This window comes from Lutjanus erythropterus, chromosome 12, assembly GCF_056507025.1.
Source record: "Lutjanus erythropterus isolate fLutEry1 chromosome 12, fLutEry1.hap2, whole genome shotgun sequence".
Lineage (NCBI taxonomy): Eukaryota > Metazoa > Chordata > Actinopteri > Lutjaniformes > Lutjanidae > Lutjanus > Lutjanus erythropterus.
The window spans coordinates 22,574,591-22,642,424 of NC_139328.1; the positions used below are offsets into that span (position 1 = coordinate 22,574,591).

The following is a 67,834-nucleotide window of genomic DNA, read 5'->3' on the forward strand; positions in this document are numbered from 1 at the left end:
ATAATATTAATGCTGGATTCTATTTGCCTTAGACTTTGGTTGAAGGTGGGAATGACAGCACACCTTAATAAAACACAAAAGACAGACCTACTAACAGTCTTCAGGGGGCTTTCCAGTTGAAATTTCCAGATGGGAACTTGGAAATTCCGGTTTAGAACTTATAACATCTGGGAGGACAAATCATGCTGTTAAGTTTGTATTCCACTCAGAAAGTGGAAGCCAGCATGCTAGGCTAACTAATGTCTGACCACAGATTGTATATTTAGAAATGGCCAACAGGAGAACTTCCTAAAAGTGAAGTCAAAGCATCTTGATTGTCCCCTGTTGGCGGGCGGCAGTACAGGTCAGGCCAGCCTCTCCAGTGTTAATAGGATGGACTGAACAAAATAAATCAATAATAAGTCAAATAAATTTTTCCCAAAGATGGTTTTTGTCATTTCAGGTAGCTCTTGTCTTGCTGATGTTTATTCAAGTGTTCATTTTTCTGATCAATTCAGTTTTAACTAAGTATTTGATGATATAAAAACAGGCTTTTATGACATGATTGACAGCTGAACTCTGCTCACAACTGTGTCATCATCAGTTTTGTGAATAGTCATTTATGTTATTGCTTCTAAGCACTGCTGGAAGTAATGTAATGTGTTACTGTAATTCCATCACTTTTGGCAGTATCTAGACATGTAACTAATTATTTTCTCAGAAATAACATTTAAATGGGCTCAAAACTCGTTGCTTTACCTGAAAATAATCAGGACACAATTAACTGCTGTATGGCGTTACAGAGCACCGCAGGCCTGAGTGCGCTCAGATCATACAGGGAACTCGCTTATGGCTAACTACTTCTGTCGCCAAGCTGGTTCACTGACTGTGTCTACATTGAAACTGAAGTGATATTTCAAACTGTTTTTAGTGCTCGCCTACAAATATATCGTACCAAATCTAATCACAGACATTGTTAAGGGGAACCAAAAAGTCTTGTCTTTTTGAGGACACTAATTGGGGTAGTTGTTGTGGAAAAAATAACATTTAAATTGCTTAGCCAATGTGCAATTTAATTTCATTTTGTCCTTAAAAGTCATTGTATAGTTTTTTTGTACTCCAGCGTCCCCCAGAAACTTTTTAAGGAGGTTAATCATCATCCAGCGACCCCTAAAAAGAAGACAAAAACATGTTTATTTAAAAAAAATAGCAGGAATGAAATAATGAAAATATATAAAAGTGTGTCGGCAAAGCAAAAAAAGATGTAGTGAGGAGAGGAGGAGAGACAATTAAAGGGATGGAAGGCGATAAATCAAGGCAAGTTACGAGGATAAAAAACACGAGGGTGAACTCACCGTCTGCCCTCCAGCCGTTGCACATATTAAAGCATCGCCTCTAATTCCCTTGTCATTTGGTTTGCATGTGGCTGCTAGCCGCACAAGAGTTTTCAGGCAATTAATGTTAACTTTCTCTGGAAACTGAGATGACTATGATTAAAGTCCTTTTAATAGAGTTTTTGACTGTGCTTCATACGCCTTTTTGGCACCTGAAATAATGGCCGCTACAGCCACTTAAACAGATAATGACAGTGCTTGTGACTCCGACTGAACAGGCCTGTGGCAATCTAATGGGATGAGAGGAGCAAAGGTTTGAGTCGACATGCTCAGGGATTTTGTCAATAGTCAGATGTAATTGTGGGTTTTTTTGTTTAAGGAATTAGTAAACTAGTTTTATTAAAAATGACAGTAAAAGGATGTGGTTTGCTGCTAATAAGTACAATTCCCAATTCCAGTTGTGGAGAACAAAACCAGCACCATTTAAAAGCCAAGTCATATTATCAAACACAGTTTACTGGCTGCAATTTTTGATTATTTGTAGCTCAGTGTGGCCTGGATGTGCATGATATAAATGATTTGATTCAATTCCATTTGATAGATCTATTTCTCTTTCAATTTTTTCATCACACTATCCCACATCATTCAGAAATTTAGTGGAATGAATTAATCTTTTCTCTTGAAGTTAACATAAATATACACATTTTATTTATTGAAGTAATGAAACTTAAAATTTCTATTATTTATTTTCAGAACACCTAAAAAATTGAGTCTTCTGAAGTTGAAACACTTCTAACTTGATATATTCAGTTTACTGAACATGTTTTCTTAAATAGTAGTAGTTGTAGTAGTAGTATCAAGTTTATTTGACTAAAAAAAAATATTTATTTTAAATTATTACAAAATTACCTCAACTTGTCTTTTCAAATTTAGCCAACTTAAATCTTCAAGGATGTCCAGATTTTTAAGTTAAACGTTCAAGTTAAAACAATCTAATTTACCTAATTAAAATTATGAGCTGAATGAACATACTGTACAGAGTTCAGTCAACTCATGTTTTTTTTTCTAAAAAAAAAAAAAAAACATGATCAGCACATTAGCAGACTTCTCAGCATGGATTGTTTGAGAATGAAAAGTCTCATTTTTAAACTAACTTTATAAAAATAAACTTTTTTTTTAATAGTGCGGTCTACACGTCATTCATGTTCTGCATGCTTTGGAAAAGTTAAAATATTCCAATATTTCATAGTGATAAGTTTAAGTCATCGCGCTGGCCTTTTGTTTATGTTTTGGCAGGCCCTTCAGAACAATAAAGATCGAGTGTTTATAAGCTGACTGGCTGTTAACACTCTCACACACACACTGAACCCTGAACAACAGCGCTCTGTTACCATCAGCTGAATGTGAAGCTTTTGTTTGCTGTGTAAACTCTTTTTACTTATAGTCCAGTATAGATTTTGTACTTTTCCATCCACCTCCTGTGTCTTTAGTCAATTAAAATGAAAAAGAATTTTTATTTGACCGCAAAGATTTGTTGATTCATACATACAGTGAACCCAAATATTTCGGTAAATGTTTAAGTTTGGAGATGTTGTGTTTTGGTGAATGATTTCTTTTAAATGGAAAATCTCCAAATAGGAAAAGTCATTCAAGGACACTCACTGTGGCATGACGCCTGAGTCTCTGTACTGTATGTGAACTGCAGAGTAAAAACAGACTTTAAACCAAAATCCATACACACACACACACACACACACACACACACACACACACACACACACACACACACACACACACACACACACACACCACACACCAAAGTTGTTCCATTCATGTTACTGTAATATGTGGGCTGTGTTTGGTTCTGTTTGGATTTTATTATTTTCTTCAGGTTGGAACATGGCAGAGGCTGTTTAAAGGGCGACTTCACTTAACTTCATCTCACTTCAAGCGTACTCATCTGTCCACACAGACAGATTCTCTTTAACTCGCTGGGATTTTACAGCTGAGCCTGCTGCCATAAAAGTATTTTTCAATTAGATTTTCTTTTTTAAATCAGTATATTTTTAAGAAACAATTACCCAATTTTGATATAAAACATTGGTTCACAGAGAAATTAGGGTCGATATTAAATTTTAATTCATTATTTTGTATATTTCGAGATGTAACAGGACACAGCGAGTTACTGGCCGTGTTGAGTTACTCTTTTTCTTTGATTGTATTGAAGAAACTCATACTTAGTCATTAGAAATCCACACACCCTCCGACTATACTACACTGGAAAAAGTGCTATTATCTGAGTATGGAAAAAAAACATTAGCCATTAACGTCATATGGGGATAAGTATTTTAAGTTATTTCTCCATTTCTTGCTTGTTTTATGTTATACCATTGTGTTTGTTTATGTCTTGTCTTGTCTTGTTTTTGACTCATGTCATGTTTTGTTTGGCTGTTAAGACTGTGGGTCTTATTTTTTTTAATATGGAAAGTATATTTACTGGAAAATCTACATAAAATCTTTAAAAAAAAAGAAAAAAAAGAATCACTTTTCTAATTATATGATGCTGAGAACCATTTTTATTGGGAAGGAGGTTCCTTCCTAAGAAGGATGTCTTTTCTACTAAAACGAAAACACTGTGATAACAGTTTACAAATGTATTTAATTAGTAAAAATATTTTAAAATGTAATTTTTCAAAGCTTTGGTCATTTGGGTGAACTGTCTCTGACATCTGTGTTTTCACAATCTCAATACTTCATTTGGTTTGGTCTTCACAGCGTGTGGATGTGTGTGTGTGTGTGTGTGTGTGTGTGTGTGTGTGTGTGTGTGTGTGTGTGTGTGTGTGTGTACTGTATTTATGCTCAGGACCTTGAGATCCGTGTGTTGAAAAAGAAAAACTCTCTCTCTCTCTCTAAACATTGGCAACTACACAGAAACACCATCTGTCTCGACTGAGCATAAAATCAATACTCATCCCTGGAAAGTGAAATTATGAAAGACCACTGGGCCATTTCTCACACTGCAGTCTGCACTGTACAAATCAAACAAACGTGGCGTCACTACATCAAGTTCAAATCTCGGGACACACTTTAATAAGAACTCAAAGTCACCCTGAAGATACTGAATGAACTCGGTTCCTGGCAAACGCCTTCACATGCTGCCTTTTGAGATGATTTAGACGATCACAGGTAATGAAGCTTTTAACTCTGTCAGAATGTCCATTTAACTAGCAGACATCTGCTTTGTGAACTGTAAGTGATCATTATCATTAGCAATTTTTTTCATAGTTTGTCAGCTTTTGCACATTTTTGCTTCTCAGACTTTCTTTTACTTTTCTGTCAGCCTTGATACAAGACTGCAAACCCTTTCACAACTGTTTGTCGTGGATAAATTACAATAACCACCCTTTACGTTTGTTATAGACGAATTGATAAATACATACTGTATAATACAATAATACATTGTAGATAAATCATACTGGAATTTAGTGGAAACTTTTCCCACTAACTTAATGTAAATGTATACATTTTGTTTATTCAAAGTAATTAAACTTAAAACTCTAGTCTTTATTTTCACAATATTTAAGAGTTTATAAATTTCTTGTTTATAACTTTTTCTAACTTGAACTCTAAATTAGACCTAGAATAGTTTATTTGTTGTATATCATTACAAAATTAGCTCAACCTGTCTTTTGAAATTCATTATACTTTAAAACAGCCCAGACACTAACTTTTTAATTTCTTTTTTTTTTTTTTTTACAGTGTACCATATACAACTTATAATTTCATCAGATTTAGTATTATCAGAGTATTTGCTGTACTTATATTAATTTAAATTATTGATGCAACATAAATTATAATGTTAATAAATAATAAATAGAACTGCATTTTGTATAAAAAAAAATATGCATATAAAATGCTTTTTTTTAAAAAAAAGTTCACACAACCATTTTCTTCTCAATATTAATTTATCAAGGGAATCCTATATTATCATCTATAAAGCACTAATTATTTTCATTAAATTACCCACTTGAATTGAGTAAAACATATGACTTAAACATACTTAGACTTAAACTTAAAGGTTTGAAAAAAAAAAACCCTCAAAACTATTTTTATGTTAAAATAAGTTTATTAAAGTACTCAAAAAGTACATAACAACTTACTGCTGCTGATCAAATTGTGATATGAAAAATGTTGCCAGTGTTTCAGACACTTGATACTCATGTTAAACCCTGTCCCTCCCTTAAGCCTCTTTCCTTTCAAAAAAGAAAAAGACAGCTCTGTGGATCTGCCTCCTCAGTGTCAGATTTACCTGCACTGAGAGAACAACACGTTCAGTACATTGTGTGATGAAAAAAAAAACACGATGTATCAAGTTGATGGCAACTAAACAAATGAGGTAATTATCAAGACCACCCTGATCACAGATTACACAGCAGATGGAAAAATACAATACATTTAGACGCACACACACTCATAGTTAAACATTCCTGCAGCTTAACAAATTAGCAAACACAGCCAACAGAGGTGCAGTTACTGAAACACATTATTACACAGGCATGTGTGAACTGTTTGTAGTAAAAGTGTGGAAGGAAGTTCAGGTGACTGAGATGATCACCTTTACTGTGTCATTTTTTTTTCCATCAGCTTGTGTTTCATCAGCTGGTCACATTTTAGCACTTTTGTGTTCAGGAGGTGACGATATGTCTTGGAAAACATGTAGGAAAAAGTGGATAGTCATGCCAAGAGGGAGTCGGGTGATAAATCCACCACTTTTCTAATAAATGTTCAGTCCTCCTGGCTGAAAATCGAATTATTTGTTTCATGAATCTCATCTCTGCCCCCTCTGTTGTTGTTGTTGCTAAAAATACTGACGCTGACTCGACTGGACACTCTGTGAGTTTCAAATAAATCCTGGGTGAACCCGGAAGGTGTGTAATACTTGGGCTTTGTCAGGCTTCCACCAAGGTGTAATCACACACACACACACATACACACACACACACGCACTCTCACATGAGTCTGATCTGTGCCCAGACAGGCGTGTTTGCACTAGACAGAGTGGCTGCATTTTAAGTGTCTCTTGGCACCATCTCTAATAATACCTGCTCTGCTCCAGGTGGCTTGGCATGCTGTCTCCTACACACACACACACACACACACACACACACACACAGAGTACACATCCATATACTGACACACATGCAGGCAATAAACACACACGTTCTCAGTGCATGATAGTGCTGATAGTGGAGGTTACCTGCCTTGTTCAATGATGCCCACAAGGTCTCTCCCTGAATGTTAATACCGTTGTAACAAAGACAAAATGACACACGTATTTTTTTCTTTTGTGACATCAGTGTGATTTATGCCCTTAACTGCACTCTGTGGCTGTGCGTGTGCATGCACGTACACTATGTGTGTGAACATTATGCATCGTGGAGTTGTGAAAATATGAAACGAATGCAGGTTGTGGTCATGAGAATTGCTCTCATCAACATGTTCAGCCCCAGTTCACATGAATGTTCAGGATGCCTCGGTGTGTTTCAAACAGCTTCTATCCAAAACAAAACACAGCAGGCACCTCCCTGCATTTTTTATGACACATGGCGAATTATACGTGAGGTTAAGGTTACGTCAAAAGTTCGCAACTGGTGAGGGATGGTGTGCACGAGTGGAGCTCAAACACTGACCCACATCCAGCCCATAATATCAGCACATAATATCCAGGGGTTGAAGTATAGAGAGAAATAGGGGCATTTTTTCCCATTTGGAAAACAAATTTGTAACTGATGAGGAAAAACCGAATAAATAGTTGAATGATTGATTCGTGTGATTTGACAGGAATTTAGTAGAATCAATAAATCTTTTCTTGCTACATCATAAATGTACACATTTTATCCATTCAAGTTAATTAACCTTAAATTTTTCGTATTTATTTTCAGATCACTTCAGAACTTATAAACACGACTTTGCCTAACTTGAAGAATTGAATGATTCTGTACAGAATTCAATTAACTTATTAAATTAAGTGTCTAAAGAAACATGATCAGTATTAACAGACTTCCCATCATGCATTGTTTAAGACTTAAAACTCTCCTGACTTAAAACTCTCCTGAGACCCTTTTTTATAGTTAGAAGAAAACATATATGATGATAACTTGCTGGTTGTCTCTAATACATTTAAAAATAAGTCTTGGATTAATATCAAGTTTATTTGACAATATTGTAAAAACAAAAATTTTGAGAAAACTCAAAATTTCAAGCTAACTTACTGTTATAGGACTTTTTTACACTTAACTTTTTAAGTTAAAATAAATAGTTTGTTTTTTTACGGTGCCTATTTATTGCATAATATATTTATATACATCTATATAATAATATGAGACTTAATTAGACGTCCAGCTGAGAAAGCTAATGTAAGCTTGATTTGACTGAGAAAATGTTTTTACTGACATACACATAAAGGATGAGAATGTGAATGATTCGACACCATCATCGTGTCCCGCACTTGTATTTTAAGGGAGGTGGTGAAGCCGTAAGAATAATAGGAAACCCTTTGGTGGTGGTGATGAAATGAAGAGAATGGCCGAACATCTTGATGTGATGAGGAGTGACCTTCAGATAAACTCAACCTGGACACTGGATATGATGAACTGGAGGTGAACAGAGGAGAACAGATTTGAAGCTTAACAGCAAAGACGTGATTGGCTGGTGGAGAATGTGGCATATTGTGGTTGGTTTAAAAGAGACAACACCCAAAATCAGCTGATTTGAAGAAGCGGGGGGAGTTACAGAGAGAGAGATAGAGGACTGTGAATGAATGAATCACAAAAAGTCTTCCTGATTGAACATACCGACACAATACAGTACAATAACAATACAATGTACCTTAACAAACATCATACAAATACTGGACTGAATAATTTTCAGTGTTGGTGTTTCTTTCTTTCATATAAATTAATGTTTTTACTTTATATATCAATAAATACATGATAGGCTAGTGGTAAAGTACTTGTCAATGCCCAGAAGAAAGAAAGATCTTGTCTTTGTCTAGCTTGTGTCTCCTGACATAAATGAGCTCAATTTAAGACCAATATGAGGCTTTGGCCATTTTCTCATACTTCTTAAGTTCCGCCCCTGAGAAACAGCGTTTGCCTCATCTCTGCCTGAGATGAATTTGAGCCCAATAGAAGATCTTCTTTTCTTTTTTTTTTTGGTCTCACTGCACTGATCTTAAATTTGTCTTGAATAATCAGCTGTTGAGAGAACAGTGAGATCTAGAAGAAAACTTTGTGGTCTTAAATAAAATCTTAAACTCTTCTCAGTGGTCAAATTAAAGTCTTGTTACTCCATACGGTCGTTAAGGAGAGACCTCTGAGACACTTATGAGCTCAAGAAAAGACCGCCCGCTTTTCTTTTGTTTTAATCCTTTTTTTTTTTCCTAAGGAGGGGTTTAGGAGAAACAGATGAGACTTCAGTAAGCTCAAAATATGAATCCCATTTATTTCACATAAGACAAAAAAAAGATGATTGTGAGAAATAACATTTTCCTCTGGGTGTTCGTATTTGCACTTGACTATTTGTGTTTAATTAACACAATTCTGTCTGTCCTTGGTGTGGCCATCCATGCATCAGGTTGCTCTTAAAGCACATTATGCACTGGACCTTGTCTTTCTATTAAACATCCACCGGCTAACAACCAGTCCCACCAGTAAGTAATGCCATCAATGCTATCATTACTGTTTTTCAGGGAGAAGTGATTTTAAAAAAAATGTGACAGTGATTATCTTTTCCAGGTCTTTGTTTTCCCAGATTAAATATATCTGTGTTAACTGAAATGTTTTGTTGTGTGTATTTTTGCACATAGATATGCACATTCATGTATGCACTTGCATGCGCACAATACTGTGCCATATGCATGTATAAATAAAACAGATACCTACATTTGCAAATGATTGGAAGTTCAGTTAAAATAGCTCTCAGACTGCTTATTTATTTAGCATGTGATAATACAGTGACTTCCTGTTTATGCTATTGATGGCAATATTGGTTGTCCAGTTGCACTAACACATTACGAAAGTCTTTACCAGCTAAAAATTCTGGTGCAAACAGTAGTACAACCTGCTTCAATAAATCAATAGTTGATTAGAACTACCTGTACAAATGACTTTACAAATAAGCCTAATGACTGTGAGGGCCCAAGGCTATAGCAAACTTTGTAGTCCATGAATCCAAAGCCTTTATTTACCTTCTTTGTCACATGATGAAACAATCTCATGATTACGCATGAAACCCACAAAGCTCCTGGGGAACACTTTCTGCTTAAGAAATATTGCTGTCTGTAAGATCTATGCATTATTCTGAGGAACACTGGGATGAAATGTTGCTGTTGGTGCAGTAAGTGGTTTTGGAGAAAGGTAGTTGGTTGTCTCATTAACATGTTGTAAAAAACTTATGTTTTGGGAATAAAACTCAAGAATCAACCATTTTACCAACCTGTGATTGCTCAAGATCTCCCATCACATGCTAAATTTTCTAAAGCCTGAAAATAGAGCCAAGTTTAGTTTAGTTTTCTCTCAGATTACTTAAAGTAAATCGTGCTTAAGGGTTATTGTGGAACCTTTTTGTCCAATAATGGCCAAAATAAACTGTCTACACCAGATTTTTTTTTTCAAACACTGTGCACAAACAAAATTAAATTAATCACATCTTGTATTGGGTATCAAAACCTGAACAAATAAATCCACAACAATCTGCATGCCCTGATATTGCTGAGAAAGCTAAGAAAATATGCTTTTTTTGGGTTGGGATTGGGTTCAACTGATGTCTTTCTTTCTATTTCTATATCCATTATATTGTTGTAAAATAACCTGGTTTCTGGTGATGCTGTAAGTAAATAATGTAATGTTTTAACTGAGATATGGACTTTCTGTTTATTGTTTCCTTAATAAGTTTACTGTTGGGTAAACCCAGGACACTCTTATTATGTTATGCATCTTAAAGAAAAATGAGACTATACTATTCAGAAACATTATTAAAAACTTTGAGAGCTATAAAACTTAAACTATACAAAATGAAAAAATCCAAACAACCTTAATATAAACCTTTGCAAATCTCCACTGGTTCTTATTGCACTTGTGCTGGTACTAATTGCATTCCCCTACTTTTATTTATTTCTGATGGGGTGACGCCTTTGTCTTGATGCATGAAAACTCTTGCAGAGAAAAACATTATGGCGACGTACTTTTCTGTGAGTAATTAGTTATTATCAGCCTTCACACACATGCACACACCACACTGTTAGAAAAACACTGAAGCAAAATATGCAGCTCTAAAGTTTCAGTTCGCCATTTAATTGCTTGCACTCAGTCTACCATTTAATTGCCTATACAGCGCAGAGTCGATGGTCTGTATAGTTTCCATAATCAAAGTGACATTACCCCTTTACGTTCAGCTGGGCACCACTTGATGTTACCTCACCTCGTTGAGTGTGTGTTTATGTGTGTGTAGAGGCAGTGGGGGGATATAATATTCATTTTCAGCTCAAATAAACCAGGGAAATGAATACAGCTCGCTCACACCTCCCGTCTGCACCACTTATTCTATACGTCATACATGCACACACACACATGCCAACACACACACACTACATACGTTGTGTTTATGTGCTCATTGCTCCATTTATTTTTAGACCAGAGGCAGGATATTGGGTTTCATTAAATGTCCCAGACCGCTTTCTTTCTTCTCCCCAACCATTCCTCCACCTCTTTCCCTCTCTCTCTCTCTCTCACACACACACACACACACACACACACACATACAGCCCCAGAGGCAAGGTGGTGGTGGTGGTGGTGTTGGTGTGGTTTCCTGCTTGTGTTGTGACGTGAGGCAGTTCTGCTCGCTGGTAGAAAGGCCTCTTTGTGTCTGACCGTCTCTGCAGTTCCCCTCTTTCCACTGCCGACAATTATTTTCCCCTCCAACCCTCAGCTGACAGTTTGGTGTGCTAAGCCGCTGTCGTCATTCTTCATCTAGCTATTTGAGAAAGTCGGAAAGATAGAAAAGAAAGAAAAAAAGAGCAACAACTGCAGGTTTAGATTTCAGCAGCTGCACCTTTCAGTTTCACTACTATATGTATGATGACGGCTCACACCATAAAAAAACATCATATAAGAATTTAGTGGAATCAACTAATGTTTTCCCCTTAACGTAAATAAATTCCTTAATTCTTACATCAGCCTACATGAGTGTGTTTTACCAGTAAGAGTTGCATTTTAAAGCCTTTCTTTGTCGTCTATAATGATACATGATATTTTCACACAGTCAGAGAAAGTAAAAGTGTGTAGTTCTGTTTTAAAATAAGCGCACAGCGGTGCCTCTCTCCACAGGCTGCAGCAGCTGCAGCCGCTGTCTCGCATACGCCACATGCTCCGCACTCCCTCATGTTGTTAATAAAGAGTTTATTTCGACCAAAACAGGGTTGGTGACTGTTGGAGCAACGTTGAGACAAACCAGTACATTTTCGTGAAATTTATTTTGCTTCTGTCGACTCTGAATGAAGCTGAAGATGGTGTTTTGCAAAAGGAGTCTGGTGAGAGCAGTAAAGCTGCCGTTTCTGGTTAAAGGAAACTTGTTTTAGTCTTTAAAAGAAGGGCTGTCACTGTCACCCTCTTTTCCACAATGTTGTCAGACACTATTAATAACAATCTGAGCCTGTCAGTGGCAAAAACAAGCACAAGTAAACAAACAAGCGTCGCCTGCCCTTCATGTTCCCCCGGTAAAGTGGCTGACTGCGCTTCATCTGCCCTCTGTTTCTGCCTTCTGAGCCTCCATCACACTTAGTTTTGTAGTTTGAGCTTGTTGCGTCGCTCTGTGTGCAACAACACAGCTAAAAAAACAGACTGAAACTTGTTTACCCTTCTCTCATTTCTCCTTCGCTCATCAATTATCCAGCAGCATGTTGTCACAAGGACTTTATTTTATTTTTTTTAAAAAGGGCACCAGCTAATATAAATATATTCATATATGTATGTATTCATCCTGTATGCACACTGACTGACAAAGGGGGGAAAAAAAACTACTGCTACCAGGGGGCGGCCCCATTAAATTCAGTTTCTAAAGTAACATGATGAAAATATTGGCAGACTTCCCAGCATGCATTGTTTGAGAGTTGAAACCATCCTGAGATGCTCCCTTTTATAGTTTCAAGAAAGCATATGTGATGAAAACTTTGTCTCTATACTTCAACAATGAAAAGGTTGAGAAAAACCAAATGTCAAGCAAACTGACTGCAATAGTTCAGTTTTGAAAAAGTTTTACCAACTTCTTACCTTTTGTTGAGATAATCTACCTTTCTTTGTTAGATAAACTTGAATCTTTGAGTTTTAGAATCCCCCCCAAAACAATTATTAAAATGAAAGTGAATAATGGTTAATATTTTAATTAATTTAATTAAAAGCATTTAATTTTAGCACCCAAATAATGACAAATACACTTCACAGCTCACTGTAACCAACTGAAATATTGTTTTTAAAAACTGACTAAAACTCATCACTCTAAAGATAATGGGTCAGCAAAATGTTTTTGTTTGTTTGTTTATTCAAAATTTAAGTGTTTGAGTCGATATCTTTTGCAGTAAGGTTGCTTGAATTTTGAATTGTCTATTTTTTATTATTATTATTATTTTTTTTACAGTATAATCCCACTTAACAATAAGTCATGGTTTCTTGTTTGCTCAAGTACAATTGAATTGATACAAGTTTATTTGACCAAAATAGTTAATTTGCTTTGAAATTATTCGTTTGTTTGACAAATTCAGTCATCTTAAAATTTTACAGCAGCCCAGACACTAACTTTATTAAGTTAAAATAAATAGTTTACTTTTACAGTGCAGGGGGCTCAGAGGCTGGAACGGCGTCAAACTGTTTGAGTGGCTTCTTTTCATCAGCTTTATTTACTGTGTTTTACTGGTCCAGACCAGGCCACCCAGACTTATACGACTTTCATGTTAATTTTGTGTTATTTTATATTTATCACAAGGCCATCGAGGCAAAGACCACAGGGCAATTTCCATCTCCACACGACAAGGAAAACATTTTGCATGTGACGCCCAAATTTGAATCACCAGCCAGTTTATACAATGTGCTCCAATCCTCTGAGCTGAGAAATCTGTCAGTTGAGTCCAGTTGCTCCATTACACATCTCGAGCCCCGTCTCAGGGGGCCCCCCCGAATCATCTGATGTGGTTTCTGGGGCCAGAGCAGAAGCAGCGGTGTCAACAGTCATACTGGTGTTTAAGCTGCAGTCTCAAGCAAAGACAATTTTTCTGTCTTCACAAACATGCACATGCACAACAGCTTTCTTCCACAGAATGTGCACCATTGCCAAGAAAAACTGCCACAGATCATTAGTCCTTGCTGCCAGACATCCAGTTTTTCTCATAGTGACTTGCTGCTGTGCAACCCAAGTGACTCTCTGTCTCCCCCTTCAGGAACTGCAGATCTCTCAGGAGATCCTGCCAGTGACATTTGCATCAATGCCTCCCTCTGACTGCTCCTACCTCTGAATATATTAGGTGGTCTTCTTGTGATTCACGGCTGCATTCCTCTCATGTGCTGCAGGGCTGAGGAGCTCCGCTGGTGGAGAAACTCCCCCGTATCCCATTTAAGCCAGTGCTTTTAAATGAACTCAGCCATAACACTACCACACTCATCATGCTGGCATTGGTGGGATCATGGGACTTTACTACAAGCAGTGAACCGTCTTTCAGCAACACATTTTGTCTCATGCTGCAAAACAGAAAAGACGACAGAATGTTGAAGTTGATAGCTGCGGTTTGTCACCAGCTGGAGTCACTGAAATCTGTCAGCATCTAACTGCAGTATGTCAGCATCTCTCAAAATAAAAAAAGACAGAGCGTAAAGTTAGGGGGATCTACTGACAGAACATGTTAGATATCAAATATAATTTTCATAAGGGTATAATCACCCAAAAATAAGAATCATTGTGTTTTTATGATTGTAGATATGTGGACATACAGCATAGGTACTCATCCACGGATGCTGCCATGTTGAATCACCATGGTGCACAAGGGCTGCATCTTAATCAGAATATGTTATTCATAAAATCACAAATAATGCAATGGAAACAGATATTTTTCCATCTGAATTCACTTGTTATTCTTTGGAGAAAGTCAGCTCCCTGATTAGCTCTGCATAGTTTAAAAGTGTCACATTTATCTCAACAAAAAATCTAATTTAATGCATGAAGATTATTCCCTTCAACTCGAGGAAAGTTTTGCTTGTATATATTTACTGTAGAGTTTCTATTTCAATGCAAAACAGAATCTTTCGATTTAGAAAACTTTTTTTTTTTTCAGTTCCTGATTTTTCAATATCCTCCAGTTAAAGGGGAGGTGGTGGTGGGTTTCAGACAGTTCATAAAACATAAAAAATACAAAGAGATAGATGAAAAGTACAGAATGAGGATGGAAAATATATTCCATAATTAATTATATGCCAACATTTTGATGCTATGAAGACACAACAGTTGCATTGCCAGTAAATAAGAAACGCAAACATCTGCCAGTTTAATGTGACATCTGGTATAAACCACACTTTTTCTTCTTCTTCTACAGATAAACGGCTTATTTTGTTGGTTAAACAGATACAGATAAAAAACTAGAAGGGGTCGCTCAGTAGAGAGCAGACATCTGCCAATATCCCAGAAAGAATATGCAGATATAACACTTTTTCATAATTTAATTACATGTGACTTATTACATGTAAGTAGTTACTCTCTAGCACTGCCAGTATCCTATTAGACATGTGTGTAATAATTAATGTATGAATTCTTGAGTTATGGCTAGAAGTGAATTTTGTGAGGTCAGTGTGACCAAAATCTAAACAGTTAATCCTCAAGTCCTTGAGTCTGACCACGGCTGTCACTGGAATGGAAGCATTAAAAAATGTTTGTCTTTTTCAAGGTTTTTTAAATACTGTGAATCATGCAGGTCCTTTAGGCTGATCGGTCCTGATTTTCCAGTTGAATAGCAGTTTTTAGTTCAAGTCAACTCGTCAACTAGTCGTCCACATCCCAGGGCAGACAAAGAACGCTCTAAGTAACATTGTATATGTTAAAGATAAATTCAAAACTGTAATTATAAATAAATTAATAAGTGAATTTATTAGTGAATTAATACATTTTTCAAGAAGCATGAAGTGAGCGGCCTGTTAACGACAATGCTAATGACAAAACATAATAATAAGTAACTTCATAAAAGCAAAGACTTGTCTACTTATCAACATGATGGATGATGTTTATTTCCAAATTAACTTGGTACAAATTTGCTCCTCTCTCACAACAAACCTCTCCTGTCTCTGAACCCACCATGTCTTTGTCCAATCAGAGTGCTGGTCAGAGTCAACGTAGATAACCTATTCTTTGTCATCAAACTGGCCTCTGTTGGTCTTGGAGGCTGTTGGGGCTACTGAGACCAGTTGATTTCCTCGCTCGCCCAATCTGGTTCCAGCAACGCTCCCGTCCAGCATTCCCTGCTGGCTACTATGTTTGTTTTATGTAATTATTTTACGAATGTCAAGAGTCTCTATGCTTCAGTAACTTGCATCGAGTAATGTACACAATAATTTATTTCTTCATTTCCACTGCACATTTTGTTTTTTTTATCAATATATCATCTTTTCCATCTCAGACAAGCATACAAACCTTTTTTGGTATAATTAATTTTTGTTTTCCTGTTCTGGTTATTTTATGCACAATTTCAAAATGTATAAAAAGATTTGGATGTAAATTACCCTTCAGACACACTGAGCCTGGGTCATATCAAACACACTGAAGTTGTTGTGTCATAAAATGAGCGATGTCTTAAAGCGAGACGACAAGGCATGAGGTGGAAACCATTATTATAAAAGAAAGAGATCAAATTGCTTTTGGCAGTTATCTCAGGTAAGTGCTTTCACTTTACCCAGAAGACAATGAGGAAAATACTTGAGTCCTGAAGGGATTTCTTCCACAAAAGGCAAATCAATCCATCATTCTTCAGGAAGTCTTAAACTGAGTCCAAAGTCAGACACAATGAGGGTTTGAATTTGATTGATTGTCTGTCACTCTCTCAGTGAGTGATCGATGACCCGTGTTGACCAGTTCACAAAACGGGTGCTCAGACTTCTTTAGCGTAAATGCAGGAAAACAATGTCTGTGTCAGAGCGATATTAAATTAAATCTTCGATTCTATTACCCTTCCAGTTCACTGTCAAGAGCTGAGGCTTTTAAGAGGATGGCAAATAGCAGCCCACTCATCTCGCTCTGCTTTTCTCCAGACCGTTTCTCATCATTGTTGTTGTTACATTTTCTAATCTGCAGATTAATTTCCTGTGGGAGCCATGCATTTAGCCAGGTGAAATGATTAATCATGTAGAGCAGTTTGTGTTACATTTAGAGGCAGGTGAAGAGGTTCATGAGATGTTAAAAGTCTATCACTTAAAACACAATACCTCATTTTCCCAAAGGACAGATAAACACTTTTAAAGGTGACTGATTTAACATAATGTTCAACTTGATCTCTTTTCTTCTGCTTACCCAAAGAGTTGCTGCCAAGTTAACCGGGAGGGAGGACTGCTGTGACAACAGGTGAGATATCTCAGCTGAAATGAAGCCTACAGAAACAGGCAAGGTGCTATTTGTCTGTCAGAACCTGAGATGTCCAGACAACAAGTGCAGGCAGGTAAAGGAGCGGCCACGCAGATGTTGGCGAGTGATTATTTGTTAGGAAGGTGTGAGTAAACAGATGTCATGACCTAAATCATGACCCCCCCAGCTTGGGCACAGATCTCAGGGGTGAAATGGACACGACTTCTAAAAAGCTCAAACCCCAATCAGTTCTTCTGAAATAAATGATGTACTTGAAAATATATATTTAATAGAGGCCAACCTGTATTCCCCTATCTATCCTGCTAAGCGGTACAAATCACATATGACACTTTTGTCTGGTGAAAATGAGTGCTGTAGTGCTGGACCAGTTGATATCTGCTGTGTACATCTGTGGCAAACACTTCATCGCAGGTTAGTTAATGATGTTAGTGAGTGAATGACATGTGTGCCTTACTGTCCCTGTAGATCAAGAGAACCAGAAAAGAAACTTGATGTTAACTTAAGTTCTTACTGTGAAAACACGTCCCCATCATAAAACACCTGTTTTTACAGTGCAGTTTCATTTAACAGTCTGTCCACTAAAACTGCCAGAGGCAGAGGATATTTAATGTGCAAATTCACATAAAATGAGCTGAATTCTTCTCTAACAGTGAACCTTGTCACCAGCATAAAGGAAGTTTGAGCATACATTCAGGGCTGAATGTCACCAATACTCCCCTTATTATATCATATTGGGCCAAATGTCCAAATGTAATGTGGCAGAGGTCGTTCATAATGTTGAACTGAAAGATAATCGTCACCTGATAGTGTGACAGTTCTTATCAGGTCTGCAAAGTGTTCTAGCAGACAGGCAAAATACTGACTATAATATATAATTTATAAGCTTATAATTTATAAGCTGAAGAGTCTGATGTTTACCTCCCCATTGCTACAAAGAGAATGAATATTTAAATGACATCCACTCTAAAGGGGCCCAAAAAAAATTAAGTGATTCAGGTTTAAGTGTTGTTAATTGCAGGGCTGCTGCTAGAGGGGGGTCCGAAGGGTATAGGTGACCCCAGCCCAAGGCCCGGGGTGGCCCCATGCAGTACAACAATTTACTTACTGATCACTGATTACATCATTGACAATATGATTAAAAAGTTGATAAATAAGCGTATTGTCATCATTAAAGCACATTTCACCTTGTAATCTGATGCCCAGTCCTCCAGTTATTGTGCTGTTGATGTAAAGCTAAGCTAGCTAAGTCAACAAGCCTCACCATAAATCAGGGGCTCAAGATGGAAAGGGTACAGAGAGAACAAATAAATGAAAGAAGCGGGAAAAGTGTGAAGAAGCAAGAGAAGTTGAATGTGGCAAAGATGAGGAAATAGGAAGACTAGGAAATACTTCACCTAGCTTCACCTTTAAGTAATGTTAGCATGTTCACTTAACTACATTAAAAAACACCAGTCCTTCACTCTATACAATATTTCACTTATGCAAACAACTGGACCAAAGCTGTTTGAACAAGTTTTATAGAAAATACAATATTTTGTTCGTAACCACTTGTCAGGCAAAATGACTTCTTTGTAAAAACACTACGAAGTACAAAAGTACATGAACATTCCTGCTCATTCATTTGTGACATTTGTGACCTTCACGGTTGTCATGAATGCCGGGTTTCCTTTTCAAATTTGACTGCAGGGAAATGTTCCCATTCAGCCACAAGAGCATTAGAGAGGTCAGACACAGATGTTGGGCACACACCCTGTTTTCAAATTCAAGCCAAAAGTCAGGGTTCTGTGCAGGCCAGTAATGCTATTCAACACAAAACTCAGCAAAACCATGTTATCCTGAACCTCACTTTGTGCACAGGGACACTGTCATAGTAAAAGGAGCTTCCCCAAACAGGCTTCAAACATTTTAAGCACATTATTGTCTAAAACAGTGTTTCTCAAACTTTTTACAACATGTACCACCTCAGAAAATATTCTGTTCTAAAATATAATTACTCTCCAAGTACCGCCATTATGACAGACATTAAAATACAGTTGTGTAAACCTACCCTGTTCAGCTACAGACAGTTCATGCAGGAGGCAGGTTTACTTATTATAAGAAGATTATTTATTGATTATTTGCCACAGTCACACTGTCATCACAGTTTGGCCTGTAATTAATCATGGATGATGTACGCGTGTGCCACATGCATGAACAGGATTGCGTAGCATACAAAAACAACCTATTTTAAATTTAATTTTAGCTATCTCATAGTTTAAGTATTTTCATTTTATTATTATTATTAATAATAATTTATTTCATTTTTTAAATTTCAGTAGATTCTTCCATGTACCACTAGGGGGAGCAGGAGTACCAGTGGTATTTGTACCAAAGTTCGAGAATCTAGGGTTTAAAATATCATTGTGTGTTATAGCATTAGGATTTCCTTTATATTGATCAATGGGGCCTAACCCAAACCATAAAAAAATTTAATTTGTCAGAACACATGTTGTTTGATGTTGATTAATACTGAGAGAAAGCAAATGGCAGTAGATTGGCTGAGTGCTACTTCACTCTTACAGCCAGTCTGCAGGTATCAAATAAGAAATGTTCTTTGGATCCAAGGACATATCATGAGACCAAAAAAAGAGGAAATAGAGGTTAGATTTATTCTTCACTTTGTGATCAATAAGTCATAACCAAAAATATATATATATTATCAAGGCACACTACTTTGCCAAAAAAAGCCTTTAATAAATTGGCTTTATTCCTATGTGTTTCAACTCTCAGTGTTCTTCAGGGTGTCTAGAAACAAGTGGCAGGATACATATATACTACTGGAACCTAGACTGAGGAATCATCCTTATTGTGCTGTGTTATATTCTTTGTTTGAATGTGGGTATTCTTCAATGTAATTGTTTTTCTGTTTGGCAGCGTGTGAATATCTGATGCTGTTTACTGATGGATTTGCTAACCTTAAAGATGCTAATGCCTTGTTAGAATTTATCTATCAGCCTTACTCTACATGTGAGCTGCCACTTGTTTTCACATGCCTTAAAGAAGACTGTGAGTTCAAACATGTAGGAGTTAAGAATATTCAAAAGGCTTTGTAATTTTTGCAAAGCAGTATGCCGTGGTATTTTTTTAGTTGTGACTTTTTGATCACAAAGAAGTCTAACTTCCCTTTCTTCTTTTTTGGAAAAGACAAATTACTAATATTAAACAATACTCGAGACAGTCCACTAAAAAGCTGCAGAGGAACAAAACTGATGCTTTTTTATCAAAATATCATTCTACAGCATCAAAAACTGGTTCATTCCTTGTAGTGCTTTCTATGTAGTTATGCAACGAGGCGTGGAACCATTTTTTGCATGATTTACTCACAGCACAAAGGGAAGTGGTTCAACAGAGAAAGAACAGCCTGAATCTTAATAGATTTGTGTAACCACTGAATTAAAACCTCCAACAAATCAACCTCCTGAAATAAAGTGTAAAAAGAAGTCTTTGAGAAGGCAGGCAAAAAGCAGCAGTGACAAGCTGAGCAGAAGAAAAGAGTGTAACTCAGCTAACAATTCATGTATTCAGAGTTAGAGGAAGTATTCAGATCCTTTAATTAAGAAGTAAACATACTCCATTGTGAAAAGCCTGGCATCAAAAATGTTACTAAAAAGTGGGCAAGTATGATCAGAAAAAAATGTTTGTAAAGGATTAGAAGTAAAAGTACTCAGTGCCGACAAACAGAAGGATTTTCCTGTTGTAGTAAGCTGAAGTGGAGCAAAGATTTAAGTTATTTTGACTGCAACTAAACATTTTCATTATGGATCAATCAGCTGATTATAATTTCACAGACATGGATTGCTTGGTTTGTCAGAAATCTAAAAATAATGAGAGATGCTCTCACAGCAATTAGATATGTAAATCTTCATGCACATATATAAAATTTTACATATGTAGAATTGATATTACACTTTGTTGGTGAGTTTTTATGTCAGACTGGTGAGTGTGAGGCAGCAGGACAAGGACGCAAATGTAGACAGACAGTCAAGGCAAATTAAGACAGATCAATGATTTTAATGATAAATTGAAGAACCAAATAAGGTTGCAGGTAAACACAGGAAGGTTGACAGGCAGCTACAGGTTCAGGTAGGCAGACAGGCAGGCAGCCAGGCAGGCAGGTAAAGATGGCTTGAAGGCAAGAAACATGGCAATAGAGAAACTACAAGGATCTGACAAGTGACTGAGGAAAAGGGGCCTGTATATGTGCCTCTTCTTCTTCTAGAGTGTAATGCAGAATGCAAAAAACTAAAGATGGCCCTCCCAGCTAATAGGTAATCCTGAAAGTAAGCAATGACTGTTGCCTTTTAATTTCAACAGGCAAGAGAAATATGGTGCACAGTTTCTGGACTCACACATGAATATAAGCCGTCTGCAGAGCCACACTGAAGTGGTAGCGGTGACTGCATTTCTTCCAGTAGAGCTAAAATAACCCTTCTATTGTCACTGCATCTTGTGGTGTATATGAGCTGCTGGGCTGACGAGAAAATGAGATGCAGGTGGGGAGATGGGCAGGGAAGCTCAGGTGAGAAGAATGAGATGATTGGAAAGCAGATGGAAGTGGTGAGATCTGGAATAAAAAGAAAGTCTGAGATCATCTGATGGACAGGTAAGTAATAACAATGGACAGGTTTGGAGACACGAAAATGTGGCTGGAGGAAGGAACAGAGAGACAATTTCAAATTAAAAGAAAGGATGAGTTAATTTGAACATATTGGTAATTAAATGTTGTCCAGGGATTTGGAGAATCTTCCAGTATTGACATTTGTCAGTTTCAGCCAAACTGGCACCTCTTTTTTCAAAGATGCACATACTAACCTATGATGGTGACTAGAGAACCAAACAGGAACATTGGTGGATTATTTATGGGTTAAAAAAAATTAAACAGCTCAAATTTCACAATGAAAAAAACATTGCAGGATGAAAATTATGTTTCACATACAAGCAGCTTTGAATTATCAGTCAGAATGCACAGCAGGATGAAATATTTTTTGCAGCTTTGGATACTAGGAAAACATTTTTCATGAACAAATCAAGAGATAAATGAAACCAGAGCAAAAAGCAATGAGATGTAAACAAAACACAAGTCAGTAATGGGACAGTTTTGTCAATAATCTAAGAAGAAGAAGAAACACATACAACATGTTTTCTGGCTACTGAAACCAGTTCGTTTTTTTTTTTAGAAAAAATCTATTTGGAAGAAAAGCATTCAGCTCTTTGATTCACTATGTGATAGGACAAACGGTTTGTGGGCAATTTTCACAAAGTTGAGAAAGGGTCAGATTGTTTAGTTACCAAAATCATCAAACACAGCCCACCAATTCTGACGCCAGAATGATGTAGGGACAGACAGTTTCAGATGCTCCACGATGATCCAGCAAGCTCCATTAAGTCTCATCAGAGTGGGTTGTGTCCAAGTCACCTCTCCAAAATGAAAGTGAGTCATAGGCGCTTTGACTTGACAGACTGAACACTTTGGTCCCCACAGCTCACAATGATGGCTCAAACCTTGATATGTGTCGGCCATGTGAGTGTTAAAAGTGCTGTGCACTCGCAGTATAACACAATGTGCATTAAATTTTGGTTAAGTTATCATTACAAGTCACTAAGGTGTGTGTCTGTATGAGTAACTGAGGCACGGTGACAGATTGTCAGTATGTGAAAATTTGGAAATCAGACCGAGCTGGATGATACAGATACTAATGTGGCAAAGGCACCAGCTGTTAGATACTACATGCTCTGGGTCCTACCTTTTCACCAAAATACACCTTTTTCTACTTTGGAAACTATTATATTATTATGTACTTAATGTTCCTCACCCACCTGGACACAATGCAGTTGCACAGAACTCCTTACCAAGACTTTTTTTTTTTCCCTTTCAGTTATTTCTTTCATGAAACACAAAGTTTGAAAATTAGGGATAATGGTTTTGTTTAAAAAGTACTCTACATGTTGAAAGAAGAAATGCTGCTATTTTTGGCAAAAATAGATCGATAGGCTGCAGGGTAAATGCATAATGGCTGACATTAAGAGATGTGTCATATACACAAGCTACACACATACTGAGTACAGCGAATGTAGTCTTTGTGTTAAACACTTTTCATGAACCAAGCCTCCCACTTTCTGACTACCAGCTGTCTCCTGCAGACTTTATTGAGCTGAACTTGGCACTGAACGATGTAAAAGTCACCTGTACTGTTCATGTGTTTTTTTAGAGCTAGTTTAACTACAGTTAGAAACTCTGCGCTAAATGGACCACAACGGAGTTTAGCGTCACTATTGTCACTAAGGTCATCATCACCATTGTACAATGTACAAGTACATTGTTGGACAGCGTGGGATGATCTTTTGTTGAGAAATGGTGAGTCATAGTTGTTGTTCCATTATTGTTTCTTGTTTCGTTTTTTTTTTAGCATCATGACAATCAGCAGTGGGGATGTTCTTTAGTTACATTTTCCATTAGGTAGTATGGGACCACTTTCCAGTGCTGCTAATGACACACTGACAGAGCACAAAAAAAAAAAATGCACATCCATCTCTCTTCATGACATTTGTCTCAGTCTGTGACCTTTAAAGGTAAAGGTTTTCTTCATTTAACGGTTGATGGTCAGCCTGTTTTGTTACACCCAGTGCCTCAGATATAGCAGCTTGGTCAGTGTCAGTGCCACTATGATTCAAACTATGATGCTGTAGGTACTCCTATAGCGCAATTTTTGGAAATGTCCCACAATCATTTTGTTTTGATGTATCGTTTAAGTCAGGTGATGTAGTATTGTAGAGTTTCATGCGTGACACACAGCAACAAGTGTTGGATGTCACTTTCTGGCTCATGTCGCCAGCTTTCATTGAAAGTTACTTGTAGCCTGATGCCTTGTCACCGGTAGTCTGAACGTACGTAAGGCCACTGACCACGCAGCGCTATTTGACGAGCTGTGAGTGATAACACGTTAACACAGGAGTATTTTGCTTTTTAGAACAGCACTGATTCCACCTCCACTACACTTGTCATAGGTTGTGCACTTACTGTCTTCCATCTTTTTAAATCACCTCTCTTACAGTATTGTTTCTTGTCGTGATGTGATTTGGTTGTACCTCGTTGCTATAACAAGACTAATGCCTGGTTCAGACTGCACATCATCCTAATAATAACCAGACAGACATACAACATGATGTCAGAAACATAAACATGATTGCCTTAGCCCATATAGTGTATCATAGTGGACCACAACTGGGATTCCTGTTACAATTCATCCTGTGGGGATGAGTAATGTCTGAACCTAATTTCATGGCAATAGCTGTTGAGATACTTCATAAAAAGTGATGATGATATCAACCTCACGGTGTAGTAGAAACTCCTCTAGAAAGAAGTATGAACAAGACTACTTTGCATCTGTGGTGTCTGCAGCTGTCCGTGTCCATGTCTGCTGGGGGGTATAATCTAGGCTTAAGTAGTGGACAGACAAACAGACATCGCCCTCCTCACCTCCCACCTGCTAGTGCGGCTAAAAATCCACTCTGCCTCAGTTAAATTGTCACTTCTCTTTCAGCAAAGCATAATGTCAGGGCACATTACTCTGTTGTGTATGATGACGGCAAATGATTCTGTGGTCCCAAATATTTTGACATACTTCAGAAAAAAGCACGAGTTGAACCCCTAAAATTATTAAAGATTTTCTAGTATTATACAACAATAAAAGAAGCTACTACTTACACTGTTACATTTTGTTCTAAAGTTAGGTAAGGTCAGTAAGGTCCTATTACTAATAATCAATACAAGCATAAATGCCAATGTGAAAGGGCCTATTTAGTTCTCTTGTACTGGCACCCCAATTGTATTGCAAACAATAGTTTTGATATAGTAAGTATACTATTATTTACTCAGAAAATCAACCAGTAAGCAGACATGTCCTTGTCTTTTTGTTTAATGGCAGACAAAACAGAAACACGTTTCCAGATGATTCCCAGAGCACATGTCAAGCATCAGTTCAGCTATATGAAATTATACAGGACTCAACAAGAGCTAAATCTCTACTTGCAGGACAATGCATGATTGACACTGACAAAATAAGTCATAATTTAAATATTTCCATTATTCCCTCTGTTCAAAAGTTGAAAGTAAACTTACTGCAGACATGATTTCACATAACCCTGAGAAATTATCAAGTCATCTCCACTGGTCAAGTCATTTTTCCCTTCAACGACCTTCTTGATTTGAAATGGCTTTACCTAAACATTTAATCATCACTTTGTTAATTTGTTTAAGATTGAAGCTTAACTAAAGAAACTGTTAAACAACCAGAACAGACATGTAATCACAATCTCAGAAAAAGCCATAGATACATACTACAATACTTCATGTAAAGCAGAAAACACACATATTACTGATGACCTTGGTCCCAATGGATGTACAGGAAGAAATGCAGCATTCATTAAAAAGCAATAAGCTGTCATTAGCATTAAATTAATGATGTTAAGACACATTTTTCAGGAGATAAACCCCTTTAACCATGTCACGTATTCCACACTAAATTTGCTAATGAAACTGACTGACATTTCTTTTTGGTGGCTGTCTTTTATGAATCATAATTATCTATAATCATGGCTCGGGGTCTAATCACTTCCAGCTAAAATAGAGCTACTCAAAACCATTAAATGACGTGAAAGTCAAGCTGATTTTTGCAGTACAACCCTGTTAATTTGTGTGGATACAAGGTATATGTTGTTCTACTGCTAAACAGGCTGTATCTTAAAGAGACATTCAGCATTAGAATTCCAGCTATGGCCCATGGAAAACCTGCTGATGCAATTCTCATTTGAATTGTAGATATTGTGGTACTTGCCGTCTTCAGGGCTTCATTTGAATTACATCAAAGTGTCTTGAAAGGAAAACTATCCAGGCAGCCATAATTAGTCATATATATGTAACAGAAATGGGATCAAGGGTTCATTAATTAGGACAACATTTGGTCACATTTTGCAAACATAAGTGGACAATCCATTAGCTGTGGCCAGCTTCGTGCATATTAAAAGGATAGTACAGATTTTCTGGACGTGAGGCCTACATTAGATGGTGGTCGGCACGCTGCCAGTTTGTAGAAGCAGCATTGGTGTAGGAAACTAAGCAATGTGGTGCTGTGGACAGGGTCAGCAGCAAACTTATTTTAGCCACCTAAAACAATCAGTTTCAGCGTATGCTATATTCAGAATATTTTCCACTATTTTACCGTCACACAGCCTTTTCTAGCGGCCATAACCATTGTTATGTCAGTCAGTTATTGCTCTGGCCAAAGCAGCCAGACTCCTTTGTTCATTTGGATTCATCAAAGTCATATAATATCGCAAACAAACTAACCTAACAGGGCAGCGATAGACCAGCAACTCCTCTGTTCTGCAAGGTAAATGAGAGAGCAATATTTGGTTTATTTAACAGTGGGTTCCTGTACAACAAGTTAGTCTAATGGCAAGATAAAGCGGTGAAAAAATTCCAGACTAGACAAGAATGTCTTAAATTCAGGACAGGGAGTCGGGGGTGGGCATGTCACGGCAGATGGATTAAAATAGAATAATATAGATTCTGAGGATGATATGAAGCACAGTGTCCTGGCACAGGTGACAGGTATCTTATAGTCATTTTAAACTTCTTTTCAGCGGCCAAGATTGTCACTAAATTGTAAGAGCTTACAAAAACTTTCTTTTTAGACATTTTTTTTCTGTCACAAATCTGTCCTGCCCAGGCGGCTGTACTCTCCATCATCTGGTTTAGAACAGGTCGAATATCTGATCAGGAATACTGGCAGGACGAGAGTTTACAGTTTACATTCCTAATTTTTCAGATTAAAAAGTGGATTTATCTGAACTCCTGCTTCTCAACCTGTCTGCAGCAGTGACCCACAGAGACCCAGACCAAACAGAAAGAACTGTCTTCTCTGGTGAATGCTGTCGGAGGCTCACGCACATACACACAAACACACACACACACAGCTGCTGCCTGCAGGCTGGTGCTCACTAGCTGTTAGCATTTTGCTCATTAGTTTATCACTTGTTTTGGATGAATAAACACAAATAACACGATTAACTACAAATGTTCCCAAAATAGATGGCAGTTTAAAGACAGTTTTGTTTCCCTCATCTGTCCCTCCTGTGTTTTTTTAGTGCACATAGAGGGGCTGACTTTGATAAAAAGTGTATTAGGTTATAATAGCACTCCACCTTTAATGAATGTTGAGCCGCTTTCTGTCATCTACTTGTGAGTAATTATGGCCACCCAGTTAGTTTTCCTTTCAAGACACATAGATGTTATTCAAATGGAACCCTGAAGACAAGCAAGTAGTGCAATATCTACAATTCAAATGAGAATTGCATTAACAGGCTTTGTATGGGCCATAATTGGAGTTCTGATTTTGAACGTCACTGTGTGGGATGAATAGAAAAGAAACTGTATCTAGAAAGTGGAGAGCTGGCGGAGGCTTTGATTTATCAACAATGAAAGGCTGTATTTTCATCTGCAGACAGCTGCTCTCTCCCTCAAAATGCAGGGCACAGGCCACACAGGTCACCCCCACCATTTAGAACTTAGTCATCTGACAAGACCATACAAGGGTATTTGTCAAAGTTGTCACAACTGGTTTTCCAATAAACAACACCTGGATATATTGGGTGAAAGTGTGCGTGCCTGGCTGTGTATGTGCATGCATGTTTATACAGCGTGCATGTATAGAGAAAAGTGTGAATGTTTGTGTGTGGAACACAAAAGAAATGTAAACACTGTCTATTCTTCGCCGGTCATAACCCCTGCTTCAGCCAGCTCCCACTCATCACATTTGGCAGCAGAGAAACTCCCATTCAACTGGCTGCTTGCTTTGTTTCGTTGGACTCTCACCAAACCAAAAAGCATAACTTTAACCCTGTGTTATCCTGAGCTCAATGTTTCACGGCTGGTTAAACATCCTAGCTCTGTCTCCATTATAAACTATGAAACCCGAGAGGTATTTTAGCTAATTTGGCTTTATAATAATAGGGACAAAAACATGACTTAGAAAGCAGCCACCATGCAAATGCTTACAAACCATTTTAAAGACTAATTAATAGGGTTATACGATTACAGAGTAAAATTATAGCACTTTTTATTATTCTAGATAGTTTTGGTGTGAGAATCCAAGTTTTGGAGGTATCAGCCATAGAGATGTCTCCCTTCTCTTACATATAATCAAAATAGATTGGACTTTAAGCCTGTGGTTCTCAAATAGCCAAAACTCAACATGAATCTTTCCAGAACTCATGACTAGGGAACTCTAGATAATCCCCAGACCTTGTTGTGAGTAGTTTCATGTAGGAACTATTTTGTTACTACCAAGCTACTCCCAGCAACTGTGTCACAGTGCAGAAAAAAACATTTGCCTACTCTTGGGTGTAAGGCTTGTGCTCTTAGCAGCACAGGATGTAAACATGAATGGCGTCCTCTTCGCCTGAGCTGTAACCTCTCGGCCGTGAGTAGATGCATATTTTATTCTGCTCATAACAAGATCCCTGGATTATCTTGAGTTACAGAGTCATGATTTCTGCAGAGACATTGCTATTGGGTTTTTTGTGCATTTTTGATTTTAAACTGAACTGACTCTATCCCAGTCATGACTTGTAATGTAATGCAAACACTATTTACAAACCCATAATTACAATGGCCTCAATAAGACATATGCAGCACATGTAGAAAGCTGGAGTCAGAGCTGAATTTAGAATAAAGGGGAACAGCATGGCCTCATTCTCAGCTCATCAGATAAGGACACTTTAGTGACTCAAACTAACGTGTACAGTACTAGACACACCAGATGCTTGAGCAGTGTGTGGCGACTTTTTTTTATTCAGCATCCATATTGACAGGTAGAGTGTCCACATCCACACATCACCACTTGCCTTCAACAGCTATTTTCTTCTCTTCAAACTCATCTGCAAACTCTATACAGATAGGTAGGGCTTTCAGCAGCCACCTTGCAGCAAAAACACAGCCTGTGTGGACACCACAGCATGTGCAAGCTGCAGTCGTTTGGTGATAGTGCTGTCACACACTGCTCAAGCATGAAGTGCAAACAAGGCGTCACCACAAACCTACACAAGTTGTTTTTGTTCCTAAACCTACCAAAACTTTGCCTGTTTCACAACATTAACCACATGTTGAAAGAGGCCTTCTGGCAAAATGCCAGTATGTGACTGACTAAGCTAACCTGGCTAACAGAGTGAGCCAGAGAGATGCATCATGTCGGCCCACTTTAACTAATCCCAATGTGATGGCTGGGAATAAGCCATTAGTTTGGCAATTGCAGTGGTAGATAACACAAGTTTGGCTGCCAGCTAGCAAGCTGCTAATAAGCAGCTCGTAAGCTAGTGTTAGTTAGCCGCACATGCTAACGTGTGATGCTTACATTAAAGCAGATAAAGACAATGTTTAATCCAGTCCTCACGAGGGTGTTCTTGTGTTTTATGTTTTTTTAAAAACTATAAAAAATGCCACCATCCACAAACAGAGTATCGCTCTTCTTAGAGCCCCATGCACCCCGCTTCAACGTGTAGAGAAATGAAAAGCTTGACAGGCCTGTGGCGCCATAGTTACAGTTGCTAATCTATGGTAAGACAGTTGCTGTTAGCAGGAGGGGCTTAGCCAGGGTCAGTTAGCTAGTTTGGCTGTATCCAAAGATAGAAAATATGCCTACTAATACCTCTGAAGCTAGTTAATCACACATTGTATGATACTATCTGTTAGGCATATCTGCTTGGTAGGCATATTTTTTTAATGTTTGAACAGGGCCAGATGTTTTTTTTTCCCTGGCTTTCACTCTTTATGTTAAGCTAAGCTAATCACCTCTTGGCTCCAGCTTCATGTTATAGCATTCAGACATGAGAGTGGTCACAGTCTTCTCACATAACTCTCAGCAAGAAAGCCAAAACGCATAATCCAATCCAAAATGTCAACATGTAAAAGTGTTTGCTGTTTCCCAGCACAACAGATACAGAACGTCTGTTGATGAATTATTCTCTTGGATGATTGCAACATATGTCAACCACATACAACCACATGAAAAAAACATGTCCCTAAGCATCTATTCTAGAGTATCAACTGTCCATCAAAAATGCACATTCAGCCTTCAGTCATTTCCAGAATAACATCTTCTCATGTGTTTAGAATACATAATATCATCAGCTGTGCAAATGCTGAAGACCCTGCCAACCATGATCTTTCAGGGATTAGGACTCCTGCCTGCAGCTTTCATCATCAGATGTGTGTGACTGTCCTCTGTTATTTGGCTGGGGTGTCTGGCAGCTTGAGAGGTGACATTATGTGCCAACACTGCCTGGCCTTGGCAGTAGAACAGGTAACATACTGTGCCAAACACTGTTAGTGTCCATCCGTATTATGAGCCTGTGTTTCCCCACATCAATTTGTTAATTAGTTGTATTCATTAACATTATAAATATGTCTGCCAAAGAGACGGAGTCTGTTCTTTTGAAATCAGCCAGCTGCTCTAATAAGACTTTCACACAATGAACCCAGGGCGGGAAAATGTTCATCATTTAAATTTTCTTCTTGCAGCAATTGCGCTGGATACAAACAACAATGTTCAATTCATTGGGTTGTTATTGTTGCCCTCCTCTGCAGCAACAAACTTGATCTCAGCATTGGCAGTCCTGGAAGCCATGCTGCTATCTCTGACCTTATGCTTGAACAGAAATGGGAAGGTTTTCCTGAATGACTTTTGGAAAGTGGCTCCCATGAAACCATAAACTATGGGGTTGACAGACGAGTTGGCGTAGGACATGCAGTTGGCCCACGTTTTTATCTTGTATGTGGCGTAGTTGGGTCGGTAGTTTGGATAGAAAGACTGGAAGAGAACGAAGATCTGGATGGGACCCCAGCAGATGGCAAAGAGCAGGACGATTACCACCACCATCTTGGACACTTTGCTCCTGATACTGATAGTTCTCTCAGACAGAAGGTTGACCTGAGGAGGAGAGGATGACAGGAGAAATTTTCTTAACATATACTCAGACAGAAAACAAAGCAAATGTCAGGGTGGAACATCCTCTTACGCCAGGTTTTATTTCATTTCATTGTAATGGTTTTCCTAATGCACTAATTATTATATATCCTACTTTTCTTTGGATTTTTCTTTTTTCTTTTTTTTTTTTTTGGTCCTAAGTACCAAGTGAGGAAGAGGCCCATTTACACAGAGTGCAGGTGGGCACAAACCCTAACCCTCCGAACTCCTAACCCCTAACCCTGATAGATTACTAAACTTCCTGTTTGCAGTGGCTAAGCTTGCTATCTGGATAACCAGGAAGAATAAAGCTAAGGGTGCAGGATGTACAGAGAGTGTCAAAGTTATGATGAGAGTGGTTGTGTCTCACCTGAAGGTTGAGACGGGCAGTGAATAATCTAGACACCCTTACAGGTGTCTGGGCAGTGGGAGGGGTCCTGTGCTGTGTTGGGGAGAGAGGAGAATTGTGGCTCTCCTTTTGATTCGTCAATAGCGTCATTTTAGGTTCATTCTGTTTGTTTTGTGTGAAATTTCTTGCTTCTTCTCTAATTATTGGGGTGTGAGTTTGCTTTGAGAGTCTCCTTAATTGTCTAATATAGGTATTTTTAAAGTAAAAAAGGTTTATATTATTGCATGGCTTTACGATTTTATTGTTTCATTTTGCATGTTTATGGACTTGCTGCTTTACTTGCTTGTTGTGTTTTGGATTTAGGATAAGGGATCGAAATCAGCTCTGATTAACTGGACCACACCTCCACAGCTCAGAGCTGGCCAACATAGGACAGTGTGCTTCTTTTAAGTGTGACTGGACACTGGTATGACTAGAAGTGCACCACAGAGCTGAGGGATTCAACAGAAAAGTGTACTGGCTGAAAATGGACCAGTAAGGGGCTTGAGACAAGGTGTGGGACCAATGCACAGATGAGCCAGACAGACGCAGAGGTAGAGAGACTGGTTCAATGCTAAGTAAAGTTAGTCTTTGTTTTTTTACAATTAAAAATTCATAGTTTTACTGTTCAAAGCTGCGATATTTTGGCCATTTAGGGGCCATGTAGAAAAGTATATTCTCGAGCTGAAAACCCCTTTGAGGGTAGTGAGAGTCAACCTAAACTCTGAAGCTGCAGGCTGTAAAAGCAAAAAATCTAAAAAAAAAAAAAAAAAAAAAAACTTGAAAAGCTTTACAAAGCTAAAGGGAACTGCAGGGCTGGGTGACAATTCTCTGTGGGTTTGCAATAATATGAGACACCTTTTACCTTACACAAAGTCATTTGATCCATTGTTATACACAACTGACTGCAGCTGCTTTTAAAATTTTCAAAGAGAGCCAACATTAAAAGCAAAATAATGAATATTATAAAGTGACAGGTAGTGCCACCATGTAGAGAAGAGAAAATAAGAGAAGACCTTTTTAACTTTTAATTAGCTGACAATTAGTTGCCTGGGCTTGCAGTTAAATCTTTAACCTAAGTTATGTAATTAAGCACAAAACAAGGCAAAGCAAAGCTTGTCGTACCTGATAGTTGTTGTCTACAGGCTCTACAGTGGGCTGCCCCACACGCTTCACCATCAGAGTGTAGCAGAAGGAGATAGTGAGCACAGGCAGCAGGTAGGCAGCTATAAACTGGTAGAGGATGAAAGCCCTCTCATGTGTCTTAGAGGGAAATCTCTCCATGCAGTACTGCCTCGGGCCATACCAGTAACCCTCCTCTATACGCTGGTACATTAAAATTGGGGTGGACAGGATGAAGGAGCCTGCAGGACAAGTGCAAGACTGTGTTAATTCTGCATCCTTATAAACATTTCCTCCTAATTATTCATTAATTTAGTGATTAATTGATTAAAAAATAAAGATTAAATATGCTACTTAGAGGAAATTACATGAAATGAGTATTTTACATTAAGTGAGCAGAGCATACCAATCCAAATGCAGATGCTGACGATCATGGCGACTCTTGGGGTGCGGTGGCGGAGAGATTTAAGAGGATAGACTGTGACGTAACAGCGGTCCCCGCTCATAGCTGTCAGAGTGATACACGTGGCTTGGACTGTCACCTAGGAAACACAATAAAACATATACACAGTATACACATTAAATGTGTTCTGTACACATGTAAATCTTCAGAGAATTGACATTTTTTTATCTTAAATTTTATTCCACTAATTTGCAAAAGCAAATGTATTTTGGGAGAAACATTAAAGTAACCGATTACAATTTTAATCAACATAATGAGGAACATTTTTTTAATTGTGTATCTTGCAAGCTACAAAATGTTTTTATAGTCCAACAACAGTATGTTCGAAACAAATTTAAAGCACCTCTTCATATACATTTGTATTAAAACCGCAATTTTGCGCTTGACGAAAGCACAGACAGAACTGACATCGCTCAAGATGCTAACAAAAAGATGAATAGGAACTGCATTTTGTGGAGCAGGACCAAAATATGTTATTAATGGGGAAATTAGTTATTTTTCAGAAATACTAACAGTGGCCCTAAGCCACTTTGAGTTTGAGGTTTAACTTGGTTAAGTTGCTGCTTTTGGTTTTTACTCTTACCACACCTTTTCAGATTCAGGAGGTGAATCCAGGGCTTCAGTGTCAATGACTTTGTGGTTTGTACCATCCACCCATAGCGTGACATGAAATGCCATTTAAATACATGCAATATACTAAACCACCACTGCATCCAACTGTACCACACCAACAACTGTCTGTCAGGTTAGGAAGGACAGCTGGAAAGCTACTGGTTGCATGGCAACTGGTGTTACCTTGTGAATGTCACAGGGATCACGTTCTGTCATTAACGTGAGTGCTGTTAGCTACAATCAGTGATTTTGATGGACGACTCAGCAGATGTAGAAGTGAGATGGAAAAGCAACCACAGAAAAACATGCTTTATGTTTGACAAGAAAAGGAGGTTTCAGGAAAAATGTGTCAACTCTCACTTCATCGCACCTCAGGGGACATAAAATGCTGCAAATCTGCAAACAGGGGAATTATTTGCTTAAGGAAATGCTGACAGCCATTATGAGACCAATCACAACAAGTGCAAGTCTACAAGTCCATATGTTTCTCTGTGTGGGACTAATTGGTAGTTGAGTTAGTTAGTGCTAAGTTAATTAGTTTATTTGTAATGTACAAGCACAGGAAACTTTGACAGATGCATGAGGAGGCCTGATGAGCTGTACACGTTTATAGCTGAAGCCAATTTCCAGCACCAGCACTGTCCCTTTAATTATCGGCTGTCTTAAAGCATTTATCTTCTTTCCATCTGCTCTACACCCAGATTGTTTTCTCTCAACACCAACACATCGTTTCTACCGCTGGAAATAGATGCTCTACTCCCCGCAGACAACCTGTGTTTTAAAAAAGTACGTGTAGCAATTTTAAAACTTGTATTACAGATGTAAAATGTCAGTGATTATCTCCAGTGATGCAAACTCAAAGCTTCAAATGATACACTTTTACAATGTAAAAAATCCACAGCTTGTGCACAAGCTACAGTGTCAGAGGATGTTGTGTTTTGCAGGAAGTCCATCATAAATTCATGAGATCACCTAAAACAGTTTGGCTAATTGCAGCAGAAGTTTCTTTCTAATCATGTCCTGTGCATTCAGCCTTATGCAGCCCTAATCATTAACCTCATTAAGAAGCTTTTTTGTCCTCAAAAACTGTCTATATTTCAGATTTGCTCTCCAGCTTGTCTGAGGTTTTTTTTTGCTAATGAGCTCTCATGCTTGTAAACTAAAGAGCACGTGGGACGAGATGAGCGCAGGAGGAAACACGCAGACGGGAAGCAGAGAGGAGGCTGTGTTTGCGATAAGTATTTTTAATTAGCATATCAACAAATCACTCAATTTAATTTTTAATAGGGTTCAATGATGCTTGAGTCAGTTAAATTTGGGCACATCAGAAGAATGCTAATTTAAGGACAAATGTGGAATTCATGGAAATGTTTTGGGACTTGTAGGGTCTGAGTCCACCCTCTATCTTAAAATTCACAGTCTCAGACATCACTCGCTGATAAACCCCCCCCCCACTATTTTAGAAGAAAGCACCCTGACTACAGAGTCTCCATCAATGTTTTTCTCTCTTACACATCTGTTCATTGATTTTCAATACCCTTCACAAAAATGATGGAGGTGAACTGATCCATACTGCTTTGAAATATGTGCAGCAGGGTGAGAATGAGGGGTCAGAAGTTCTCTCTATGCTCTTCTCTAAATAGGATCTAATTATGTTCCTCTTATGTATCCGCCTCTTTTTTCTTGCTATGTCTCTCCACCTCTTATCTGTGACTGTGAAGCTAGCACTCATTACCGTCCAGAGGGCTCGGGCACCACATCAGTGTTTGAAAGGATATGAAGAGAGAGACTGAGAGGGGTCACTATGAGTTCAGTGTTGGCACCACTGAGGTTTAAGATTTTTAAGAAGCCTGGCGCATTAAGTATATGCCATCTTTAATGCATGATGCATGTCTACTCAAAGCAACAGGCTTGAACGCTGCAGAGAAAATTTATTTAGATCTCCATTTTTTCTTGTGTCTTTTAATGAGATGAGGGAAGACTGAATAATGTTTTACAAAAGGAGGATCCGTTTTTGTACATCTTCCCCAAAACAATGACGTGTGATTGTGTTTGTAACGGCTTGGATGAAAGAGTGCAAGATACTTAAAATAATTGATGTTTGATTCAGTTTTGTGAAAGGAAATCTCTGCTCGACAATTAAACACATTTAGCTTCATAAGAACATTCAACTGTTGATTAGATATACAAATGGTTTTACAGATAATGTCCATAATCAGTAAGTAGCAGTGAAAATTGCAGCTGTTGAAATTTGTTTACTACTGACTTTATGTTGTTGGGAAAGACACTTATTTGCTGTCTTGCCACAATTAATACCACTGTAATGTCTGTAGCTTATGCTATAGTATATGGTTCATTTGCAAAAACAGATAAATCCCATTCTTAATATGAATAAAACAAAAAAAAAACATGAATAAAACAGCACCAGTTTGACAGATATTCCACAGAGTGCACAATAATATTGTAATACATGAAGAGTTTGTTTGAAAAACAGATAAAAGTCATTCTTGAAATGAATAAACCAGCAACACTTTGATTGATATTCCCTTGAGTGGACAGTAAAAAAGTCATATCATGAAAATTTTTGACATATCTTATTAAAACAACCCAAAATCAGTTTGATTGATATTTCCCTGGATTGCACAAAAAAACATGATAGGAAAATTAATTTAAAAATTAGGTATCTGGGTATTTGTTTGTGTTTGTTTGTTTTTCAAATGATTCATTCATATATAAAAAGTGTGAACGCTCTCAAGCTCACTCATAAACAGGTTATGTTCTCTTTTTTTAAATAAAATACTTAAATGCTAAACAACAATTTGTGGTTTTAAGAGGAGTTATGCTAAAACTAGCCAGGGCAGTAATCCCTGCTTCCACTCTTTCCAATAGACAAAGCTAATTGATGTTAAACTGAGCTATCAACCTGCTGGTTGTAACTTCAAGTTTAAAGTTACATTTACTATCTTACATAAAAATAACTTTTTGTGAAATTTTTATCAGGGTTTTTCACCCCAAAATAAGAATTCTGTCATGATCTACTCACCATCATGCTGATTGTCTGTTGCAGTTTTTTCAGTCCACAAAAAAATTTATTTTGAGTGAACTATCCCTTTAAACCGACATTATAATTTGTTTCTAGTACATGAGACAGATAATATACGTGAGAATGAGACTGTGATGTGAAGACCATCTATATGCTATCCTTTTGAAAAATATCAGACATTTATTTGGAAAAAGCCTGAAGATAAAAGAAAAATATAGAAAGTAGGACCCCACATTTTTCTTTTCATCTTTTATTATTATTGAAAATGTAGTTTATCTAAGGTTGGTAAGTCATGCAATCACTTAATATACAGCAGTGACCCAAACTGTAGAACTGCAAAGAAAACAGAGACACTGTATTCACTGAAACATCCCTCTCAGAATAGAGAAGAAGGAGGTGTGAAAAGCAGAAAACTCTATGTTGGATTCATTTGGTGAAGATGCAGGGTCCTCCAAGGTGAAGAGAGAAAGAAACAAAAATAAAAGCAGACATGTAGCCCTTCACTTTCAAAGGGATATGTTCAGCATGTGCTGTCTGAGTGTTGTACCTACTCAGTGCATGTTAAAAATAAGCCTTTTCCAGGAACGAAAGAAAAGTAGCATCAGGGTACATTATATAAATATATGAGAAAAAACATATGTGCTTCTTTTTTCTTTTTGCTTTGGAGAGAAAAAATGTTTGCAGACCAAATGCACACTTTCTTTTTACTCATCAGCGTTCATTTCATCTTCCAGGTTTTTAATAAATGTTGAATTTGAGTAAGAAGTAAGAAGGGATAACAGATGATAATCATAAAAATAATAAAAATAATACATTATATGGCGCTTTTTAGGACACTCAAAGATGCTTTACAAAGATGTACAGGAAACTGTTTTTTTCTCATAAGTTTTTACCTGTTTTCATCACCAGTGATGCAATCATGCAACATCAACAGGTGTCTGCAGGACATTTTAAAGTTATATAGTTGCATGACTGAAAGTGTAAAATCCTATTAGCCCCCTCTAGAGGCTGCAACTGTCATTACACCCACATCAACATGACAAATGGTTTATTTTACTGTTGTTATTTTTTAAAAACCCTTACGAGAAACAGATCTAACAGTAGAAGTCTATCTGGAGGATGGTGCTAATGGACGAACCTTTGTCTAATAAAAAGCAGAGTCTCCCTGGCTGCATAAATATTAGAAAATATGTGTGGAGATGTGAGTTTTGGAGCCGAGTTTTGAAAGCTTAATGTTGTTTTGCACAATAGATAAACAGTCGGCCTTGTCTAACATGACTGATGGATGGACGGTCATCAGATGTTGTTGCTAAGAGTAACATGGGTTGTCGCTGCAGCAGTTTCACTCTCTCTTTCATTACCACTATTCCCCTGGAATAAACAAAATACAGATTCTGTTCAGTGTATTTTATTTACCCTTTTTTCTGCAATTAAATAAATATTTCAGCAGTAAGTGAGACAATATGTGAGCTCTTATTAATTTAAAAGGAGTTAGTGAGGTAGTTAAACAGGGGATCTGGTGGATTTCAGGCTGTACAGGGATGTGATTTTAGTATTATCATCATTTAATGGTATTGCTATTGCTATTCTCTGTTTTGAGACATTTGGTTAAGAATAAAATCACGGCTTGCTATTGATTTAAACAGCAAGACTTGAGTCGTACTTGTGAAAATTCATCAGTCTCTTTCACAGTCTTAATTAAGAGTCCTGTGAGGCCTTTGGTCATTCTCTGCTTTGGTAAAATCAATTGTACTCTGTGAAACAGTAACAGTAGTCGAGTAATCTGTCACGTTCTGTTGCTTCAACAGAGACTGATGATGGGTGCAAATACAGGAGGCATAGTTCACTTCCCGTGCTGTTCTCCTTTGGTTGTTTTCATTGAACTGTGTAGATTTTGAGACCCCACTCAGGTTAATAGTCAATTTTTCTCTGAACAGAGCGGTCAGTTCTCCAGTCAAATTATAATCATTAAAAACCTAATTACCCTTCGCTCATGCACGTGATAATAAATGATGGCGGGTCTCTGTTCACAGAAACTGATTAAAATGTTTTAACACACATGCAGGATTGAGCGATGAAAGGCAGAGAGAATGGTTGTGCTGACAGACAGAAACACTGACTAATCTACAAGAGGCTGCTTGACAGACAATTTCTTTTTCCATTTTTCAGAGAAGAAGGTTCAGGCTCGATCGTCACCCTCAGGAGTCATTGTTTCATCAAAAACAAGCTTGAAAGGCACTAGTCTCCATGTTAAGAAGAAAAGGCTAAATTATGTCTATGATTCAATTAAAAATGCTTTTAGCCTTTTTGCCTGCCTGCCTGGGTTCTTGGTCTGCCTCTCAGACTGACATCCCACTATTTTAAACTCAAATTAGCTGTCAACATCTAGTCATTATGCATTCAAGATCTTTTTTTTTATTATTTAAGCCTGACAAATCGTCTCCTCCTCCCATCTAGCTTGATAATGAATGAAGAACACTTAATCTCCAAACAAAATAAATAAAATTAATAAAACTCACAGCATATTTTGCTATTTTTTTCCTCTCTGGAACAGTGTTGACAGGGCGCTGATTAAAAAAAAAAAAGATGCGCCCCCATTGACAATATAACCTTTTAAAGCTATCAAAGTCTGCATACTGATAGAGCTTATTTTTAGTAGTGCACAATTATTAGTGTGTGGTTTAGAGTAATTACAGTGTAGCAGAGAAACATGGCTTTTTAAGATCTGGGCATCACACTCACTTATTGTCACACGCTGTGAGTTTAAGGATGTTTTAATTGGCTGTCCTCTTTAGATAAGCTGCAAGGAGTCAACAAGTTGCAGCCTTTGCTCAGTTTCTCCTTCATGATGCATTTGTGCAAAGAAGACGAAAATATGTACAAGTAATAACTTCAGTGACCACCATGGGGTTTAGGTTCCCTGCTGTGTTTCACTCTTGATTATTAATGGTATATTCTGTCAGCATGGAGCGCAGAGCAAAGTGCAGAAGCAACAAGTAGAAGTGGATTTACATCACTGTCAAGGTGAAGTTTACAATCTGGCTATTCACAAACCTGTCGCACCTCTACAGACTGTGAGCTTTCAAAAACAAGGAACCAGCAACATGGAACCAATAAACTTAGATACGACTTGAAAATTGATGTATGTAGACTGAACAATGATCATACCTACTGAATTGTAGGCTATGATGAAATCAATATACAAGAAAATGTCTTCAGCAAGTATCATCCATCTGTGATGAACAATGAAGCTGAACAAAACTGAGTTGTTGCAATAGTGGTATTTATGTCTTGTGTGTTGTTATGTGTGTTAAGAGGAGGAGGAGGAGATGTGGGCCCAGTTGTGGCGAGGGAAAAGACACCGACTTTTGCAAAAAGAGCTTGAGGTAAGGTTACGTATTTGTAAGTATGCTATAAATACATATATAAAAATAGATTTGTGCCTTGCAGCATCAACTGATATGATCTGTCTTTGTCTGCTGACGCACACTACAGCCCTAGTGGTTGGTTAGCAGAGGTCATAGCAGCAGTAACACTGTGAGATGGTTATCATAAATTTAAATCACTGTCTGAAATTTTTCCAGAACGGTTGTCTTTGAACCTCTTTCACAGTGCAACATAGGACCACTGTTTTGGAGCTGTGACCAAAGATATTGCCACATTGCCTTTTCACTGGTCATCTTTTGTCTGGGACAAGTCAAAATAGTACTGTGTGTGCCCAGCTCTAGTCCCTCGCCTCCATTGCCCCGTCACTGCCTTTTTCCATAGACCTGAGCAACCATCCGGCTACTTTGCTTGAAAACAACCACTTCAATCTGGCAGGTGGTCAATACAAATTCTGAGGTCTTTGCCAGTTTAAACGCATAAAATAAGAAAAGAACGGCTCCACAGATTGGCTGGAGGTGGTATACTAACATATACAAATACCTTATTGAATCTCCATGTAATATATTTCAGACATCTGCCACTTTTTAAGACACTATTTTGCTGGTTTAGCAGTCTGTCCACTGTGGCATTATGGTAATGACACTAGTCTTCTCTATTTGATGCTTTTACTTTTCACTTTTAACAGCACTTGTTTTAACACAAAATCCGGTGCGGTCAAGGGAAGTGACGTGTGGGTGCTGTTACCAACTGGCTCAAGGCCGGCAACAAAAAGGGAGGCCACACACAGATACATCTACGAAGGTTGATTTATTTAACTCAAAAACAAATAAACAAAGTAAACAACTTATGGGATGTGTTTGTAGGAAAGTTATCAGTCGTGTTGGTAGTGTATGGATGGGTGTAAGCATGGCGTATAGTGTGTTGTAGGGTGCAACAAACCAAACAAAGTAACAGGCTGAAGAGGCTGCAGCAGGCCCAGCTGAGAGAGTGTGACCAAAAAGGTGGTCTTTTATAACTTCTGCAGGCCCAACCCACAAGGGCAGGTGCCAGCAGGCACTCCCTTTCAGCCCCGCCTACCAGCCAACTCCCAGTAACTGCTCTGATCCATCTGTCCACCACATGGTCTCTCTCTGTTCCACATCATCTGACTGTCCCGCCCACCTTCACACCTGATCCCACTTCACTCATCTTTCCCACCCAGCTGCATCTCTTTGCCTCATCAGCTCTGCAGATACTTAACCGGTCCATTCCCACTTAGACTCTGTCTGGTTGTTGCAATGCAGTGTTGCTTTCTTAGTTTATGGTTTCATTTTTGAGCTTCTGTTACCTGATTCTTAGCTGCAATCTGAATCTGCCTGCTTATCACTACCTACCTGTAAGCCTTTATTCATCAATAAATTATCAAAATCGTCATGTCTGCCTGGAACATTGGTTCTCAGACTGTAATGTGTGTAGACACTGCAATGGAGGAGTGAATGACCAGGGAAAAATATGGGTTGAATGAATATGAATTATGTAGGGAAAACACCCAAGAGTCTGCTGATGCTATTGTACTGACTTTTATTTCACTAAAATTCAACTTGGATCATTTATTATTAGTTAGTTCCCCTATCATTGTTAATGATTGATTAAAAAAATATGGGTTGGGGTGGCATGAACTGTTTTTGGGCTTCTGCAATGGGGCATGGCAGAAAAAAACTGTTTTGCAGTTGAGCCCTTCCCTGTCAAGCCATATTTTAAGAACAAATGATGAAATTAATTTATGTTTGTAAAAGCTGTTGCTTAAAGTGACAAACCCACAGAGGATTACCACCAAGTGTTTCAGTATCTTTCAGATCATTATTTTGGATTTACAGCCCACAACTTTACTGTTTTTGGTTCAGTCTCACTGTTTTCATCAACCCACCTTCTGACAGAGCTGGCAGGTGTATTCAGTTCAAAAGCTCTATGAAACCCACTCTATGCTACCTGTTCAGCACCAAACAACAGAGAGACAAAGTTAGGTACTACCTGGTGAACATACTGGAGCAAAATTAAATTAATAGGGCCCCTGATAGCTGACAATTCAAATCATTAAGTCCCTGTAGTCAACCAAGATTCCTCCAGTCTTTGTCAGTCAGTGTGCATTACAGTTACAAGATAAAACAGATTGAAGTTTGCAAAAATGCACAGGGACAAAATTTCAATGAGGAATTAGAGTGAATTATGAATATATTTTTTTATATTGGCTGGTGCACAAAAATCTTGTTGTGGTGGTTGTTTCAGCTCTTGTATTGTTTCTGTATCACTGTACACAGAGCATTGCAACAGCATGACAGGCTGCAAATGTGAATCATCCAGACGTTTACTTTCTTGCATGTTGCTTGTGCTATTTTGCCACTGATATATAACTCATATTGTTATGGTTAGTGTCTGACAACATTATGGAAAGGATGGCTACAGCGAGAGACCTTATTTTAAAGAGTAAGATACGGTTTGTTTAACCAGAAACAGCCGTTTAATTGCTCTCGCCAAACTCACCAGAATCCTTTTGCATCACTGTCAGCTTCATTCAAACTTTATGGGAACTAAATAAAACTAATCAAAAACATCTTGGTTCATTTTTCCACTGGCCCCACAGTAACAAACTCTGCTTTGGTCGAAATAAATTCATTAATGAATCGACAACCTAAAGGAGTGCAGAACGTGCCATGCAGGTGATGCTGGACTTGCTGCAGCCTCAGGAGAGAAGCTCTGCAGTTCTGCTGATTTTACTACAGGAAGATGCACACTTTTACTTTCACCGACTATGTGAAAATCTGATATTTTCACATCACAGATGATGAAGAAAGGCAGTAAATTACGAGTCTTACTGGTAAAACATACTCATGTACGCTCATATAGAAATTTAGCGTTGCACTGCACTATAAAAAAAAAAGAGACAAATTCTGAGATTTATATAGAACAGCCAAATCTGATTTGACTAAAGAAAACAGCCCTATAAATTAAAACAGGGCTAGAAGACATGTAAAGTCTCTGTGAATATATGGAGAGAACGGTTTTATGGCTAAACAGGTTACTGGAGCTTACTCCTCCCAAATCTCAACTATACATTCTGCATCAAGCCAGTTGATTGGATGATCCAACCCCCGTTGAGAGGCGGGTTTGAGACAAAATTGCACATGAACATACAAGTATATAGTATAGGGTACTTAAAAGACTCTCATCACTCTATGCTCACATTGGACCATTCTTCTTGTTAAAACCTCACAAACTGTCTGCAGACTGAGGCTCCACATCATTGCTCTCTATACCAGCACACTAGCACCATGTGTAGAAGGTTTGATGCTCTCTGAACAGCTGCTGGTTGTTAAGTGGGTCATGTTAATATTTCTTCAAAATCTGTGTCTTTCTCCTCTGTTGGACCTGATTGTATTTTGGACATCCTTTTGTGTTTCTTTGATATACACTTTGATGTATCTGCTGCCATCAACTGCCAGCTGTGTGGATGAAACCTCTCTTTCGAAAAAGCAGAATTGAAGGCAAAAATGGCTCTGCTTGGATCGATGCTTTCTTGAGACTGTTCTCTACTGTCATTTTGAAAGGGCAGGATGTGGCCTCCTAGAGTGGATTAAAAAGATTGGTTTTTCGGTGACACAGAGCTGAGTTATGAAACCAGTATGCACTGGCTGCTCCATTTGTTTGTACCATGTTCCTAAATGTCGCTGTGACTAAATTTATTGGATTAATTCATTATTTGCTTGTTCAGTTTAGGAGCAAATCCAACATTTTTGTCAAACATCCTTTTTCAGGACCCTTTGTGCTGTAAAAATCCCAACATAATGACACTTCCGTGTGTGTGAAAGCACATTTTTGAGCCGAGAAAACTGCAATTATGTTTGTGATGAGATTGATAAATATGAGTCATGTTTTTACCTGCTGTAGAAAGGCAACAAATTTGCACATGAAGTTGCCAAAGATCCATCCAGGGAGGGGATAGAGGGTGGCAGTGAAGGGGACGCAGCACACCAAGAAGATGATGTCAGTGGCAGCCAGGTTTGCTGCACAGAGGGAAAACAACATATAGGAGGTCTGGTGTTTACAGTGTTTTACAGACAGTATATCTAAGCAAACATCACATATATTCTTCAATGATTTTCAGTAGAAATGTTTGACCACCATTCTCAATAATATCCAGCCTGTTAGTGGATATACTTTTAATTATCTGACAAAAAATGTGTAGACAGCATTATTTTACTACGTTTACCAGATGTACAGGTTTGCAACACCACATTAGACATATCAGAATCCATAGTCAATCAGCAAAAACTTAATCAGCAGCTATGTCAATGATCAATGAATTATCCTTCAAGCAAAAAAAATGTTCAAGCTTCTCGTATGTAAATTCTTGCTAGTTTTGTTTGTATTTGATGCAAACAGCGAACAGAATGACATTTTTGTCTGCGTCTCCCAAAACTGTTACAAACCACTACTGAAGAGCAACGTTGGTTTATGATGCAACACTATGGTTACAATTCGGTTGGGGCATAAAACAACTTGGTTTGTGTTTTTTTTCATCATGGTTTGGGTTAAATCAACATCATCATCATGGTTACAATAATAAACACGTGGTTAGAGAATGATTGTGGTCATGCTTTAAAAAAAAACCAAGAAACTAGCAGCGGCCTTCTGCGCTAAAGTCTGATGTTTTGTTGAACCATCCATCCACCTCAACCGCCTCCTTATACACACTTTGTCGCTGTGTAACAACATAACCTGACTTCCTAGTTTGCTTTCATCATGACAGTCTCATTCTATGACCTCAATCTAAAGATCTTTGGGTTTCGGGACAGTTGGTTGGACAAAACAAGACATTTGAATATTGTATGTTGACTTGGGTTATAAACTGGGATGACTACTACATGACATTTCATGGACCAAGCAATTAAGTCATTCAAGGAAATTCAAGAAATTTGTTTACAGATTAATTGATAATGAAAATAGTCTTTACTTTAGTTGTGATTTAAATGAGATTGTGCTGAATGTGACATGGACGCAGTATCAACAACACTGACATGGACCCTTCTTTGAGAACCAATTGGTGTAAAATAACGTGATTAAACTTTGGCAGATGTTATTTGCACCCAGGTGTCAGTAGCTAATAATGATATTTACTCCGAGAGTCTAAATAGCTGATGTGTAAATCTGCCACAGAGACAAACCATGATTTTTCCTGAACCTAACCACAGTTGTCATTTACACTCTGGGAACGCTGGGGAAATGGCTGAGTTTTCCCCAAAATGACTAAATTCGTCCCTAAGAGTAGTGCAGTTAAAACTGTGACTCCTGTGCACAGTTAACAGAACAACAAGCTACACCCACACAATCTAATACAATCCAGTACAATGCCCATAACTACCTTCCTGAAGGTTGTTTAATTTTGAGGACACTGTATTGATTAAATTTGTTGTTTCTGTCTTCACCACCGAAGGACTGTATCTGTATTTTTTGGGTACCTCTGAAAAGCTTAACTAAAGTAAATCTGGTGCATCTGAATGTCAAGTATAAAGAGATAACTTCAGAATAAGCACCTATTTACCTGATGATGTACTGTCAGTGCCTTTATAAAATCAGGCCCATAACTGCTGATTGTCTGCCGACAGGTCGATCAGTATACCTACACACACACACTCTCTTACTTTTAAATCCTTTGAATCAACTTAGCCAGCCCTGCAGCATCTTATGAAATTGTTGTTTAGACAGTTGCAGTGATAACCTTGGTGGTCTGATTTTGCTTTCCTTTCTTCCAGTTTAATCTGTCGCTCACTGACAAATACCCCACACACTGTTTCCTATTTGTTTTACGATATGATCTCATTATAGTAGCAGGACCATTATGTGGAAAGGTTGGGCAGATGGTGCGGGCCATAATCTAATGTTGCTGAATATTAAACAGTTTCAATGCTGTGGCCCTGGGAAGTTATACATCCACCCAGATCAGATTCTTGTCTCACACACACACACACACACACACACACACACACACACACACACACACACACACACACACACACACACACAGTGTAATATGCAAACACAGATACAAATGATTTCTATAGTAAATCACAGCACTGCACAAAACCGCTTTGCCTTGTTTAAACATGAAGAGGTATGCTCATTTACATCTATGCATCTAAGAGACAGGGATTTTCTATCAATTTGATTCTCATCTTCTCTAGACCTAACCACAGCTGATCAATCACCTTTACAATTCTTCTCAAGTGACAGGTGACGTCACAGCTCTATCAGACAGGCTGTAATTGACTTCAACACAAAAATCAATCACCCGGGCTGCGAGTCAGTGTGAGCTGAAAACCAGAGGAGACATCAGGCAGATGCATGATTAATGCACTCCTTTGATTTCTTTTGTTACCTGATACAACTGAGATTAATGAAATTTTCCGAGCAACATCTATTCAGTCCATCTACTTGCTCTTAATGTGCAATTTCAATTTGTGCACTGAAAACACTTTTGATTTTGAAATTGGTGTATCAACAAAAACAAAGTGCCATGGAAACAGATTTAGGAAATGCATGATGACACACGTGAGGAAATTGACTTTAACATCCACTCAAGCTTCATTGAAGAGACAAAAACTTGAGGTCTTTGCCTGAACCTGAGGACCCAAGACTCAACCCAGGACATTTACGAGTTTAAATTCACGTTTATATGGTCAGTTGGGTTGAGTCCCATTCTATTTCTATAGGTCCTGGGTTTGTTTAACATTATGTGCAATACTGCAGAGTATCTGAGAAGATCCAGTTGGGCTCAGACAGTGCTGATCACGATAGAAGTGCTGTGTGTGTGTGTGTGTGTGTGTGTGTGTGTGTGTGTGTGTGTGTGTGTGTGTGTGTGTGTGTGTGTGTGTGTTGTAACTTGCAATGTTAAGATGAGAGACAGCAGGCTGGGAAATAAGGTGACAAAACCACAAGAGCCACAAGAGCCAAGCACAATGGATGTATAAGGGAGAACTGGATACAGCGCTGGAGGCGGGCCTCTATTCATTCCTTGAAGAGCTGCTCAGTAACGCATGAAGCCAACTTCTGCATTGGACAGACAATAGAGCAAACACAGTAGGGGCCTCTGCTGGCTACGTGGCTAACTTCCAGTTTTTCCCTATGCCAACTTGAATGGAGGTATAATAATTCAATCACGTGGCTCTTCTGGATTTTCTAAATGTTACTGGACTGAATGGATCAAATCCTGACATTGAAATGAGTCATTTTGCGGGGGCTGCGATGCTCAGAAACCTTTATCCACCATTTTACAGCTGCTTCTTTCACAATGTATGTAAGCTTGCAGGGAAAAAAAGCCTGTAGAGCTTCACATGATGTTACCATTACATGCTTTGACTACTATGTCAAATTTGTTTCAAAGTACTAGTAACAAGCCTTGAAACTGGTACCAACTGGGTCTGTGTGGCTGGGATGGGGTCCAGCAATTCTTGGTAATGCTTGGGTCCAAACAAGGTTGTCAGGTGCATGTTTTTTTCTCATAGATCTGGGTTACTTTTGAAGTGTTGTCATGGGTTGATTTTTTTTTATCTGCTGGCTGGATAGACATATTTCCCATGCAAGTGACATTATTAAATTAAATCATTTATTTATACCCATACAATGTCAAACTGACTCCAGACTAGCACATAAACACATGGTCATGGGACACATCAAACACACACTCACATACAAACTCAAAACATGTCTATATTCTTTGCCCACTGACGCTGATTTTGTTTTTGGCTGTTCTGATCTGCCGCTTGGCTGGTTTTGTCACACAGACCTGGCAACCCTGGGTCCAGGTCCTACCTACAATAGACAGGTCTGGTACAGGTAGAACATGTCCAGGCAAAAGAAATTTGGACCCGTTAAGACATCTAACCAAAACATCAGATCTGTGTAGGACAATGAGGAGATGAGTGACATTCCTCAAATTTGAAACAAACATAAATGGCTCACTTCAGTCACGTTTTCTACATTGTTTACATGTTTCCATAGTTTGAGCTTTGACAGTGCTCTTTTAATTTCATCTTGCTTCGCCCTCTTCTTCTGCAATGGTTTAATGGCACATCAAAATTACTGCTACCACCTGGTTATCTCAATGCACTCAACTCATAACAATCACATTATAAAATGGTGAAAAGAAATGTATGGAAGCCACGAATGACCATTCTTGTAACTGTTACTTCTTTTGCTGTCTCGAGAAAACAAGCCTTGAGATAATTAAATAATTAACTTGGCATGGTTGTTTTCAGCATCCAAAGAATTAAACATTATTTTGCAGATTTTCTGGATATTTGGTTCAATTTTGTGTTACATGTGGATGGAAACTCTTTTCATGCTGAGTATCTTTGTTACGAAACTAAAAAATGAGACAACGGCATCAAATTTAGTATTAGTGCAGTCCACATCTGAGCAGCTGTCTGGTCCTCTTACAGTGTAAAAGTGAAAACTGTAATCGACATGGACATCCTTACACGTAGCTGTGCGCTAACTGGGCAAATGAACGGTGAGTGAAACTACACTGAGCTTGCTTCTGAGCCCCTGCAGCTCTTTTGAACACTCTGCTGGCATGCAATGAAGCATTACTGGACAGATGAAAGAGACAGAGACATGCATCAAATAACTATACGATACATTTGAAGCTGACGCACTGGGAGTTCATGATATCTCCAGCAGGTCATGTGTTTGTGTCTGTTTTTTGCATCTGTCTCTTAAACCAACTGGCAGTAATACAAATATTAACACTTTACTCACCTATGTAGAAGTTGGTTGCCGTCCTCATCTGCCTGTGTTTGGAGATGACATAAATAACCAGAGAGTTGCCCACCAGTCCCACCAGCATGATGAGGGCAAAGAAGAGGGGTACCAGCCAGGCATCCGTGAGGAAGGGGTGCTGATCTCCTTCTTCCTCATCCTCCTCATCCCTGTGTCTTCCCAGAGAGAAGTTTGCCCCAGAGCCATTGATCCAGACGGGCTCAGTGGAGTTCCAAAGCTCCTCGGAAGAGTACATCGTGACAGGACAGGTAGGATGATTGTGACCAAGGAGAGAGGTATGAGGAAGAGATGGCAATTAGGAGAGAGAAAAGGTGCAGTTTGTTTGCAAACTGGGTAAAGAAAGGAGAAAAGTGTAGAGTTTAAAATGGAGAAAGAAGAAAAATTCAGAGCAAAAGAGAAAAATCAGGCAAGAGAAATGCACAACAGAAAAGTAGAGAAAAGCGGTAAAGGGAAGTGTAAGGTATGAAGAAATGGCAATGGATGCGAGGCTAAGAGGTGAGCGTGTGTGAGAAAACACTGGATTTGGGGAGAAAAGAAACAGAGGAGTAAAAGAGAAGTTTGCAAGGTGAATGAAAAGGTGGAGATGGAGTGAAAAGGAGGAACGATAAAATGGGACAAAGATACCTTAAGTTGCAAAGAGGTGTTCATTTCATTGCAGCCCAAAGCAGGAACATTATAAGCGAGAAACTGAATTTCACGTGAAGAAGACACAGAAGAATAGAAGGCAAACAAAGGAGAAGAAAGTTCCTCTTTTTTTTCAGATCTGGCTGGATGAGAACTGCCACAACATCGAGCTTTAAACACATGCCGTGTGTCCTCCAGGCACCTCTGGGGATTTGTTCACAAGGAGCGGAGAGAGTGCTGAGAGGCAGACAGACGTCTTCTATGAGCTCGGTCATCAAATACCCAAAGGCAAACAATCCACCGTCCTCACAGCTTCACTTCTCTTTGTTTGACGGCTGCTCATCTCCAAAGCAAAGTTCAAGCACCTTTTCGCTGCTTGTCTTAGCCCTCCATTCAGGTTTTTTTTTGCATTGGAGTTAGAGTCACTTAATTCAAAGAAGACACCAGCTTGCGTAGGAGTTGATATCTGCTCTATAACCTTGACAAAAGTAGATAAACCTCAAGCATCAGCCATTGTTCATTGTTGTTCATTCTCCGAGCCTGGCTGAGTTCAATGCAATTTATGTTGCAGAGAAAACAGCCTTGACTTTACTCGAGCCGAGAGCAGAGAGCAGAGACGAAGATGCTGACGGCTTTATAATACGAGCGAGAGCAAGGACACACACAGATGCAGTGGGGAGAGGAGGTACACACACACACACACACACACACACACACACACACAGAGCGTGTCTGAATGCACGTGGGCTACAGCATGATTCTGGGATAAGTAGCTGATGTCTCCTAGCAACGTTATCCCTCAATCATCATAACTATTTGCCCAAAAACATTCACTCTGCTTTGTCAATCTGATCCAGAGGGAATTACAACAGCGTACCTCCTGCAGCTCACATGGATAACGTATCTCCACACAGAAAGAGTGTAGACAGCAAATTGCAACAGTTTCACTGACAGGCTACATCCTGGATTAAACCTGGTAAGCTTCTAAATAAATTTAGTGGAAGTGAAGTTAATTTCCAACACTACATGCACCCATAAATACCAATATGTGGCATTAAAACATAATTCAAAGGTCTTGTCTGAAAGTCAATGGCTTTTTTTAATTGGTTTCTATAGATGCCTGAAATTAAGGGTTTGGAACTGGGTATGAACTACACTACCTATAGGACTGCTCTACTGTAGAAGCATTTAATATATGAATTAAGCCACTAGCAACAAATCTAATGAATTATTCAGACCATCGGGGAGAAAGAGAGAAAATATCTCTTATTTTGTAATTTATTCCCATGTATTCTGTCATCTCAGTCAGCACTCCTCTGGCAGCAACACATTGTCTTTCTATCTCCTTTCACACCAAGGAAAAATCATGTGTGGTGCTGATTTATGGGATGTCCTACAAAAATACATCATCTCTGCAGCACTCTTTACAAAGGATAATATTTATATCCATATGTTGAAGAGGACCTATGGTCAAAAAGCCAATCATGGTTAAACAGAAAATAAATTAAATGAGAAGAACTGGGAACAAAGAAGCAGTGTGTCAGTATTTAGATGTTTGCTATTAGATTTCCAGCTCCTGCAAAGAATTTAAGGATGCGCATGAACCTCTTGCTTAAAGGGACAGTTCACTCCAAAATCAAAAATACACATTTTCCCCTCTTACCTGTGGTTCTTTTCGACCACATAGTTTTGATGTGGGTTGTCAAGTTCTGGAGATATTGGCTGTAAAGATGTCACCCTTCTCTTGAATATAATGGAACCAGATGGCACTCGGCTTGTGGTGCTCAAAGCACTGACAGTGCTAGATTTAAACATTAATGGCGTCCTCCATTAACATATTGCTCACTTTAACTGTTGTAAATATCTACTCTATCTCTAAGATTATTAATAAGTCAACTCTTAATCAGACACTTACTCTTTTTGAGAACATTCAGCACGAATGTGAACTGTAATTAATATGAAACAGGCATACAAAAACAATCACTGCAGCCTGGAAGAGAAATTTCAAAGACAGACACCGCAGCTGAGGGTATTGATGTCAGAGAAGCCAGTATTTCAACTTAATATGGTTCCCTGATCTCTGATGACATATCGGGGTAATTTTATGATTTATTATAGTAAATATGTTACTGATTTCTCCTTTGAACAGACAATGAAAATGATGATATGAAAAGAACTGCAAAAATAAAAAAGTTCTGCTGATATTTTACAACAAGCAGTACACACCACCCAAACAAACAGGAGGGCTGCAGACCAATGCAAATTAACTATTTACATATGTGCTGTGAGACAAACAGACAGCTCCCTCCAGCCAAGGCAACAGATGCTATGGGCTCAGCGCTGTGCAAGACTTTAAAATCTTACCAGAGGGATGGAGAGTAAGTCATGCCAGCCCACCAGATGCAAAGCCAAGTGGGGAAGGTAGGCGTCGACTCCTAGCTGGAACTACTGATATCCACCCATTGAATTATTAATGCACCTTCAGGCAGGAACCTACTCAAGCTGTGAAGGACATAGACAGACTCCGTCTCTTGTCAGTAGTTGAGCAGTCTTGACTGACAGCAGCTTCAGGTCCTACAACGCAAAAGGCTTTGCTGTAGCCTTCTTCAGATCCTTGAAAGCCAACTCCAATTCCCAGGATGGGATGGCTGGCTTTTGACAGCTTCTCCTAACACCATTAAGAATTGGACGAACCGGCCTGCAGTGCCCTGGTCAACCGGTCTTTCCATTTTTGCAGAGGTTTAATTGCTGCTCTGAATGAACTACCTAAGCCCCTTTTCCATACACATGTGCTGGCTTAATATGACTCTGTTTGACCCAGTGCACCAAAGCTTTTATTATGAAGCAGCCAAATCAGGAAATGTTTGGTTCTCACCGGGAGTAACTTAGCATGACTCTTATCCAGCTGAAAGGGAACATGAAACAGTAAAATAAAGCAGATGCAGCGACAAAGAAAATTTACAGTACATGTCTGTACATGTACAGATAAAAGAGCACACTCAAAAAAAAAGAACTATAGTATATACTATGTTTAACTATAGTGCCTACTGTAAATGTATATTAACAGTATGGCTCCAGCACAGTTTGGGTATCTTTTATGTTGTTCTATTAATCCATAACTAGGCCCAGAAACCTCTCATAAGGGCTGTAAATGTTGTGGGAACAAGACCGATGACCCTGGCTCCAGTCCAGTAATGGTAAAATTAATTGTTCAATGTGCTTTAATTCTTGCTTGAGATACTAAAGTACTCAACATTTGCATATGGTCATTAATAAGATTTAAGTTCAGGAGATGCGCCCATGACGCAGGTCTACTTCACATTCATTCAGTTCATTTGCTGTCAGGTTAATTAGCAGTTGTCATGGTTCAAGACTCAAATGCAGTACCAACAGTACATTACTGCAAAAATTGTGGAAGAATTGCATGACATGAGGAAAAAATAAAGGACAAGTATAATGTCTGTCTGCACATCAACCCGCAGCTCTTTGTCTTTCTGTTCTATTTAGACAAGCTGCCAAGTCTCCTAAACATTTTGACATCAATAATAATAATGTTAAATCCCAAAGCATCAGAGTCATCAAAGCCAAGCAATGTCCAGTTGGTTTTCAACCCATGTCAAAGGATGCGCATTTACTCTTTCTGATTGTCACCGAGGCACATTCATCTGACACCATGCTTTCTGTCAGAAAGGAGCATGAATAATCTGAAAGAAAACAAATTTCAGCAGTTTGAGCAGTATACTTGAATCCGACAAGCTCTATGACTGAGTATATTCAGATTTCACACCTCTACAGCATTGTTTGTTACTCTGTCTCTGAAGCTGCAGCAAAAAGCTGCATGAATGGTGGGGGAAGAGACGTCACTGGCATGGATTCTTGGCAATTCATGACAGAAAGAACAATACCAGCACCTCAGCTCTGGCTCACCTAAACACAACTATTTTCAATGGCGTGAGTTACACAAGCTGAAGTGTTTTTCTTTGCTCACTTAGAAAAAGTAGAATTTGATCTTTTCATATTTAAGTGGTATGTAAAAGTGATTTAAGAGAACTGTATTTTGAATTTTCTTTCAGATATGAACACAATTTACCAATGGTCCAAACCTGTCATAGGAGTCATGTGCAGTTAGTCTGCTGTTGTCCAAAGTTTTTCACTAATGACTATACATTTTATTCACCTGAAGACATTTTGAGTTTGAAAAATAAATTACACCTCATAATTATGTCTGCATCATCCTGTTTGACTGCGTTTCAAATTATAATATAAATGTAAGTTTATACATAGAGCATCATTTTACATCATCAATCACATTATCGGTTTACTGATGTATTATTACCTGCTGGCAGGTGTGTTCAGATGCAAGTTTATCCTCACTTATTCTGTTGTGCAGTTCAGCAGTTTCTCCTGTTCCTGTCTTCACCACAAAAGGGGGCCTAAACGTCTGTATAAGTAGCTTATTATGAGCCCTATTTACATTTACTGTGACAAGGCACCCTGTAGTACTCGTAGTAACGGAATCAAAGGAGGAATTATGATGACATAGTATAAAGAATGCATAAGTCCATGTATCAGGGTGTTGGTTAGGTGAATGGGTCAAACAAACACGGGAGACTGGGGTTGATTTCCCACGTGAAACGTTGCATGGCGTTATGTTGCGTTGACCACAGGGACCAGACTTCATGGCCCACATGAAACCAAAAGCCATTGTTGACTCATTGAAAGTTTTAGCTGATGTTACATTACATTTCATTATGTGACATAGTGTTACATTACGTAACGTTATATTACGTTCACCGTGCAGACCAGGGTTTGACTCCCATGTGAAACTAAAAATCATTGTTGACTTCATGTTACATTGCATTGGGTTGCATTATGTTACAGTCACCGAGGACATCAGGGTTATCAAATGTCATTGCTGACTTATTAAAAGTTTTACATTATGTTACATTACATTACGTTGCATTCACCCAGGAGATCAGAGTTTGTGTTTAACAAAAAGTCAGTCTTGATTTATCTAAAGTTTTAAGTTACCTTACCTTATGTTCACCTAGGAGACCAAAAGTCATCACTGAAAGTTTTGCGTTGTGTTGTGTTCACTCAGGAGATGAGGGTTATGAAAAGTCATTGCTGACATACTGAAAGTTTTATATTATATTACCGTCATGTTACATGACATACGTATCATACTTATATACTTTTCCTGACTTACACCATGTGACTTAACATATGAGGTCCAGTATACACCTGTTACTGGTACTGTCCACTAGTCATATGTCATTTTGGAAGTCATTAGCAATCAACATATTTTGTTGTTTAGGTATGAGGATGTGTTGATTGTCAAGATGAAATCTATGCAAGTTGGCATGGCATTCCTGATCTCTATTAATCTTTATAAGAAATAATAGAAAATTAACTTTTGTTTTTGATAATGGGGGTATTATCTTGTTATTTCTAGACAACAAAGATAGTATCAGAAGTATTTTTATTGAACCATTTTCAGAATTCTGAATGATACAGATCAAAACTTGATTTTCTATATCGTAAACTAATGGGCAGAGAAAGAACATGACTCCAGATAACAATAAGATACAGTATCTTAAGATAATGAAATAATTCATTTGCAACCTTCATATAACATCACTGAAATCACAAGTGTAGCCATGGCAATAGTTAATATGGCCATAACTCTGGTTTCCATAGTCATGACAATGTCTTTTTGTTTTTCATTTGCTAATGCGTCACTGAAAACAATGAACTTGTTTCAAGCAGCTTGTTTTTATAGCAGAACAAAAACAGTCATGTTAGAGTGGCAGTTATCTACTGTAGGGATAATGAGACCAGACAATTCTGGGTGGAGTGGAGCCTCTCGTAAGATCAGGTGGGTGTTGTGTGTGTATGGTTCAACAACTGTTTATCAGTAATGACTTGAGCTGTGTGACAGGAGAACAATACATATTTTCCAGCATTTCCTCTTGATTAAGTGGAATAGTGTCGCTCTAGATCACTGCTGCATGAATGTTGTCAGTCAGACTAAAACTCATTTTATAACAAAACACAGCAATTTTATTAGCTGTTGACATGTTACATTGTTAGACAGACATGGCCCTGAAGGTGTGATGGGAAAAAAAAACTATGCTCATGCTCACATCAGAAAACATATGATTTCCTCAGACTGTGGAAGATCATTATTTGACTTGTGAGGCTATTTCCTGAGTGTGTGCACTGTTTATTAGAAACCCCAATTCAACACACACACAAACAGAACAAACTTAATTAGTGAGCAGTTAAATGAAAAACTGACAAAAGGTACAAGGCACAGATACTCTTGAAAATTATTGTTAAATATTATTAAACAGAGAAAAGTCACAAGATTACAGGATGATTAAAAAAAAACAGTCCCAGCCGCGTAGAAAAATAAATTATTTTAGAACAGATTAGATAGATTTAATGAAACCTTTAATGTTTTTTCCTGTTTCTTTTATGATTCATGCCCAGCAGACACTATGAAATAAAAAATAAAAAAAAATAAAAACAAAATGAGTGCAATCTAAGTTCTCATTCAGCTTTACTATTTTCATTTTCAGCATGAGGATAAAACCCTGAGAAAATGTAAGAGCCTTGATGTTGATAAAGCAGTAAAATGTTAGATTATATGTTGCCAATATCTTGTTCAGTTCTGAAAATAGCCCAGCCCTGCTAAATGCTTTGTTTGTCTGACAAAGGTGACTAAACTGAACTGTGACGAACTGTATTAACTCTGTGTCTTATCTGTCTATTTGATTCTCTCCTCTTCTTCACCTCAGCAGCTCTTCTGATGCCGCTTCTGTCTGCCACCCTCCTCATCTCCCCTCAGTTACACAGAACAGCACCTCTATATTAAATGACAGCTACAATGCGGCAACCAGTCGGCATCCTATTGCTGTTTATTACTTACTGCAGTGTAATCAGTGGTTTCTGTGCTCTCTCCTTTTGATAACATCTATCTTCACAGCTTCATCCCTTCATCTGTTATGCTCTTGTTGCTCATTCACGTTCTCTTTCTTGTTTTATTTATGATGATTTACATAACTATATGAAAAGGTGTTCTTTGCAAATACGTTTTCATAAATGGTGTGTATTATGATTTAAAAAAAAGTGTTTTGTTGGAGTTTTTTGTTTTGTTATTAGACGTGGGGCTATTCATAAAACATTCACAGCTGTAGCCTCGGCGTAACGACATCAATTTTTGCTGCGACATGGAACAAGAAACAATAAGTCAAAGCAACATCTACCATCTGTGCTTATATTTAGGCAACAAAGGCAGTTTGGTTGGTGAGGGTAAGATCTACAGTAACCATATTTTCTTAGTGCTGAGACTGCCTGTGACTGAAAATGAATCATGCCACGGCAAAAGAGATGTAATCAACATCAAGTGATGATAATCAACATATTGTATCTGCAAGATGTGATGTTTTGGAGAAAAATAAAATATGTTGGTGTATGTTGTTTGGTACCATCATTTTTGTGACTTGTCAGACACATCCATTCACATCTCAGCTGGTGGAGAGAAGACAGGTGGGAACGAGGAGCGTCTCTGTGTGAGCGCTAATTCAGAGAGAGCCACAGGTGGTTCCTGAATTCAAGCAAAGAGAGAGAGCTGGGGATAAAAGGCATTTTTGGGGGGGAAGTATGTGAAAACTGAGTCAAAGGGGAAGGGAATAGATGAAGTGTGCTTAAGTGCTTACTCTTTGTTTCTGAACAATAAAAACAGTTGGCATTATATTTCACTCAAGACATACATACCTGACAAATACTAATATAATCAGGGATGGAAGCAACTAATTACATACTCAAGATACTGTAATTAAATATCCTGTGGTTATGAGTAGATTTTTAAGTCTGTACTTTAACTTGTCCTTAAGTACTCATTACACTGTACTGTAAGTTTACTGTGAGTGAGTACTGAGTATTGAGTACAAGTTGAATTAATACCCAAGCCTTTCATCTGCATTTTAGTAGCCAGTAAGGTGACCTGATTGCAAACAGTGACATATGGACAAAAAACTAAACCCTGGAGCAGCACATGTTTAGAGTATTGATTAATCCATTAATCGTCAGGAAATCAACCAACTGAAACTGTTTCCACGGATATTTAATCTATAGTCTTGAAATGCCAGTAATTACACCTCATTTAATGTTGTTTCGTCTGGCGGAGATGTGTTGAAACAAAAACTGAAATTGAGAAAAAAGTTTTTAAAATGTGTTTTGTATCATTAAACATTATTGTTAGTACTTTCAGCTATCGGTTAAGGAAAACTGAAATGTTGGGACCCTAGTTTGGAGAGGTGAATGTGATGACTGAGCAGAACAGAGAGGACGCTGGGAGTAATTTAAACTGAAGATCTGGAGAAACTGTGTGCAAGTGAAAATGTATTAAACATCAGTGGTTAAAAAGTTACTAATACTCCTAATACTACTTGCCTTTATTTTGATAGAGACAGCTTAAGATATGGCAGGAAAGGGAGTAGTGCCTCAGTACATGGGGCGCATGCTCTACCAACTGAGCTATGGGCGCCCCGACTGCAGTACTTTAACTTGTAATTGAGTAATATTTCAGTAATGTAACCATACTTGTATACAGTTCTTCAGTACTTTTTCCACCACCAATATAATTTACAATAACATTTGCTGTTGCAACTTTGTTGTATAAAAATATAATTTCCAGGTTGATTCGGGCACATCCTTAAGCCATTCTCGACCTTCATGTAATCCATAAAGAAAAAACAAAGTCAGATGTGAACAGCATCACACCTGCTCTGATTTAAACCCATCACACGTGTGTTTAGTAAAAGTCAGGACCAGACTGAGGGTATCGATTTGTGTTTTTCTGTGGAGACTCTGAGCAGAGGTGGGGCAGCATAGACACTATTTGGCATTCTGAGGACTGAGGATCTGAACTTTAGGATCCATCAGCAGAGGGAAGAAATGGAGAGGAGGTGAGCAAATAGAGACAGTGGGGAGGAGGGACTGGGACAGAAACAGAATGAGAGATTAGAGACGAGGGAGGAGGACAGACGACACAAGGAAAGTGGACGACTTCTTTGTTGGTTGTTTCAGAAGTGGTGATTGGTTTGAAAGCAGAGGGACACCAGCAGCCAGACAAATATTGAAGTGCAGAATAAACAACTTGAGTTGGCTTGATGTCCAAAGCACACAGTGTGAAAGACTGAACAAGGTGTAAATCTGAATTTGAATTTTCACTGTTCGTCCCCTTAGAGGTATTTTACCAGCATGTGGACTCAGTGTGAGTTAATGCCTGAGGACACATTTACATTTTGTTTTAACAGTCTTGTGTTGTTATTCTTTCATTCAGGACCTTTGTCTGTCTGCCAGGGTGAATGAAAGAAAAAATCCAATAACCAAACCATCAACTATTGATATGGCTTTAATCAAAGTTTCATATTTCATATTTCTACATTAAAAATGGATCAAATGATGTGAAAGGGAATACAGACTCTGCAGTTCCCCTCAGCTCTACAGAGCATCCTTTGAGCTCATCATTTTAATTTTTAAGCCTCACAACTGTCAATTGATGAAACTGTTGTATTTCAGCTTACAGCGTTTATTGAGAACTGTTCAGATGAGGTAGGTTTGACTACAACATACACACTTCACAGGTCTAGTTTCACTTTCCTGATCCACATCAATCCAGGTTCATGTTTCTCTGCCACCTAGGATACACAACATATCTGTTCTAACAGTGAAGATGCTCCCGCGATAAACCGATCACCCCAACATGTCCAGCACCAGACAGCTTAGTGACCAGCTGGTGAGCATAGTGAACCATTTAGCAGCTAAAAGAACTACATATCTCTCCCAGGAGTTGGTGGAGACCAAAAGAGAGCTAAAAAAAAAAGGGAGACTTTTAATTGGATTTACGTTAACCAGGTGGTCTTAAACATAACTCCAGATGAATTACAATGTTGCTGCTTGTGCGTGATGTTGCCACTTTTCTACTACAGGAACTGAGGGACTAACCTCTGGAGGAACTCAGAGCATTTCCACATCAGGGAGCAGGGTCTAAGTTATGTTCCACGGACGCTGGAGGTGATACTTTCCAAAAGTACAGGAACTTTGGGGGGGAAGCTTGTAGCACTGGACATTTCTAACTGGTCAAGTTCTCTACCTTACTTTACTTTACTACTCTACTTCATTTCAGCCAGCTATTTTTTAAAAATCTGCAGCCACTAGTCAGTTTTTGTGCATTGTGCTTCGACGCCTTTGAATATTACTAAATTGTTTTTTATAATCAATTTACGGTGGCAGACATAATCCTTGCCTGGATTCTGTTCACAGACAATGTTTCTTTGAAACAGTACTTTTAACGTGTTGGATTTGCAAGTAGGTTTTACAGTGTAGTGTAGGACTTTAATATCACAGTCGGGTTTGCAGCCAGATTCCTGCAACAAGGTGAGTTAAGGTAAGTAAATATCATAATTATGGGTAGATTTAGACAATAAAAGTATATATATATGTGTATATATACTTTTTTTAAATCATTTTTTTATTTTTAATATATCCATCCATAATACCTATGCACACACACATTAACCATGTTAATGCAGGAAGGTTTACACATACACACACACACTAACAGTGTTCATAGGCCTGAAAAAACAGCAAGGTTGATGCTTTCCTGTACCACTAATATCAGACAAGGTGCAAACAGGCCAATAATTTAGCCAGTGTTGAGTCCAGAGCAACAAAGTGGGTCAGAGAAAGTTGTGTTCTTAACTTTACTGCAACAGATTCCCCAAGTGTGTTTGAGCTTCATCATTATACAAAAACCCAGATTTCCACATTCACACCAAAATGTGAAAATGGCATTTTTAGAGGTATCAGCTATAGAAGGATCTCTCAAAAAAACAACTTTTGGGTGTGAATGATGCATTTCAGTATTACCCAGCTCACTCTGAAGTCTGGACAGCCATAATCTTGGGGCTCAGTCAGTCCATGATACACACACATACATAGCACACACAGTCATGTATACACATACCCACACAAAGAGTAGAGGCAGAATAATGAAAATATGTCGTGTGAGGAATTTTAAGATTCTCACAATGTGTGAAGTGTATCGTGTGTGTGTTTGCGCATTCCTGATGACCTTTTACAGCAATCCCAAAGGACTGCTCCGTTTAAAATGGAGGAGGAAACACAAGGTCCTCACAGGAAATGAGCATCCAGAAGGAAAATGCCCATGTGAGAGAACGTGTGAGTGAAAGAGTGAAGAGCAGAGAGTGAGCGATGTGACATGCATAGTGAATATGTGCTTCACATGAAGGCACGTGCAGGTCTGACACCTAATACTGACCTCAACAAATACAGCAAGTCGACATCTTTGTTGTACAATTTGCATGTTACACCTGCTGGGTAGACTGCAGAGGACCCAAAGAAAAACAGGGTCCTAACATATTTAGAGCCCAACTGCACCATTGTGGTTCAATAATGATCGAAGGTCACTCAAACTTTTCTGGACTGGAATTGTATTTGGGATATTCTCCCCTGACATGCACTTTTTAGTAATTTAATTGTTCTTATTTCAGGCCAAGAACAATGTCAAATCTAAATACACTGATACATTTGGTATTATACTGTTCTTATATATGTTATAGTCATTATTGAAAGACAAGAAAAAGCTAGGTGATTGTAAACCTTTCAGCAGTAGTGTAGGTTGTTATAGGTGAGCAGCGAGGCAAGTCAAAAATAGAAAGCTGTAAAGAAAGGATCAGAATTTGATCAGGTTTCTTTTAACAGATATCAATCCATTTAAAAATATGCCCAGACTGTACCCAGATACTGATCATTTGTGTCAGCTTGGGACATCTCAACTTGCATTACATTCATTTGAAAGATGCTTTCGTCCAAAAGTAACTTAATTTTCCCCAGATACACACACATCAAAAGCTATGTGGGGTTCTTGGTCAAGGACACTTTGCTAAAAGGACAGAACGACAGGATTAATGGACCACTTGCTCAGCTCTCGGAGCTACAACAACCCCGTTTGATCAGTTTAGTGAGTTGACAGCGTTTCCTAGCAACACTGGTCTCTCATTCATCATTCAACCAATGTATGAGAAAAGCCAACTCTTACGTTGAAGTCCTGCTGTTTCCACAAATATGTTCAAAAATGTCTTAGTTAAATATAAAAGGTATGTTCATTAGTTGACATCTTTCCTCTAAATATTTCAGAAGGGGAAAGGGAGAATCATTTCAGTTTCTCTTTAAACCTCTTCCACACCCCACCTCCCAACTATAGATGCATTTTTGTCAGAATATACCAGATGGAAGGGGAATTCATCATCTGAAAGCTGGGAACCTGAAGAGTAGGGGTTTAAAGTGTATGAGGGCTTAGAGGATAATGATGGAAGTATATGATGGTCATTCCCCTGCTCTGTTATGTCTTAGAATTTGCTGCAGCAGTGTTTGGCTTTATCATTTATTACACAGTAATAAATTTACTAGAGAATTGATTTTGTAAAAAAGGTCAGATACCCTCCACAATTCCATATTGAGACACCAGGATCACTGATCATGCTGTGTAGGTAGAAATTCCAGGTGAGCTTGTTGGTGAAAGATGTGGGAGTTTTTGTACTCTGTTCATGGACAGTAGTCAAAATTCAGAACTCTGGAAACAAAAATCCCTACTCGTCTGTTTATGCTTATGTCTCCATCACACATTACACCTCCATGCCACTGGTTTTCATCCTTTTTGTAGACGTTCGCCACCATCAAAACCCTGCACTGACCAACAACACAAAGAACACAATGCCATTGACAATGTTTTAACTGACTGCTTCCTGTTTAATAGCCATATGATATGCGGTTTCAGGCGTGTTATTATGGATGGAGATTATTCCTGAAATGGTGCCAAAGTGGCTGTCTGGATGGAGATTTTCATTTTAAAACAAAAACCTGTTAGTATGGATGTAGCCTTAGTTATCAAAAGATGACAATAAATATCTTAAATGTGTGTGATTTGGTTAAAGGGGTGGTTAAGAGATACAGTAGTTTTGGGGATTTTTACTTTTTTCTCAACTTTGCCAGACTCTTATGTAAAATATGGCCTGGCCATCAGGAGCAATGTGGCGTTCAAAGTGTCACTCAAGGACACTTCAACATGTGGCGAGGAGAAGCTGAGGATCAAACCACCAATCCTACATTTCGTGGACAAGTCACTCAGCCTAAAAACTCAGCTAACAATAGTTGGCATTAGGGCTGCACGATTTGATGAAATAGTCATATTGCAATTATTTTGACTGAAATTGCGATTATGTTATGAGATATAATTAGTGGGAATGTATTAAAATTTTCATATTCACTGAATAATGATTAAAATCATAATAATGTGCCGTTTGCTTGCAAACAAACATGTTTTATTACATCTGGAGAACAAGATTTGTTGCCCAGAGCATCTTCGCAGGACTGTAATATCTCATTATAATGCAGTTTTTGCAAACATTTTTTCTTTTTCAAAAAATTGCGATTAGTTTCTGGTTCTGCGATTTGGATATTGCACTTGGCCATATTGCGATTTCAATGATTTTTCAATTTATTGTGCAGCCCTGGTTGGCATGTTTATGTAAATTTAGGTATTAGTAGGAGTATAACTTCAAAAAGGTGCAGAGTTCTGCACAGTAGCTCTGCACAGCCTTTATACTGACAGGAAATTAACAATAAAGAGAAAATCTTTGTACCTCATGCTGATTGGATGTCGCAGGCTACATCACATAAGAATTATGAACAGAAATATTCAGACAGTACACACTGGCATGATGGAGGCAGGTAATCAGCTACATTATCAACCAATCTTTGCAGAAAGAGAATTAAACTGAAACCCTAAATCGTCCTTCAGTAACAGTGAGAGATGAGCAGACAAGCTGCAGCCTGAATCATCTGTACCAGAGACAAGAATCTGCACCACTGCTCCGTCCCAGGCTGGATAGAAATAGCCTGGACTGTTTAGTAAAAGCAGAGGATGCTGAAGATTCATCTCAGCCACCACATTTAACACAAGTTGAATGACTGGACTGATGTCTGTTTACACAGTTCACATGGTTGGAGGAAAGACGGTCCAGTTTGATTTCAGGCTTGAAGCAGAAAATCTTTTGTGTGGGTTGTCATAATGCATGCTCAAATCTAAATTATAAGATATCACGGGTATATCTTTTAATTCAAGGCAAAGATCTAATGAAATAAATCAATGGACCTAGTATTAGTATTTTTCACATCAGTACTTTTCTGAATTTTCCAGGTTTTCTGGGTTATTTCACAGTCAATTACAGAATGTTCAAAAATGCCCCATTTTCACAGTTTTTCATATAGTTTCAAATCTCTTTCGTACTTTCAGCTACAAACTCCATTCAAACAAGAAATTATTCCACATTTTTCAGGCATTTCAGCTATCGTTCAACTTTCAAATCCCATTCAAACTTTTTAATTTCAACTTTCTTTGAAACTCAGTTATAACAGAAGCCAATTAGGAAATCCTTCAAACCCACTCGTCTTCATCCTTGTTTTATTCATGTGTACATTCATGCAGAAATTCTACTCAAACTTTGAAATATCTAATTCAAAACTTTCATTTCTTTAATACTGCATCAACTTTTCAACACCCAGCATTTACACCCACAATTTTGGCATAAGTGGCCTTCTCTAGTTACTAGTATCCATGTACTTTTTAGGTTTGATTTGAAAGTTTACTTCAAAATAGATGTCATTAAGTTCAGCTTATGCTAAAAATAAATTAAGTGGTATTTCAATATACTTAGAAGAAGTGTACTTTATTCTAAGTGTAAAGAGTGATGAGTTTACTTTTTAAAAGAATAATTATTTTCACGTCCTTTGTAATACACCATTAGAATTCTTTATTAAAATGTACTTAAATGTAATTTTATATAAGTATATTTACCTGTGCTTATAAAAAAGTGCACTTCAATATACATTTATTTAATCTGTACTTCATTGTACTTTGATGTCACAGCTCCATTCTCCCAGTTTCCCTCCTGTCCCTCTGCCTCAGTAATTTTCTACTCTACCTGCAGGCCACTCCCACCTCGTCAGCCCAACTCCACTCACCTGTGCACACAGCTGCAGCTCATTCCCAATCAGCCCTGCATACCAGCCTCTCCAGCGCCCTCACTCTTTGCCAGATTATTCTATTGCATCCATACGAGACTTTCCAGCACTCCTTACCTGCCTACCTTGCCTGTCTCCCGGTAAACTTACCAGCCTTCTGTCCCCGACCACGTGTTCTGCCTCGGCGTCTCCGGCTTCTGTCAGCTCTCCCGGCTCCGACTCCTCCGCCCGAAGCCCAAAGAACAAACTGTTACCTGTGTCTCCTCGTCAGCTCAAGTTCCTGTTCTGCTTGTGTGTAAATAAAGGTCATTACCAACTGTCATACACAGCCATATACTTAAAGTATACTAAGTATACTTAAAGTTGTTCCACTTTAACACATAAAAACACACTAAATATGTTTAAAATTGTGCTGTAATTACAAAATAGCAAACTTAAGGCCAATTAATCATTAACACACTTGTATTCTGAAGATTAGTCTGACTGCAAGTACACTCAACACTAAAATTTTATATAATTATATTTATTCTGTGGATTAGTTTGTGCTTCAGAAGTCGAGTGAGCCACTGTATTGCTGGATTAGCCATGTTCAAAGATAATCATTGTCATAAGGGTTAAGAAAATGGTATTACCTGTTATAATCTGTTATGTACCTACATTATTCCAGCTATAAACTGTTTGCTGCATAATGCTTCTGTCAGTCAGAACCTGAAGAGATTTTATTGATTGTAAATTGGTGTTAGGTTCCTTAAGGGTTTCTAAATTAGACAGTCTCATCTGCTGCGTAACAGTCACGACTGTATCTTACATTTCATGGTGATCGACATTTATTCTGTTTCTATCAGCACTTCCAAAGGGATGATTCACCCATTCAAATGTTAATGTTACTGAAAGACATTCAGCACAAAGACCTCAGTAGGCTTCTTACGTCTCCTAGACTAAGCTTACATAACTAAAAGCATCAATTTGCTTCAAACATGGGGTTAGATTTAACGAGGGCTTTATCTGATTCTGACGATTACTGTAGCTTTCAGAGATCTGCTGAGCACGCTCACTTCATGTACAGATTTCCCAGAAGCTAAGAAAGGACTTATTTGGCGTGACATTTTTTTCATCTGTCACACTGCTGTCTCAGTCACTTTGTTTGTGGTGTTGTTTGACTTTAGCGTTTCAAAGGGTTAGTTTGGATTCACCAAACTTGCACAATAAAACAAACAACCTAAAAGACTGAGGCATCAGTAGTCTGGTAGTTTAAATATTTTTGTTGGGACCTAATACAAAAGAGGGGATAAACTGTTTGCTAGCTAAAAAGTAAAAAAAAAAAAAAAAGCATTACATTGTCTGCTAGTCACCTAAAAAGTTTACAAACCTTTATGACCCACATTTTTGCTAGCTGTCTAAAAAGTTAAGAAAATGTTACATTGTTCGCTAAAAAGTTAAACATTAGGCCGACATTGTTTGCTGACATATGGCTTTCCCATCAGGAAAGGCTTTCTGATGGTGAGGTAAAGCCTTAAAAGTTTTCTAAATATCGTATACACATAAACTGATATTGTTTTATTTAGGTTGCTGAACCTGTCCACTGCAGTATTGCTTAGCTTTCTAATTAGCTTCTTAGGACTCCTGCTTCTTCCCCAAACTAAGGGTGCCATCTACTGTACAGAATACACTGACCATGCATACCTCACATAACTTCCAAGTACTTCCTACAACCCCACTTAACAGAACATGCAATTGATGTGGCATGTACAGAACAGAACAGAAAAATCACATTTAATGAAGAGTTTGATGGCAAAGTTTCTGATTATGATATATATGTGAGGAATGTGGATCCCAGAAGATGATGAACAAATTCAGGTGTCACCTGATGGATCTGAGTCTCATCTCCACTATGGAGACCTGAAGGGGACAGGCCACAAAATCAAACAAAAATATTAATATAATTTGATAACAAAGTTCTGATTCTTGGAACACACACACACACACACACACACACACATATATTCCACCTTCTTTTATTTTCTCTGTTTTGATAGTTTTTGCGAAACAAGAGCATCTCTGCTCTAATGGACATTCAGTTATTCCCCTATGACTCAAAGATTTCTGAAGAAAATGGGACATTAGCATCTTTAATAACATCATGAGACTCCGTTAAGAAGACTTTATGACTTTCATCAGCTCACTGTATCGTGAAGAAGAGACTTCCTCTATTTCTGATAATTGCCACTTCAACTGCATTAACGCCCTGTAATGTTTGGCCTATCCACTTAACACAACTAATGGGAGGCTTTTAATCCTCATGCTGAATATGCATGCAAATAGCATATATTGTGTATATTGCTGTATCTTACAGCAGACTGTCATTATAAAAGACTGAGGTCAGTCTGAGTTTACACAACTCGAAATGTCAAGTCAGCCCACTTTGGATCAGTAGTTCTTCTTTAAGAAACACAGGGTGCTAATGATTGCCATGGACGATAAACGGCACAGCAGTGTTTCTGTCCCTCATCAGCTAGTGGGAGCTCAAAGCATGACTTCAGCTCATCAGGCCTATTTAAATCAATCATGACTGATGAGGTTCTTCATTCAAACCCTCACTGCCCACTGAAATCAACAGTGCAGGACGGAGGGAAGACAATAGATTGTGCAAAATCAATTCTTGTCTTTGTCGAAGGTTTTGTCCTTTTATCTCAAATTTTGCAGTAAAAAGTGTTGTATTGCTCTCTCATAATTCAATTAGTCAGGGTAGCACCAACAAAGATTAATTAAACTCAGAGTTAAACAAAACTAGGTTTAAAAGGAAATGCGTTCTAGAAATAAAAACTCATCTTGGTTTGCTGATACAGGCTTATTGATGTAAACTGAAATGAAAAAGAGTTCAGTCAATAAGGAAATGGTTGCTTGCTGATGGTTCAGCAGGCTCTAATTTCATTAGAGAAAAACTTGTTCACCAACTTTAAGGAGCAAAATGGGCAAATAATGGAAGACTGAAAACAGAGAACACCACAGCAAAGAAAAGTTTTAAAAGTTTAACCACCTTAAGTATAAGTTCATCCATAAACTCAATCATGGATCACGATTTAAATTGGAGTTTAAAGCTTTGGCATAATACATTTCATCGAGGTTTAGAGTGAAAACTAAACTGAGGTTTAGAGAGAGTTTTAAATTGTCTTTCTTAATTTTAAGCTAGTTTAAGACTTTGGTGCAACATAATTTTAAGTCAAA

General features: G+C 38.2%; 1 protein-coding gene across 1 annotated transcript; it reads right to left on the reverse strand.

The window, feature by feature from the left end:
* Positions 1–29,537: 29,537 nt before the first annotated feature.
* Positions 29,538–49,103, reverse strand: kiss1ra (KISS1 receptor a). The gene is made up of 5 exons (XM_084731556.1): positions 48,848–49,103; positions 43,970–44,094; positions 32,956–33,091; positions 32,553–32,791; positions 29,538–31,003 (listed from the first exon to the last, which is right to left on the reverse strand). The coding sequence occupies exons 1-5, from the start codon at positions 49,101–49,103 to the stop codon at positions 30,623–30,625; spliced, it is 1,137 nt and encodes a 378-aa protein (XP_084587682.1). The 3' UTR covers positions 29,538–30,622.
* Between the last annotated feature and the right edge of the window lie 18,731 nt (positions 49,104–67,834).

Bases quoted from the DNA above. Each gene is read 5' to 3' on its own strand.
- kiss1ra (XM_084731556.1), bottom strand. From the start codon at position 49,103: ATGTACTCTTCCGAGGAGCTTTGGAACTCCACTGAGCCCGTCTGGATC. The intron at 33,092-43,969 runs GTAAAAACATGA...TGTGTTTCCTAG, and splicing joins TTGTTGCCTTTCTACAGCAG to GTGACAGTCCAAGCCACGTG. The intron at 31,004-32,552 runs GTACGACAAGCT...TCTCCTCCTCAG, and splicing joins CTGTAGACAACAACTATCAG to GTCAACCTTCTGTCTGAGAG.